At 37.0% G+C, this 72,089-nt stretch overlaps 1 protein-coding gene and 1 long non-coding RNA gene across 3 annotated transcripts; one reads left to right on the top strand and one right to left on the bottom strand.

The window, feature by feature from the left end:
• Positions 1 to 13,596: 13,596 nt before the first annotated feature.
• LOC128265819 (uncharacterized) lies at positions 13,597 to 38,447 on the bottom strand. Of its 2 annotated transcripts, XR_008268920.1 has the most exons (3): positions 37,901 to 38,447; positions 18,667 to 18,686; positions 17,315 to 17,681 (listed from the first exon to the last, which is right to left on the bottom strand). It is a non-coding gene; the product is annotated as an uncharacterized LOC128265819 (long non-coding RNA). The 2 variants fall into 2 exon arrangements; XR_008268919.1 differs by lacking the exons at positions 17,315 to 17,681; positions 18,667 to 18,686 and adding an exon at positions 13,597 to 13,803.
• A 6,576-nt stretch (positions 38,448 to 45,023) lies between these two features.
• LOC128265818 (uncharacterized) lies at positions 45,024 to 46,937 on the top strand. Its single transcript, XM_053002031.1, has one exon. It carries the CDS (start codon positions 45,024 to 45,026, stop codon positions 46,935 to 46,937), a length of 1,914 nt encoding a protein of 637 aa, XP_052857991.1.
• The last annotated feature ends 25,152 nt before the right edge of the window (positions 46,938 to 72,089 follow it).

Below are 72,089 nucleotides of genomic sequence, written 5' to 3'. Positions count from 1 at the left end.
ATCTTCACGAACGAATGAGTTCAATATCTGCAGACTTTGGCCAACTCTGAAGCCTTTACGAAAACATTAGATTTCTTCTTGATACTCGTGTTTTTTAATTTTATCTCGACAATTTTCTTAAATTCTTTATTATATTCGATCGGGGACAGAGGCTTTTCTATAACTTTACTCTTGTCTCTGCATTTTCTTATAAAGCTGAACACAAAAACGAACACCCTAAGCAGTTTGAGGTGTGACTAAAATCCCTCGATGACATCCATAAAGTTCGAATTTAATACAAAGCGGTCAGTCCAACCGCAGTCTTCCTTGTCTCCTGTGGAAGGATTTCCTCAGGTAGATCGAAATTTGCATTTTTTGGGCAGGGCTCTTCTTCATCCTTCAAAAACAATAGTCCAGTAGATTAGCTTCACCTGACCACGAATGTCGACAGCGACGATGGACGAGATCGGATCCAATGAAGCAAAACATCAAAACCCGACCAATATTCAATTCGTTCGATAGGGACCTTCAATAAGGGCTTGATTCTGTGGCAGAGATCTGCGAGAAGGTGAGCGGCCTCAAGCCTCGGGAGAGTTTTAGTCTTGAGAAATTGTATAATTGTATTGAAGAGCGAAGTATTTTTAACGTTGTGCCTAAACAACAAACAAATTAAAAACGTCACAAGAATCAAATAGTTATTACTTTATTAAAGAAAGAACCTCATACAAAGTCGGCATATTTTCTTCAAAGAATGTTTATTACGATTGAAAAAGTTTCAGGGAAAATCATTCATATATTTGATACTGATGCGCACTTTTAGTAGCCATTAATTCACTAAAATCAGAATAGGACGAACAACTACACAACACTTTTAATCTGGACTCTGCAAATTTTGCGAAGTAGTCAAAAATGTTCCAGACACCCAGCAGTCAGTTAAGTATTTAAAATTTTTTTATAATTAAAGCTATCTTAGACAAAATGAATAAACTATTATAGATAACACTGGGGACATGGTTGCTCTTTGATCCGATATCTCATCAATAAAGGCCAAAGTTTTGGAGAGATCATCACACCCAAAAAATCGATGACTTTTGAGCCTTTTAAGGGTCTCGAATAACTGATGAGAATCGAGGAAAGTTTGAAGAGAGAGACTAGTATAAATTTACTTGGTCTGTACCAAGTGCGGAATGATAATACGGGTACTCACAGAACATTTAGTGGGTTCACATGCTAGCAGACTGGGCGCACCCCAAAATGATTTCTGCAGAAGCTGCAGGGACGAGGAGGAAGAGTAAACGGCGGAACACCTGTTCTGTTCTCGTCCGGCCCTATGCAGGTTAAGTTTAACGCACCTAGGAAATCCCTTCATGATAAATCTCTCAGAACTTGCTTACACAAGCCTAATAATAATAATAACGTTAATGAAAGCAACCGGATTGGAGCTATGCTAAATACGCTGCAACGGTGCAGCAGACACTAGGTCAAGAGATCACAACGGTCCTATCTACACTGGTAAAAAAACGCATAGTGAAATCAAACACTTTTATAACTGATTTAACTTTATATTTTCGTATTTGAATCATTGATTTCAATAGAAAACATATTTAAACCTTCAGTCAAATATGAACATTATTAAATCATAGAGTGTAATATTTAAAAAGATATTCCTCATATTAAAATCAATGTTTTCCATTGTTATTTTTACTCTTTTAAAGATCTGCAGTTTTGTATAGTACGATGAATTTTGTTTCATATTTTTACTATGCAAATTAGTATCTAATTAACATAGTTTAACGAATGTTATTTCATGTTTTATTTAAACATTTAAGCAATTTATTTAAAACATAAACATACTTATTATGAATTTGGGAAATATTAAAAGTTGACACGTGTATACACATAATAAACATGTATTTACGTGCGCTTACAAAATTTGTGGTTGTTCTTTCTAACGTTTTATTGTTAAACTGCAACAATATCTACGTATGCTGAACAACATCAACGTTTGAACTAGTTAAGGCAGACGAAGAGGAGAGAGAATAAAAGCAAAATGCACAGAGAATTCTTATTTTTTATACATTCTTATTTTATGCATTTGTTTTTATATTCATGTGTACAGGAACATATATTTGGGATAGGGATACTTAGTAGATTCAGTTGCCCTCTATTCGTAGTTGGTATGGGGATACACTGTTTTGAATTTCACAATAAATGCAATTGATGTCATCAGATTCGCAAGCCGCATTTCGTCCCTTTTTATCCGGTTGATCTATCGCCATCACTCTCTGCCCTGAAAGGCCCATACCAAGAATTGCGCCATAAGTCAGTCGGTTGCGAAAATTTGTCGAACGAAGGTCATGGTCTCCATAGAGTGCGAAAGTCGTGAAACTTAATTTGTTCAGCTTTAATTAAATAAACTCTTGTAAACTTTACCCGAAATAAATAAATAATAAGTAATTTGTAATACCCTACATACATACGGACAAATTTATGTATGTATTGTAAATGCCAAGTCAAGCAATCGAAAAATGAAGATTGCGTGTGTGCTTTTCGTTTTGCATTCTTTTCGCATTTTTTCTACACACCCACATGCGTGAACAAGAAGCAAACTCAAGGTGGCGTTTGAAGTTTTCCCGAATGGGAAAACATATTTACAAGCCAACAAAAAACAGTGGTTTTCTAGACTAAAATTAATTCGTAATTATAACAGATTTCTATATTTTGTATAATGCTTTGGCATGTACAATATTAAGATATAGGAATATGTATTTTTGCTGGAATTAATCTTTTAAATATAATCCAAACTTTATTTGCTATTTATAGAGTGTGAAAGTCGTGAAACTTAATTTGTTCAGTTTTAACTAAATAAACTCCTGTAAACTTTACCCGAAATAAATAAATAATATTTAATTTGTAATACCCTACAAAGTATAGCGAAAACCCGAATGAAATCTAAGTTGTTGCACAAATTTTGGCGATATAAAATTCATGTTGGTAAATTCTTTTCATAAAACGCAATTAAAAGCTTGAGAGCAAGCGCAAAAACTTTTTGATGAGGCGACCGCAGGTGACGACGAAGTAAGCGATTACCTTTAGGAGGGTGAAGAAAAGTAATCCTAACAACGACGGCGAAGGATTCGCATTACGAAGAGGAGCAAGAGAAGGACGACGTGCAATAGAAGGATCTGACAAATTTTAGCAGTCAGGGGCAACAATAGTTTCTGTGGCGCAATATAAAAGCAGTAAAAGGTTGCAAAAGAGACGACGAATTTTGCAAAAACAACAACAACAACCGCGAATTGGGTGCGGTGAGCGACAGGAAGATTCAATATAAAATTCTTATTTGAAAATCTTTTGATTCAATTTGTTTAACGTAAATTAAATATTTTCTGAGTCAAATTGAATTTTGGAAAACCATTTGTAAACGGCGTAGACGCATTATCATGGATGCCAGAACGATCGTAGACAGGACTGTTCCCCTGCTTAGAGCAAAGTGTTCCGAGTTGGGATTGAAAACAAATGGGAGAAAGAGTGCTTTGCAGGATCGCTTGCTTGATCATTTTGGGGTGGATGTAGGCGGCGATGCAGATGAGGATGCTGTAAGCGTCAGTGGTTCATCCAATTACCAAGAAGCGATTCCACCAAGTAGCTCAAGATTTACTTTACGCGATTTTCAAGATTTTTTTGGGCTCCAATCACTGGCTGTCCGAATTCGATGATGAGACTATTACGGTAGGCTGGGATAGTTTGCAGAAGTTTATTTATGCCAAATAGGTTCTGATTGGATCAGCCAAGCTTTACATTAGAAGCATAAGCGGAGTTAGGGGTTGGAACAAGCTAAGGGAAGCATTGAAGGAAGAATTTGAAAAAAAAATGATGTTCGGCGGAGATTCATAAGATATTGCGGCAGAGGCAGAAGCAGCCAAAAGAAACATGCATTGAATATCTTTACAGTCGTAAGGAGATAAGTAAGCCGATTAAGCTCCATGAGGAAAGTTTGGTTTCATACATCGTAAATGGTATACCATATAGCAAAGTAAACAAGGCAGGGCTGTATTTCGCAAAATCCATTAGGGAACTGAAGGACAAAATATATATTTACGAGAAGGTGAAGGGTAAGGGAAATATAATAGAAAATGTTAACAAGGAAGCGGCAGGTAAGCACTCTGGGTAGTTTTCAAAGAAAATGTTTAAAATGCAACACCGTGGACCACATTGCAAAAGACTGCAAGGGTGAAGTAGTTTGTTACAACTGCAACAAGAAAGGACACATCTCGAAACAATGTCAAGAGAAGAAATCAAAAGCTTGCGTTAACATGAGCCGGCTAATGTGCTAGAAGTTAAAACTGTGAAGGGCTTAACTTACAAAATGCTGAAAGCAAAGGACGCGACATTTGTAGCCATGATTGACTCAGGATGCGATTTGTGCTTGATGAGAGAGGACATTTTTAGAAGTTTTGACGGTCTGAAGCTTAAACCTGTAATTAAACACCTGAGAGGTATTGGCAAGGGCGAGTTGGTAACAATAGGATCTTTTGACGTCAACCTCGAATCAGACGATGTATGCTTTTTGGTGACTTTACATGTGGCCAAACAGCATGAACTGGAGTATGCTGCGATTGTAGGAAACGATGTTCTGCAATCCGTCGACCTTATGTTCACCGCAAATGGAGTCAAATTTATATCGAAAGAGAGAGAGAGAGTTCGCATCTACATTTAAGGGTATGTGTGTTACTGAGATCGTCAAGGAAACTTCTGTTTTAGACAAAATTTACTTGTCTCACCTGGATAAGAGTCAAAAACTAAAGGTAGAGTTGTTATAGGGTATAAGCACAGCACATTCACCTGTGAGCATGAAAATTGTTTTGGAAGACGACAACAATTGAGAACAATTGCTTTATTGAGAAGCAAATGCAGGAATGGCTAGCAGAAGAAATTATTGTGCCCAGCTCCTCAGCGTATGCATCACCAGTTGTACTAGTTGCAAAAAAGGACGGATCCAGAAGATTTTGCTGTGATTACCGACGACTAAATGAAAAAATCAAGAAAGGCAATTTTCCGATGAGTTTAATTGCCGACGTTCTCGACTGGTTGCAAGGATCAAAAATATTTACTACTCTCGACATGATGAACGGATTCTTTCATGTACCAATTGACGAACAATCCAGGAAGTTTACAGCGTTCGTGATGCATAACGGGCAGTACGAATTCACGCATGTACCGTTTGGTATCTCAAACTCTCCTGCTGTATTCTGCCGATACCTAACAGCTACATTGAGGGATTTCATACAAAGTCAATCTATAGTAGTATACATGGACGACATAATCGTGCCAAGTACGGACGAAAACGAGGGTCTGCAGGCGTTGGAAAAAGTTTTGAAAGTAGCCTCAAAAGCCTCAAATGGGAAAAAGCGCAAATTTTGAAGAACAAAATCAGTTTTTTAGGTTACACTATTGAGAACGGAACCATAGCACCAACTAACGAGAAAATAAAAGCTTTGCAGCGTTACATGGGTCTGACGTCTTACATGCGCCGATAAAGGATTATGCTTTAGCAGCAAAACCATTGAGCGACTTGCTGCCAGAGAAAAATAGTAGAAAAACGACATACTAAACATTTTTTTAAGCAAAGTTCTTGAGTATGAGTTGAGTTATTGATAAAATATTCCACTTTTTTAGCGCAGTTAAAATTTTATGAAAAACACGCTTCGAATGACACCAAATTTGCTTTGTTCCGATGCTGCTTTCTTATTTTTCTAAAAATAATTTTTTTGGTATACCACAAAATGAACTTTTTTCGGTGTCTGTCTCAAAATATTTTAGAATTCTGGAATAATTTTTCATGGGTTGGGCAGGTCGTTACAAAAAAAGTTTATTTTACGATTTTTTTTTCAAAAACAAGCTTTTTCAGATGGCAATCGCTTAAAATAGCTGAACTTTGCAATGCTAAAAGTTCTAAACTAGTAAGGCAAATGACAAAAAATATATGTCAATAATATGTTTTACTTTTTACGTATATAGCACTCAAGCTTCATAAACTTTTGGTATATAACAAGTTTTTCTGCATGAATGTTTTCGGAAGTTATTAACCAACAAAAACTGCAACTTTTGGAGCAGTTAACGCTGCTCTGCAAGATTTTCCTTCTAAAAGTACGCACCATCTGTTTGGTGAGCAAAAATTTAATCTTAAAGGAAGGAACATTTTTCACTTAATATTTGTAAAACCTTAATTAATTTTTAAAAATTAAATTTAAAACTATTTTTAATTTAAGAAATCGAATATGTAATCAGGTACTTAGAAAACTAATATGAAACAAGAAAGTAAGCAAACTTCGGCAAGCCGAATTTTATATACCCTTGCAGCTATTGCAAGAATTAAATATTTTTCAAAACATTAAAATTATGATTTACTTGCGTATATGTCTAAAAACATTGAAGCAATGATGATTTGCAGCTCAATTATTATTTAACCATTACTATATGTCGAAGAACTTATAGAAAAATTTAAAAACACCAAAGTTATCATTTTTTTTTATTTATTTTTATGATTGTTCCTATGGGAGCTATATGCTACAGTCGTCCGATTTTGATGAAATTTAAACCGTAATTCTGAAATATTTAACCATTACTATATGTCGAAGAACTAAAACTAAAAAGTTAAAAACAGCAAAGTTATAATTTATTTTTCCGATTGTTCCTATGGGAGCTATATGCTTAAGTCATCCCATCCGGCTCGTTCCGACTTATATACTACCTGCAATAGAAGACAACTTTTGGGAAAGTTTCATGCAGATAGCTTTAAAACTGAGAGACTAGTTTGCGTAGAAACGAACGGACAGACGGACATGGCTAGATCGACTCGCCTAGTGATGCTGATCAAGAATATATATACTTTATAGGGTCGGAGATGTCTCCTTCACTGCGTTGCAAACTTCTGACTGAAATTATAATACCCTCTGCAAGGGTATAAAAAGTGTGCATGATGCGAGCAAATATCTTAAAAACAACGAAGTTAAGAAAAATTGAATGTTCTTTTGGGTGTCAGACAACTTTCTCGTTAATTTTTATAACTTTACAATTGGTATTATGATTTCAGTCAGAAGGACAATCGTTCCCACGCAAGCTAGCCTAAAGCTATTAGTAGTAGCTAAAGCCGGATCGGACGAGTATATCATACAGCTCCTATAAGAACAATCGGGAAAGTATATAAAGAACCAAGAAAAGAAGCAAACTTCGACAAGTCAAAGTTTAAATACCCTTGCAGCTATTGTCAAACACAATTGTTCTTTAAAATATCTAAATTTCCGCGCGTAACAAGCTCGTGCTTTGTTTTGTTGGGCCACTTGTTTACTGTTTATAGTGCATCAACATTCAACAATACAATATATACATTGAAGCTTATGCGATTTTTAGCTCCATTATTCGAACGTTCCCATGGCAGCTACATAAAATCGTTTTCCGATTTTAATAAATTACAAGCGTAATTCTGAAAGAGTTTTTCCAAAAAGTTAAAAAATATATAAGTACATTTTTTTAAATATAATTTTTTTTATATTCCAATTTTTTTAATGGGGGCTATATGCTATAGTCTGCCGATCTTAATGGAATTTAAATCGTAATTCTGAAATATTAAACCAATACTATATTTTAAAGAACTAGAAAAAAAAATTAATAACGGCAAATTTGTAATTTTTTTCATTAATTTTTCCGATTGTTCCTATGGGAGCTATATGCTATATTCGTCGATCTGGCTCGTTTCGACTTATATACTATCTGCAATAGAAAGACCACGTTTGGGAAAGTTTCTTGTAGATAGCTTTAAGACTGAGAGACTAGTTTGCGTAGAAAAGGACGGACGGACGGACAGACGGACTTGACTAGATCGACTCACTTAGTGATGCTGATCACGCATATATACTTTATAGGGTCGGAGATGTCACCTTCACCGCGTTGCAAACTGACTGAAATAATAATACCTTCTGCAAGTGTATAATTATAAATTAGAAAAACCCAATATTGGCCGAAATACAGGCCTGTGGAGTGGGGTCTCCAAAAAAAAAAACCCTGCGTCCTGGTTGACACGATTTCAGCCTTTGTAGAGATCGAAAAAAAATCAAACAAATTCTTCATTAGTAAAGATGCCGTTATCGGGCTGACCGCTTTCAAAAAAACAAAACAAAAATTATTTTTTTAACCAATTTTTTTTTTAACCTGTTTGAATGTTTTAAAAATGCTTTGTTGTGTCTTTGGGTTTTTCTGGCACTCAATACTCAACCGTTACTGCACATACGAAAACCGACAAAAGCACTGCTATGCAAAGAACCAGACTCCAAAGGAAAGCAGAAAATATTTTGCCTTCAATAAAGTTGGACACTTGGCGCGGAACTGCAAAAACAGAAGTAATGGTACAATGAGTGAGAATAACAACGAAAAAGGTAACATGGCAACATCGCCGAGGCGCTAACTTTACAGAGGCCCCCGGCAGCATGTGGTGTATTTACAGTGGATATACCTCACATATGAGCTCAAACGCCAGACTGTTCAACGATATTAGATGCGTCGATAAAAAGCTGCACTTGGCAAACACAAATACCACCAAAGTGAACGGAGTAGGCCACATTAGCATCAAAATCAAAACAAACGAAAATAATCAAGAGCCTCGCTACGCTAAGAGAAGTGCTATATGTTCCCGATCTACGACAAAACTTATTGTCTGTGTCAAAAATAAGAGTCAAGGGATTTGAGGTGCATTTTTGAAAAGATAATGCAGTATTGGGGCACGTATATAAAAACGACCTGGTTAAAGTGGCCAAATCTGGAAAAAGTGCATTGTTTAAAATTTGAAAATAGCGCAACGACAGCGGAGTGCGAAGTGTGCAAAAGCAAGAAGGAGGCAGTCTACTTGAAGGCACTCATAAATGGAATCGGCGAGACTTGCGATCTTGTAAAAATCTACAACGACAATCAAAGCACACAGAGATTGGTCAAAGGATTCGGTTTTCATCCACGCACAATACAGGATATGCATAAAAGTGGCGACATTGATGTGGAATTCATGCAATCCAAGTAGATGTCTGCGGACGTGATGACTAAAGGAATTAGCAGACTAAATCATATGAATTGTATCTCATCTTTAGGCATCACATTTGTTATTTAATTTACATATTGTGTCTTTGAGAGGCGTGTTGTAACTTAGGGTTTTTCTAGCAAAGCAACAAGTTGGTCACACTACCCGAAGCTTTTTTAGGACATCGACGCGAGAAGATGTAAAAACTGAATACTACCCAGAATTACAAATGTAACTTCATATGAACTTAACGTTCTGTTAAGTTATTACGTTCTGTTAAGTTATATAATAATTACATTTTTTTTAAGTCCGAGGCAGACGGTATAGAGGGTAGTATAAAACAAGATATATACCGAATTCCAAATATTCCTAAAATTAATTATCTAAAATTAAGACGTATAAAAAAACTTTTTCGAATTATATTTTTTTTCTTTTAATTTTTTAAAATTACATATATATATATACGAATACATGATATATTTTTAAAGCGTGATTTTGTTTTTAATTATTTCACGTTTCCCTGCACTATACCTTCCACCGCGACTGTAATCACAAGCAGTAAGCGAATAAACGGTATTCTTTCTTTTGCATTTCTCGGCGTTTTGATTTTCTTGGAGACAATCACATTTGTTCTGAATAATTATTAATATTGTTGCCGTTGAAATTTTGAAGTAAGAATAGTGTTGTTATAAATTGTGCGAATTTAATTAATGCGTTATAAATAATATTTTCGTTTAATTCCAGAAAAAACTATTTCAAAACAAGAGGTAATGTTTTGTTCATAAATTTTAATTTTGTGTTTTATTAACTCGGCCAATTGATTTGTGTGCTCTCTTTTTTCTCTCTTCCTTTCACTTCTGCCTGGGGTCTTTGATTAGGGTGAACCTATAAAAATAAATTGAAAAATGAAATTAAACAAAAAAAAATAAATAAAAATGCTTTACAATTAAAAAAAATATATATTTATAAAACTTAAACAAAAAATTTGAAATTTATATAAGGTCAAGTAAAAAAGTAATCCATTATTTGTACATAAAATTCAAAGTTTTATTTTATGGTTAGATTTAACCAAATTTGTTTCAAATAAGCACAATTTTTTATACTATCGATTTCCATTTTGATGGTAATTTCATGAGCTACAAGAGATGATTGTGAAAACCGACTGGCTCAGTTTCTTACAAATAAGGTGGCTTAGCCACCTCCTGGTCCGGCATCCTTCGACCACGACCGTTTTCGCTTCACGTTGTCATAAGTGACCCACTTTTCATCACCAGTCACACTCCGCTTCAAAAACGGTTCGGTTTTGGTGCGATTCAGCAGGGATTCGCTGATCGAAATATAATCCAAAAGATTTTTTGTTTATAGCTCTTGTGGCACCCATACTCGAGCTTTTTTCAGTTTCCGCGTTTGTTTAATGGTCCTAGCTATTTTTTGAACGATGTTGAGCTTCTAGGCAATTGCCTAACTGCTTGAATGACGGTTAGACTCAACGATTTCCATTATTATGTCGGCATTTTTTCACGATTGGCCGCAGCGTGCCTCATCTTTAACATCAAAATTCCCAGAACGAAATCGTCGAAACCAGAATTGTGCATGGTTGGCAGTTACAGTATTAGGACCATATACTCCATTTACATTTTATCGATCACAAAACTTTTTTAAGAAGCTTTTATAGAACAAAAAAATTAAATCGGACTTATACAACGCAAAATACAGATCACTTAAGTCATCTATTGTTCAAATAATGGATTACTTTTTACTTGACCTTATACTTAAAATGAGGAGAAAGTCGCGATCTAATATTCACCGCTTATCGAGAAAACAAAAGGAAGAGTTGCTGTGGTCGGCTGCTAGTGCTCTTACCTTTAATAAAAAAATTAATTCTGAAAATGAATGAAAGTGCATCAAATTATTCTCTTGATTATGAGTGAAAATTTGCCAAGTGGGCCACCTAAAACTAAAAGGTGAGATTTTGGAACGTTTTTGCTACAGCTCCTAACAATCGGGAAAGTATATAAAGAACCAAGAAAAGAAGCAAACTTCGACAAGTCAAAGTTTAAATACCCTTGCAGCTATTGTCAAACACAATTGTTCTTTAAAATATCTAAATTTCCGCGCGTAACAAGCTCGTGCTTTGTTTTGTTGGGCCACTTGTTTACTGTTTATAGTGCATCAAAATTCAACAATACAATATATACATTGAAGCTTATGCGATTTTTAGCTCCATTATTCGAACGTTCCCATGGCAGCTACATAAAATCGTTTTCCGATTTTAATAAATTACAAGCGTAATTCTGAAAGAGTTTTTCCAAAAAGTTAAAAAATATATAAGTACATTTTTTAAATATAATTTTTTTTATATTCCAATTTTTTAATGGGGGCTATATGCTATAGTCTGCCGATCTTAATGGAATTTAAATCGTAATTCTGAAATATTAAACCAATACTATATTTTAAAGAACTAGAAAAAAAAAATTAATAACGGCAAATTTGTAATTGTTTCATTAATTTTTCCGATTGTTCCTATGGGAGCTATATGCTATATTCGTCGATCTGGCTCGTTTCGACTTATATACTATCTGCAATAGAAAGACCACGTTTGGGAAAGTTTCTTGTAGATAGCTTTAAGACTGAGAGACTAGTTTGCGTAGAAAAGGACGGACGGACGGACAGGCGGACTTGACTAGATCGACTCACTTAGTGATGCTGATCACGCATATATATACTTTATAGGGTCGGAGATGTCACCTTCAAAGCGTTGCAAACTGACTGAAATAATAATACCTTCTGCAAGTGTATAATTATAAATTAGAAAAACCCAATATTGGCCGAAATACAGGCCTGTGGAGTGGGGTCTCCAAAAAAAAACCCTGCGTCCTGGTTGACACGATTTCAGCCTTTGTAGAGATCGAAAAAAAATCAAACAAATTCTTCATTAGTAAAGATGCCGTTATCGGGCTGACCGCTTTCAAAAAAACAAAACAAAAATTATTTTTTTAACCAATTTTTTTTTTAACCTGTTTGAATGTTTTAAAAATGCTTTGTTGTGTCTTTGGGTTTTCTGGCACTCAATACTCAACCGTTACTGCACATACGAAAACCGACAAAAGCACTGCTATGCAAAGAACCAGACTCCAAAGGAAAGCAGAAAATATTTTGCCTTCAATAAAGTTGGACACTTGGCGCGGAACTGCAAAAACAGAAGTAATGGTACAATGAGTGAGAATAACAACGAAAAAGGTAACATGGCAACATCGCCGAGGCGCTAACTTTACAGAGGCCCCCGGCAGCATGTGGTGTATCGACAGTGGATATACCTCACATATGAGCTCAAACGCCAGACTGTTCAACGATATTAGATGCGTCGATAAAAAGCTGCACTTGGCAAACACAAATACCACCAAAGTGAACGGAGTAGGCCACATTAGCATCAAAATCAAAACAAACGAAAATAATCAAGAGCCTCGCTACGCTAAGAGAAGTGCTATATGTTCCCGATCTACGACAAAACTTATTGTCTGTGTCAAAAATAAGAGTCAAGGGATTTGAGGTGCATTTTTGAAAAGATAATGCAGTATTGGGGCACGTATATAAAAACGACCTGGTTAAAGTGGCCAAATCTGAAAAAAGTGCATTGTTTAAAATTTGAAAATAGCGCAACGACAGCGGAGTGCGAAGTGTGCAAAAGCAAGAAGGAGGCAGTCTACTTGAAGGCACTCATAAATGGAATCGGCGAGACTTGCGATCTTGTAAAAATCTACAACGACAATCAAAGCACACAGAGATTGGTCAAAGGATTCGGTTTTCATCCACGCACAATACAGGATATGCATAAAAGTGGCGACATTGATGTGGAATTCATGCAATCCAAGTAGATGTCTGCGGACGTGATGACTAAAGGAATTAGCAGACTAAATCATATGAATTGTATCTCATCTTTAGGCATCACATTTGTTATTTAATTTACATATTGTGTCTTTGAGAGGCGTGTTGTAACTTAGGGTTTTTCTAGCAAAGCAACAAGTTGGTCACACTACCCGAAGCTTTTTTAGGACATCGACGCGAGAAGATGTAAAAACTGAATACTACCCAGAATTACAAATGTAACTTCATATGAACTTAACGTTCTGTTAAGTTATTACGTTCTGTTAAGTTATATAATAATTACATTTTTTTTAAGTCCGAGGCAGACGCTATAGAGGGTAGTATAAAACAAGATATATACCGAATTCCAAATATTCCTAAAATTAATTATCTAAAATTAAGACGTATAAAAAAACTTTTTCGAATTATAATTTTTTTTTTTTAATTTTTTAAAATTACATATATATATATACGAATACATGATATATTTTTAAAGCGTGATTTTGTTTTTAATTATTTCACGTTTCCCTGCACTATACCTTCCACCGCGACTGTAATCACAAGCAGTAAGCGAATAAACGGTATTCTTTCTTTTGCATTTCTCGGCGTTTTGATTTTCTTGGAGACAATCACATTTGTTCTGAATAATTATTAATATTGTTGCCGTTGAAATTTTGAAGTAAGAATAGTGTTGTTATAAATTGTGCGAATTTAATTAATGCGTTATAAATAATATTTTCGTTTAATTCCAGAAAAAACTATTTCAAAACAAGAGGTAATGTTTTGTTCATAAATTTTAATTTTGTGTTTTATTAACTCGGCCAATTGATTTGTGTGCTCTCTTTTTTCTCTCTTCCATTCACTTCTGCCTGGGGTCTTTGATTAGGGTGAACCTATAAAAATAAATTGAAAAATGAAATTAAACAAAAAAAAAATAAATAAAAATGCTTTACAATTAAAAAAATATATATTTATAAAACTTAAACAAAAAATTTGAAATTTATATAAGGTCAAGTAAAAAAGTAATCCATTATTTGTACATAAAATTCAAAGTTTTATTTTATGGTTAGATTTAACCAAATTTGTTTCAAATAAGCACCATTTTTTTATACTATCGATTTCCATTTTGATGGTAATTTCATGAGCTACAAGAGATGATTGTGAAAACCGACTGGCTCAGTTTCTTACAAATAAGGTGGCTTAGCCACCTCCTGGTCCGGCATCCTTCGACCACGACCGTTTTCGCTTCACGTTGTCATAAGTGACCCACTTTTCATCACCAGTCACACTCCGCTTCAAAAACGGTTCGGTTTTGGTGCGATTCAGCAGGGATTCGCTGATCGAAATATAATCCAAAAGATTTTTTGTTTATAGCTCTTGTGGCACCCATACTCGAGCTTTTTTCAGTTTTCCGCGTTTGTTTAATGGTCCTAGCTATTTTTTGAACGATGTTGAGCTTCTAGGCAATTACCTAACTGCTTGAATGACGGTTAGACTCAACGATTTCCATTATTATGTCGGCATTTTTTCACGATTGGCCGCAGCGTGCCTCATCTTTAACATCAAAATTCCCAGAACGAAATCGTCGAAACCAGAATTGTGCATGGTTGGCAGTTACAGTATTAGGACCATATACTCCATTTACATTTTATCGATCACAAAACTTTTTTAAGAAGCTTTTATAGAACAAAAAAATTAAATCGGACTTATACAACGCAAAATACAGATCACTTAAGTCATCTATTGTTCAAATAATGGATTACTTTTTACTTGACCTTATACTTAAAATGAGGAGAAAGTCGCGATCTAATATTCACCGCTTATCGAGAAAACAAAAGGAAGAGTTGCTGTGGTCGGCTGCTAGTGCTCTTACCTTAAATAAAAAAATTAATTCTGAAAATGAATGAAAGTGCATCAAATTATTCTCTTGATTATGAGTGAAAATTTGCCAAGTGGGCCACCTAAAACTAAAAGGTGAGATTTTGGAACGTTTTTGCTACAGCTCCTATAAGAACAATCGGGAAAGTATATAAAGAACCAAGAAAAGAAGCAAACTTCGACAAGTCAAAGTTTAAATACCCTTGCAGCTATTGTCAAACACAATTGTTCTTTAAAATATCTAAATTTCCGCGCGTAACAAGCTCGTGCTTTGTTTTGTTGGGCCACTTGTTTACTGTTTATAGTGCATCAAAATTCAACAATACAATATATACATTGAAGCTTATGCGATTTTTAGCTCCATTATTCGAACGTTCCCATGGCAGCTACATAAAATCGTTTTCCGATTTTAATAAATTACAAGCGTAATTCTGAAAGAGTTTTTCCAAAAAGTTAAAAAATATATAAGTACATTTTTTTAAATATAATTTTTTTTATATTCCAATTTTTTTAATGGGGGCTATATGCTATAGTCTGCCGATCTTAATGGAATTTAAATCGTAATTCTGAAATATTAAACCAATACTATATTTTAAAGAACTAGAAAAAAAAATTAATAACGGCAAATTTGTAATTGTTTCATTAATTTTTCCGATTGTTCCTATGGGAGCTATATGCTATATTCGTCGATCTGGCTCGTTTCGACTTATATACTATCTGCAATAGAAAGACCACGTTTGGGAAAGTTTCTTGTAGATAGCTTTAAGACTGAGAGACTAGTTTGCGTAGAAAAGGACGGACGGACGGACAGGCGGACTTGACTAGATCGACTCACTTAGTGATGCTGATCACGCATATATATACTTTATAAGGTCGGAGATGTCACCTTCACCGCGTTGCAAACTGACTGAAATAATAATACCTTCTGCAAGTGTATAATTATAAATTAGAAAAACCCAATATTGGCCGAAATACAGGCCTGTGGAGTGGGGTCTCCAAAAAAAAACCCTGCGTCCTGGTTGACACGATTTCAGCCTTTGTAGAGATCGAAAAAAAATCAAACAAATTCTTCATTAGTAAAGATGCCGTTATCGGGCTGACCGCTTTCAAAAAAACAAAACAAAAATTATTTTTTTAACCAATTTTTTTTTTAACCTGTTTGAATGTTTTAAAAATGCTTTGTTGTGTCTTTGGGTTTTTCTGGCACTCAATACTCAACCGTTACTGCACATACGAAAACCGACAAAAGCACTGCTATGCAAAGAACCAGACTCCAAAGGAAAGCAGAAAATATTTTGCCTTCAATAAAGTTGGACACTTGGCGCGGAACTGCAAAAACAGAAGTAATGGTACAATGAGTGAGAATAACAACGAAAAAGGTAACATGGCAACATCGCCGAGGCGCTAACTTTACAGAGGCCCCCGGCAGCATGTGGTGTATCGACAGTGGATATACCTCACATATGAGCTCAAACGCCAGACTGTTCAACGATATTAGATGCGTCGATAAAAAGCTGCACTTGGCAAACACAAATACCACCAAAGTGAACGGAGTAGGCCACATTAGCATCAAAATCAAAACAAACGAAAATAATCAAGAGCCTCGCTACGCTAAGAGAAGTGCTATATGTTCCCGATCTACGACAAAACTTATTGTCTGTGTCAAAAATAAGAGTCAAGGGATTTGAGGTGCATTTTTGAAAAGATAATGCAGTATTGGGGCACGTATATAAAAACGACCTGGTTAAAGTGGCCAAATCTGAAAAAAGTGCATTGTTTAAAATTTAAAAAAAGCGCAACGACAGCGGAGTGCGAAGTGTGCAAAAGCAAGAAGGAGGCAGTCTACTTGAAGGCACTCATAAATGGAATCGGCGAGACTTGCGATCTTGTAAAAATCTACAACGACAATCAAAGCACACAGAGATTGGTCAAAGGATTCGGTTTTCATCCACGCACAATACAGGATATGCATAAAAGTGGCGACATTGATGTGGAATTCATGCAATCCAAGTAGATGTCTGCGGACGTGATGACTAAAGGAATTAGCAGACTAAATCATATGAATTGTATCTCATCTTTAGGCATCACATTTGTTATTTAATTTACATATTGTGTCTTTGAGAGGCGTGTTGTAACTTAGGGTTTTTCTAGCAAAGCAACAAGTTGGTCACACTACCCGAAGCTTTTTTAGGACATCGACGCGAGAAGATGTAAAAACTGAATACTACCCAGAATTACAAATGTAACTTCATATGAACTTAACGTTCTGTTAAGTTATTACGTTCTGTTAAGTTATATAATAATTACATTTTTTTTAAGTCCGAGGCAGACGCTATAGAGGGTAGTATAAAACAAGATATATACCGAATTCCAAATATTCCTAAAATTAATTATCTAAAATTAAGACGTATAAAAAAACTTTTTCGAATTATAATTTTTTTTTTTAATTTTAAAAATTACATATATATATATACGAATACATGATATATTTTTAAAGCGTGATTTTGTTTTTAATTATTTCACGTTTCCTTGCACTATACCTTCCACCGCGACTGTAATCACAAGCAGTAAGCGAATAAACGGTATTCTTTCTTTTGCATTTCTCGGCGTTTTGATTTTCTTGGAGACAATCACATTTGTTCTGAATAATTATTAATATTGTTGCCGTTGAAATTTTGAAGTAAGAATAGTGTTGTTATAAATTGTGCGAATTTAATTAATGCGTTATAAATAATATTTTCGTTTAATTCCAGAAAAAACTATTTCAAAACAAGAGGTAATGTTTTGTTCACAAATTTTAATTTTGTGTTTTATTAACTCGGCCAATTGATTTGTGTGCTCTCTTTTTTCTCTCTTCCTTTCACTTCTGCCTGGGGTCTTTGATTAGGGTAACCTATAAAAATAAATTAAATGAAAAATGAAATTAAACAAAAAAAAAATAAATAAAAATGCTTTACAATTAAAAAAAATATATATTTATAAAACTTAAACAAAAAATTTGAAATTTATATAAGGTCAAGTAAAAAAGTAATCCATTATTTGTACATAAAATTCAAAGTTTTATTTTATGGTTAGATTTAACCAAATTTGTTTCAAATAAGCACAATTTTTTTATACTATCGATTTCCATTTTGATGGTAATTTCATGAGCTGCAAGAGATGATTGTGAAAACCGACTGGCTCAGTTTCTTACAAATAAGGTGGCTTAGCCACCTCCTGGTCCGGCATCCTTCGACCACGACCGTTTTCGCTTCACGTTGTCATAAGTGACCCACTTTTCATCACCAGTCACACTCCGCTTCAAAAACGGTTCGGTTTTGGTGCGATTCAGCAGGGATTCGCTGATCGAAATATAATCCAAAAGATTTTTTGTTTATAGCTCTTGTGGCACCCATACTCGAGCTTTTTTCAGTTTTCCGCGTTTGTTTAATGGTCCTAGCTATTTTTTGAACGATGTTGAGCTTCTAGGCAATTACCTAACTGCTTGAATGACGGTTAGACTCAACGATTTCCATTATTATGTCGGCATTTTTTCACGATTGGCCGCAGCGTGCCTCATCTTTAACATCAAAATTCCCAGAACGAAATCGTCGAAACCAGAATTGTGCATGGTTGGCAGTTACAGTATTAGGACCATATACTCCATTTACATTTTATCGATCACAAAACTTTTTTAAGAAGCTTTTATAGAACAAAAAAATTAAATCGGACTTATACAACGCAAAATACAGATCACTTAAGTCATCTATTGTTCAAATAATGGATTACTTTTTACTTGACCTTATACTTAAAATGAGGAGAAAGTCGCGATCTAATATTCACCGCTTATCGAGAAAACAAAAGGAAGAGTTGCTGTGGTCGGCTGCTAGTGCTCTTACCTTTAATAAAAAAATTAATTCTGAAAATGAATGAAAGTGCATCAAATTATTCTCTTGATTATGAGTGAAAATTTGCCAAGTGGGCCACCTAAAACTAAAAGGTGAGATTTTGGAACGTTTTTGCTTTATGGGTTCACAACAACAACAAAAAAAATTTGGACCGGCTTTGAGAATTTCAAAGTTAAACGAAAGTTACAAGGGTTACACATACATTGGCATTCAAAATTATTTGGAATTTATAAAAGATAAGCAGCTAGAAAATTCAAAATTAAAAGCTAAAATACCAGTTTGTAACCAATTTTGAGATTTTTTCATAATATTGCCAGTAGTGATGTATTTTTGTTTGGCTATTATGTTGGTAGTCTAAAGCCTGTTTATATAGACGATTATATGGACGATTTTGTATATGTGCTGGTAAAACATTCTGAGTCCTTTTAAAATTGGTGTCAAAAGTGTTTTATTGAAACTAAGGTCTTTTATTTGTGATGCCCCAACAAGGTTGTTTATGTGTGGGACGCCAAATACCAATTCATTTAGTGGTTGGTTGTCCCAATAATAGTGTCACAATTTATAGTGAATTTCCAGGCCTTCCAATTACCAACGAACAATTTCGAAACAGGTCTTTTCTTTCACATCACTTGCCTTTTTACCAAAATGAATCTATCTTTTGACTCATTGCATTTAATTAATTTGGGTGTTGCCAGAAAAATTATTAATTTAATTTTTGATTAAAAAACTATACATTTAAAAATTAAAAATAAAGATTTCACAAAAATCTGTATTGTTAACAAATTAAAAAAAATTTTGGCCGGCCGAGTTCGTAAAAAAGGCGAAACCTCTAGAAGAGCAGGCAATTTATTTTATATTTGGGACAATTTCAGATCACCTTGACACTATCAGCGAATTAATTAATATATTTATCCGAAAGAATCGTTAACCAATAATGTACACAATTTGCTATATTTAACATATTGTGTCCTTGAACTTTGGCACATAAATTCATTTACAGCCTATAAATTCAAAAATTTTTTACAAAAAAATGAAGCGTAAAAACACCGAACAAAATTTTGGAACAAGTAGAAAAGATATTGTCTGTCTATAAAACTGCCGAAGAAAAATATACTGGTGAAAAAACTGATAGATTTGGAAATGTTAATCAATACATCGAGAAAATTTGAGAAAAAAAAAACCAAGAGCAAGTCTGCTTTATTTCAGTATTTTTACTTCTCACTTTATCGAGAAGAAACGTTCTTGAAATCGAAGAGAATTTGTTCTTTTTGTTCTCGATTTTGCTAATCGAGAAGAGAAGATCTTGAGCTCGAGAATAACTGATCTTAAACTCGAGAAAAAATTAGTATAACACATTAACGAAAATTAAAGAGATATAAATTGGGAAAATTGTTCGGAAAGTTACCGAATTATACTTCCGGCCTCGTCGTTTCCTTTTGAAATTTTCGGCCGCGGCGCAGGGTAAAGTTTTGTTCTTTAAATGAGAATGAAATGGAACCATGGACATCTAAGAAGATGACCGATTGTTCGACCCATTGGTCGAATTTCAGTTGTTGGAGCCCCAGCGATAATTGCACATACTTTATATAATAATTTTCTTTTAGTTGAAGCAAGTGTGATTGTATTAATTTATTTGTACACAAAAAAAGGTGTTTCAAATGTTTAAATTTACTATTTAACACATACTTAAGTAAAACAAAGGATTTAAATCCGTTCTTGGCTCACTATTGAGCACGGAAATACTGAAATCGAGACTGTTGAAAACGGTTTTTTTCTCGGTGTACATTTTTGTTTTAAATTTCAGTTTTATAAACTTCATTTTTTGATTTGTGTGTGTGTTTTTTTTGCTCTTTTTCTTTCAGTTCTGTTTAAGGTGAACTCAAAATAAATGTGGTCTCTGTTTATAGTGGAAACGGGGCACGAAATTTTGCTTTATTTGGTAAGTGTTTTAACATTTTTTTTCTTTACTTTTTAGACTTTTTTGTTTCTTAACTGTTTACACTTTTTGAGCAGAAACGAAAACGTCATTTATTAGCAAATACTGTTTTAACTAAAAGCACTATAGTTTTCTAATTCATATATTTTAAGAGTCACAAAGAAGGGACGTTTTACCGTCTACAGTATTAACTTCGAAGATGACCGATGAATCAAACGAGCCGAATAAATGAAAAATATAATAAAAATAAAAAAAAACAAACCCAGAAAGGTTTTCGAGAAACAGTTTTAAGTTCGTTATAATAGTGCGTTGTAGAATGCATGTTTCGTAAGGCACAATTGGTAGCGAAAGCCGAGCGTTTCCGAAATTAAAAATTCCTTCCAATGAAACGCATTAAGAACAATTAAAGATGACTTAAAAAACAATATGTGCTTTTTTGCATATTTGACCAGTCCTGTGTAAAAAGGAAGAAATCTTTCATTCATGTTTGAAAAAAAAAAAATATTATGGGCTTCGAGTAGCGAAGTTCGAAACGAAGAAGGTAAACCAAATTCTGCCGGCGTCTCTGCCACTGCCGAAGCTCGAACTTCTTTGTTGTTGTTTATTTCTAAGTAATTCGGAGCAGAGAAAATGAGAGAGAGCGTTGAATGGAGGGAAAACGGAAAAAACAGTGTCAAGAACAAAAAGTACTGTTATAACAACATAACGTCTTCGATTCGTTTCAATCTTTCACTGAAATTTGGTGCAGTAAAGGTGGCGCTACCAACGTCCAGTTGTTTCTCTTCTTTACATTTTTTCTTAGGTTCTAAGTAAGCCTAAGTCTCGCAGCTGCGCTGCCCACAGTTGGATAGCAGAGAGTCGGTTATGTATATCTTATATATTATGTGTATTAAGCTGGAGCGCGAGGGCTTATGGATGTACTTGAGTTCAACCTGCGCGTGTAACAGAACGCTGACACTTGCATTTTCCGTGAGCCCACCGATCGACTCATGGGCTTTTGTTTATGTAAGCACCGCAACAAAGTATTACAGTGTATTTACTTCAAGTACTATATGCATACTACACTGTATAGACTTTTGAATACCCTTTTTTAAATGCCCTGGTATATTTAAAAATTTTTAATATTATGTTTTAATGATTTTTTTTGATTAAATGTAATACAATTTTGGAAGTTATTGTAAAGTTGTTATAGGCAACGCTTAAATGTTCATGTTTGATTATCTGCCTTATGGGATTTTAATTGCAGGGCATTGATATGGTCGGATATAACCTGAAACGCACCATGCAGAATTTTCGGTTTCGTCTCCATTGCACTTAAATTCGGATGCAGCTTATGAAAAAAAGTATTTTAATTGAGAAAACTTAAAGTAATTTTTAATTTATCAGATAAGTGCAGTTATTTAATAATAATATGATAATAGTTTGTGCAACGCAGATATTTTATTTGTTTCTAATATATATATATGTATTTTCTTTACAGATAGCATAAATCCGTTGGAGGACCAGCAGCCGGTAGTGTAGTCGTCAGCACACGCGCAAATAAAAAATATTAATAATAAATGTAAATAAAAAAAAAAAATAATTGAATTTTATTTTACTTTTTTACTAGGAGTTCTGGGACGATTCCACGCATTTTTTTTTCAGGAATTTCCGAGGAATTCCTGGATTTTCACTAGGATTGCCGGAGGAATTTCTCGCAATTATCCCCTGGAATTTCTGGAGAGTTTTAAGTATGTTTGTCGGGAATTCCTCGGCAATTTGCCTACAATTTAAGTTTTATATTGCCGAGGGATTCCGGATTCAAAGGATTTTGTTTCGAAATTTTCCATAAATTACCGAGGAATTCCCGAAGAATTCCTTTGGGAATTCTCCCGGACTCTCGCCGTAAACTCCTGCTTCATATAAATTCCTCCCAGTTTTGTAGGGAGAATTCCTCGGCTAGTGGGAGATTCCTTAGGGAATCTTTAGGGATTGGAACTGCAGTGTCAGATTTATTTTGGCTAATTCAACACCATACAGATGATATCGTCTGCATAGTCTCTGACGATTTTGGTACTTAAAATATATGGCTTCTAGCGTGCCATGGCATGGAGCGACTTTTGAAATGTACCGTACCTAAGTACGCTCTTAAAACACAAAACTTAAAATACGTGTACGCTGAATGATCAACTAATACTAGAAACTGCGGCATAACAGTTCAATATTATACTTATATTATACCATTGATTATAATTTAGTGAAAAGAAAACAGTTTCATTTTTATTTTATTGAGCGTTTAAATATTTGATTGTTCAAAATTTCAATTTATTAATTGGGTCATTTTTTATTACTATAAATATATATAATATTATATAAGGTGCGGAGAATCCAACTTGTTTAATGTAATCTAAACGCTCTTTCGCATTTGCATTAAAAAGTTAACATTTTCAGAATGTGCAGCCAAAAAAAGTGAACAACTTTAAGTTTGGAATTGTAAGGGTCTAGTTTCTCTTGGGTTGTTTCATTGCGTCTATGGCTAGACTGTTATGGCCACTTTTGGGATATCGATATCAACACGAGCAATTGGCTAGCCCTGCCAACTTATTCCAGTAGTCCTGCCAATCCCTGGTGGATGGGCAGACGTCATTGCCGGTCAACGACCCGGGCTATTCGAAATCCGAACAACGGAGTTATGGCTCACGGGATGGTACAAGAAGTAGGGAATGGTACACGAAATTATGTCAAAGTCCAAGAAGGCCGTTTTAGCTGCTGCGCTCCAAGAGTTCTTTTTTTTTTGAGTTATAAAATATATTTGATTAAAAATCTACATTCACATAAACAAGCTTTTTGTTTACAGAGCAGCAGCACGCTAGTTCATTTAAATATTTATTTTTAAGCATAATATTTTTGTGCCAACCAAAAACAGACACTGGTAGCGAGATACCCTTGAGGTGAGTGGTCAGAGATCAAGAGTGAAGCCGTGCTTACTGGCTTTTCCTTCTAGGCTCAACCAGACCCAGTTATTTCTGGAGGAGATTAGCCAGGCCAGAAAATAAGGCCTGGCTCAGTTTCTTTTTCTGGAGGAAAGGCGGAATTTTTTCCGCCACGAGGATTTCCCATAACCTAAGAGCCAGTGAAAATTCATATAAATAATCATCGCGAAAGACTGACTCGCCTTCCAAGTGGCGGCACCGAGAGCCAAGAGGCTTCAGACATATTTTTGTTGTTAATTTCGTCTCTTAGTTCTAAGTTTGTTAATTTGTTAAGTGTTTTCGTCTTTCCAATAATTTTAAAACCTTTAAATTTATTCAATGTTTTATTTATTTTCATTTATTTATTAACTTATTCACATAATTATTTAAGTTTATGGAAAATTTAATACTATTTTGTATTAACAAACGCGAAACTTGTGTGACAGCAGTAGGATTCGAGATAATTTATTTGCGATAACTTGTGTTAAACTTGTGCGAAATGCGACGACGAAAGAGAGTGGTTACGATGAAGTTCAAATGATCACTAAATTTAATATTCCAATAATTTCTCTTAGAACTAACTTATGCTAAGATGGCGAGAGACGGGGCGAATTCGCAAGAGCGAACGGACGAAAGCTTTATTGGCTACCGCTCTCGCCCTACACAGTGGCGGATCTAAGGTTGCTGGAGCCCGGGGCAAAGCGAAAAATTCCGCCCCCTCCCTATTTGCCGTACGAATAACATTAGGAGTATTTTAAGTGTAAATAGGTTATTAATTATTAAGGTTTCCTTGTTATGACTTTTCACGTAATTTAACATTAATTCTTTCGACAAATTTTCGATGTGTTGTTTTTTTGCCCGGAATGTTCGTTTAATTTTTGTGTTTTCCACGCCTAATTTGAAATAGTAGAAATATATTTTTAGAACATCAAGAAATGGAAGGTTCATCGAAGCATAAGTACCTGATTAAATGTTGCAATAGAATGGAATAGATTGGAATGTATGTAACCAAACGCGCTCATAATCTAACTCGTATACTGCTCGCCCTCTCTCTCTCTCTCTCTCTCTCTCTCTCTCTCTCTCTCTCTCTCTCTCTCTCTCTAAGCAAGAAAGTTTAATTATTATGACGTTTCGAGCGTCCCTTTTCCTTTTGATCACATCAGAAAACACTTACACTTGTATTCTATAGGGAGCGTTACATGCGCAGCGCCGCGGGAAAATATGAATTCTCGAAACATATATGTACATATTGCTAGTCGGACTCGATTTAGCGCCTCTTAGATTTGGCGCCCGGGGCCATGATCAGCATTACTAGGAGAGTCGATCTAGACATGTCCATCTGTCAGTCTGTCCGTCCGTTTCTACGCAAACTAGTCTCTCAGTTTTAAAGATATCTGCATGAAACATTCCCAAAAGTTGTCTTTCTAATGCAGGTATTAGATAAGTCGGAACGAGCCTGGTCGGTCGACTATAGCATATAGCTCCCAAAGGAACAATCGGAAAAATAAATAAAAAAGAAGAAAGGAAGCAAGCTTCGGCAAGCCGAAGTTCATATTCCCTTGCAGCTATAGCAAAAATTAAATATTCTTAAAAGCATTAAAATTATGATTTACTTGCGTATATGTTTAAAAACATTGAAGCTATAATGATTTGCAGCTCAATTATTCGATATTTCCTATGGCAGCTATATGATATCGTTTTCCTATTTTAATAAAATAAAAAACTGAATTCTGAACTATAAAATTATTAATAAGTCAAAACGAATTAAATAAAAATTACAAAAAAGAAAAAATTACATTTAAAAAAACAAAATTTTAAATATTTTTATTGTATCCATAAGTGCTACATGATATAGTCGTACGATTTTGATTAAATTTAAACCGTATTTCTGAAATATTTAACCATTGCTATATGTCGAAGAACTAAAAAAAAAATTAAAAACGAATATATCATATATGTAGCTAACTAAGCTGCAAATCATCATAGCTTCAAAGCTTTTAAACATTTTTAAATTTTGCAACAGCTGCAAGCTGCCAAAGGAAGCATATATATATATATATATATATATATATATATTATTTCTTTATTTTTAAATTAATTTGAATTATTAGTCGTGTCTGAGAGAAATATACGGACCATTCGTAAAACAAACTTAGATCACGCAATATACAAAACAAATATAAACAGAGAACGGGAACAGCATAAGGGCTAATATTCAGAGAGTTAATTATCATACAACAAATTAATAAAAACCTTTCTTAAATTTATGTAGAGAGGAAGTGGGTGAACCGGGTAATGGTTAAGTGAAGTGGGTGGGAAATAAAATAGGGGCCTCTGCAGTATTCGTGCAAGCAGATGACAATTACGGGAGGGACTAGCAACTTATATCAGTGTTATTTGTAATTTGAGTAACCGCGCAGATTATAGTGTTGCACAACGTCGTATGTCGTTGTATATTGTAATGTGTATGAGGGCAGGGTTTGGACATTCACGCCTTGAAGAGAACTAGCCGGCGATAGCCCAAAAACCACGAGGGTCCTAGTAGAATCATAACAAGACACGGTTTTTTTAATAGAAAATTTTAATTTTTACTTATTGGGAAAGCAGCATCAAGCCGATATCATCTAATTCCTTGTTTATTTTAGTTAATTTTATCAAGTTTCAACAAACAACAACCGAATATTCTGCTTCATAGCGTCTATAGCCAGGCAGAATTTTCTTTTTTTGTATCCATTCCACTTGAATTTGGCTGCAGCTTATGAAAAAAATGTGTAAATTGAGAAAAGTAACAAGTAATTTTTAATTTTTTTTGCCGGGAATTCCTCGGTAATTCGCCTACAATTTAAGTTGTATATTGCCGAGGGATTCCGAGGGGATTTAAAGGATTTTGTTTCGAAATTTTCCAGAAATTACCGAGCAATTCCTGAAGAATTCCTTTGGGAATTCTCCCGGACTGTCGCCGTAAACTCCTGCTTCATACAAATTCCTCCCTGTTTTGTAGGGATAATTCCTCGGGAGTCTTCTCGGCGGCTATTGGGGAATTTCCTTATTCCTTAGGGAATCTTTAGGAATTAGAACTGCAGGGTCAAAAAGGAGATTGCGAAAAGTAACTTGTGTCTTGTGTTTCCTCTTTGCCTCTTGGTTGCTAGCTTGTGCTTGCGTTGACATCGAATCAGTTTTTCTCTGTCATCGAGTGCGTGCGGTTGAATAAAAGTAAAATTAAAGTGTCTGCTTATCTATTTGGATGCTCGTCTGGATATTACTTAATTGTATTATATTCATTTTTAACAACATTTAAAACCATAAACTGTATAAAATTCGAACAAATTTAAATACTGTGCAATTAGTAAATGATTTATCTCGGCTAATTCAACACCATACAGATGATATAGTCTGCATAGTCACTGACGATTTAGGTATTTAAAATATATGGTTTCTAGCGTGCCATGGCATGGAGCGACTTTTGAAATGTCAATAGTACAACCTAAGTACGAGCTTAACATCCATTTTTCAATTTCACACGGTACAATTCACAAAACTTAAAATACGTGTACGCTGAATGATCAACTAATACTAGAAACTGCGGCATAACAGTTCAATATTATACTGTGTTGTCAAATTAATTATTTATTAACCATTGCCTATAATTTGCTGAAAAGATAACAATTTTATTTTTATTTTATTGAGCGTTTAAATTTTGTATTGTTCAAATTTCAATTTATTAATTGGCTCATTTTTTAATGCTATAAATATATATAATATTATATAAGGTGCGGAGAATCCAACTTGCTTAATGTAATCTAAACGCTCTTTTAGCTGTTGCACTAAAAAGTTAACATTTTCAGAATGTGCAGCCAAAGAAAGTGAACAACTTTAAGTTTGGAATTGTAAGGGTCTAGTTACTCTTGGGTTGTTTCATTGCGTCTATGGCAAGACTGTTATGGCCACTTTTGGGATATCGATATCAGCATAAGCAATTGGCTAGGCCTGCCAACCCGTGGGGGATGGGCAGACGTCATTGCCGGTCAACGACCCGGGCTATTCGAAATCCGAACAACGGAGTTATGGCTCACGGGATGGTACAAGAAGGAGGGAATGGCACACGAGATTATGTCAAAGAGCAAGAAGGCCGTTTTAGCTGCTGCGCTCCAAGAGTTTTTTTTTTTTTGGAGGTTTAAAATATATTTGATTAAAAATCTACATTCACATAAACAAGCTTTTTGTTTACAGAGCAGCAGCACGCTAGTTCATTTAAATATTTATTTTTAAGCATAATATTTTTGTGCCAACCAAAAACAGACACTGGTAGCGAGATACCCTTGAGGTGAGTGGCCAGAGACCAAGAGTGAAGCCGTGCTTGCTGACTTTTTTTTACTAGGCTCAACCAGACCCAGTTATTTCTGAAGGAGATTAGCCAGGCCAGAAAAAAAAACCCTTGCTTAGTTTTTTTTTTTTGAGGAAAGCCGGAACTTTTTTTCCCTTACGAGGATTCCCCATAACCTAAGAGCCAGTGAAAATTCATAAAAATACTCATCGCGAAAGACCGACTCGCCTTCCAAGTGGCGGCACCGAGAGCCAAGAGGCTTCAGACATATTTTTGTTGATAATTTCGTCTCTTAGTTCTAAGTTTGTTAATTTGTTAAGTGTTGTCGTCTTTCCAATAATTTTAAAACCTTTAATGTTTAATCAATGTCCTATTTATTTTCATTTATTTATTATCTTATTCACATAATTATTTAAGTATATGGAAAATTTAATACTGTTTTGTATTAACAAACGCGAAACTTGTGTGACTGCAGTAGGATTCGAGATAATTTATTTGCGATAACTTGTGTGAAACTTGTGCGAAATGCGACGACGAAAGGGAGTGGTTACGATGAAGTTCAAATGATCACTAAATTTAATATTCCAATAATTTCTCTGAGAACCTAACTTTTGCTAAGGTGGCGAGAGACGGGGCGAATTCGCAAGAGCGAACGGACGAAAGCTTTATTGGCTCCCGCTCTCGCCATACGACTAGTGACTTCAAATAAAAGCGCCAAGTGCGCAAAAACCCCCCCTCTGAAGGGACGACGTCCTTCAGCCCAGAACGGGCAACAGGGCAAATCGGTGGACTGCTCGCCGATACTCCCCCTCCTGCGTCCTGACGTCGGCGCCGGCGTGCACCGCTCCCACACGGCCTATCCTCCACTGCTGGGGCGGAAGATTCGGCGACGACGACGAGCGCTCCCACGACGATGTTGGGTTTCCCCTTGTGCCACTTGGACCGCTGCTGGAGGCTGGAGATGTACTCCCGGGACCATCGCTGCCAAAACCTGTGCCTGAAAAACGAGACACCTCGCCATCGTCGCAAGTAGGTCAGGCTGATCTGGTCCGGGAGCGGCGCTGATGGTGGGGTCCAAAAAAGACCGCCCATGAGCAGGTAACCGGGGGTCAGGGCTTCGCCGTCGTTCGCGTCGCTGCTTAGAGCTCCGAGGGGCCTGAAGTAGAGCACGGCCTCCATGCTGGTGAGAAGAGTTCTAAGCTCCTCCACGGTCAAGGCACAGGTGCTTTGCAGACCTCACACCTGCCCCCCATAGCCCACCGAAGTGCGGTGCTCTGGGCGGTATGAACGCAAACTCGCATCAAAAAAAGGATGCTTCGATACCGACCCCCTGCTCCTCCTGACGGGCTCGGAACTCTCTCATGTGGCGATCTGCGCCGACGAAGTTGGTGGCGCTGTCGCACCACACCTTCTCCGGAATCCCGCGACGACCTTTGAAATGCCAAAAAAAAACGCATCAGTGGTTAGGTCAGACACTAATTCTAAGTGTACTGCTTTGGAAGCAAACAAGACGAACAAGGCCACGTACGACTTGTACGGTGCCTTACCACGGATACGATACGTTGTGCTTAAGGGTTCACAAAAATCAACGCCACAAATGTTGAACGGGCGGAGAGCTCGAAGTCTATCTGCTGGCAAGTTCCCCATAATTTGCGTCAAGAGTTGCGGCTTGCAGCGAAAGCAGCGCCTGTACGACCGAACTGTTCGTCGGCACACTTCTTGAGCATTAACTAGCCATATTTTCTCGCGCAGGCGACTTACGAGAACTCGTGGGCCAGCATGACAATTCCTAACGGGCAGGTATGACACATAGGATCTGACGAACTGTGAGCTTTTAGAAATCAACAACCGAGGTGCACCAATCTAATTTTTTTCCTGAAGAAAAGGGTTTAACTTTTCAATATTCGTTGCTACCGGTTTATTTTTCCGAATCTTACTTATGTCGTCCCTGAATTCGTGAAATTAAATAGCTTCGAAAATTTTCTCGAAAGCGAAATCCTGTTCTCTTGGCGAAATACTTTTTTCAGAGGGCTTCGACACCTTTCTGACTTTATTTTCTGAAGCAAATAATTTGGCTCTGGGCTGACTACGAAAGCTAGTGCCGATTTGCGTGACTCCATCGACACTAAATCAGCCGGCAGTTCGAAATGTTTATTTACAGGCCAATTATTTTCTGAGTCTGATAGAACGAAGGCCCACCGATTCGAATGGACGTTGTAAGCTCCTCTACGTTTGGGAACGTGTCTCCAAATTGCTTTCTCCGACCACTCCTGAATTTCTGCAACCCGGTTCGAAACAAAAACCGACGAATCGCGATACCTTAATTTTCGGCAGCTGCAGAAGCATCGCTTTAAACGTCTCTCACGATGTAAGCAACTGCATCGGTAGCGACTCGTCCCAGTCTAATTTTCGAAGCCACAGTTCCTGCAACAACATCTTTGCCTTTGTGACATTTGCGGCTTTTGGATGAGCACTAAACACCGAATCGGCAAAAAGGGTGCTGGCGAAGTTCCATATGTAACGGTGTTTAACTTAAAGATTTTCAGGGACTCAGAAGGATCTCGTCTCCATACTATAAGCTGGAAGTTTCGGTCAGCTTTGTCCACCATCACTTGGCGATACATTATTTCGACGTCGGCCGCATGGGCAAACTTATGCAATCTAAACCGAAGCAGAGTCAAGTACAGCTCCTCTTGGATAGTTGGGCCTACCATAAAGTTGCCATTCAACGCTACCTGCGCGGAAGTACGGCTCGATGCATCGAAAACTACTCTCAACTTAGTTGAAGTACTTTGTGGCTGTAGAACGCATTGGTGAGGAATGAAATAGTGCGTAGTATTCGGGATTTTGTCATTGGTGGAGGACATGTGGCCCGTTGAAACATATTCCTCCATGAATTCATACATCTTCTTCAGCGAAGGATCCTTTGACAATTTCCTTTCTAGCGACAAAAATCTACGTTTCGCAACTTCGTATGACGAACCAAGAGTGTTTGGGTCAGATTTGAACTTCAATTGATTTCAACGCTTCCTTCTGGCAGCTGAGATTTAGCATTTTTCAGCCTCTACATTATTTTTAGATGCACATCTCCCTGACACTATCCAGCCGAAAACTGTCTTTTGTAAAATAGGGAGTTCAGGCCCCTGTTTTGTCTGCCCAACAGATAAAAGTTCAAAGAACGTATCAGCGCCGATAAGCATATCTATTTTTTGGGGCTTAAAGAAGAATGGATCTTCCAACTGAATATTTTCAAGCACCCTCCAACCGCTGGTGTTCACTTCTTGATCCGGATGATAACCAGAAATATTTTTCATAATCCAAAAATCGGACGACAACTGGCTGTTCCCTACCCGTGACTTCACAATCGTGTGTATTTTTTTTTGTCGATTGTGCATTAGGTCCACCAATGCCACGCAAGCTCATGCACACGTCCTCTCTTGTAATTTTGAGCCTCTGAGCGAGCTCGTCGGTTACAAAGTTTATTTGAGAACCAGAGTCGAGCAAGTCTCGAGCTAATACAAACTCGCCGCTTTTTGTTTGGACGCTCACAACAGCAGTTGCAAGAATGACTCGATCCGATGCATTCGCATGCATGAGCGTGGTCTGAAAAGGGGGTGGCAACGCGAGATTTGTGTTTGGGGAATATATGTGAAGCATCTGTTCGATTTGCATTTTTTGAACGTGTGACCCTTTCTCAAGCAGTTAATGCACAAGGGTTCTCTTTTAGCGAAATCGAATCATTGCTGAACTGTAAGGGTTGGGAAGGAAGCGCAGTTTCCAATCTGATGTTCAGCTGAGAACAGAGTCGTTCCTGGCAGCGACAAATGAAAAACTCCTATTTCCATTCTTTTTAGGGTTAGGTTTGGTCTACTAAACAGTTTTGGGCTTGGAAGCCTCTTCCGCTATCGCCTGTTGATGGCCGCCTCACATTCGCTCCAAAGTGGAAGCGAAGAATTATCTAACTGTTCTTCTCACATTCTTTTAGTTCCTGCATCGACCTTGCTCATTACCAGATGTATTAAAATAACATTAGTAATGAGTCTATCATCCCCAATAGACAGCAAGGAGTCATACAAGTCTGTGACCGTGTCGATGAGGGCTCTCAAGGCTGTAGCTGAAGGCTGGAAAATTTTTTCTAAATTAAAAAGTGTCGATAGGCTGTCAAAGAAAATAACACAATCATTATCGTACACCCGCTTCAGGCTAGCAAGGGCTTTAGGATAATTTTCCGCAGTGACTTGAAAGGCCCTAACTGTTCCTAAGGCGTCTCTAGCTAAACACGAAATTAAATGATTGAATTTTTTAATGTCGTGTAAAATGTCGTCTTTGTCAACGAAAGTTTCGAAAAGGCTTATAAAATTTTTAAATTCTGAGTGTTTTCCGCTAAAAGTTGGGAGAGCAACGCTTGGCAGGCGGCATTGAGGAGGGCGATTTGCTGGCGGAGCGGATTTCTCGATATTATTTGGTTTGCACTTATTCTCTTCCAACTCTTCGCGGTAATCATCTTTTGTATCTTTCACTTCTATTTGGTTTTGCAAAAGTTAAGCATTTTCAGATAATTTAGCTTCTTTTAAATGGCGATACGTTCGGTTAATACTTTTCATGCAAACATCTCGTTGGTGTTTAAACTCTTCGATATCCTTGTTTGCCATTGCGTTTATTTGTATTTATTTTGTTGAAATCGAAGAAATGTTAAATATTTATTTTTTATTAAAATAATTTATTTGTTAAATAATCTAGTAAAAAATCAACCAGTAATATACCGATTATTAAATATTTAAAAAGGGTTTTTATATTTTTTATATAAACCTTGTGACAGTAATATGCCGCACGTACGCTCTGTAGGGGAGCTAACGTTCAAGCTCAAGCACACCGAAAAAACGAACAAACGGTTAAGCAGACCGAAAAATGCACTGCTGCAGCGATCGAGAACGAAAACGACCAAATATAACTCGAAATAGCGGCAACGGTGTCGGTGTGGGTGGGTATGTGTACGCGGCTAGCGGCCCTTCCTAGGCAAATGCTAACGGAGAATGATACACTGACCGATAACTAAAGGAAAGGAATATATAAGCCTGATGCCGAAAGGGGCGAAAAATTATGAAAAGCTCGGGAAAATTATGAGAAGCGCGGAAAATGTTCAGACAAACTGCGGCGAAAGTTTTTGCCGCTAATTTTTTATAACTTTTGTTTTATTTATACCCTAAATTGGTGATCACTACGACGAAAATTAAGGGAATTAAGTTTGGGTCGACGACGAGTATTTTATTTGCTTGTTTATGGGCCAAAGCGATTCACATATAATTCGAAATATATGTTTATTGATTATTGCAGAATTTTAGTACATGCAAATTTTTATTTCTTGGTTAGAATGTTACTATCTACCGATTTGTACACGAATGCAAAAAGTTGAAAGATGGCCCAAATCACAATTAACAAAACGCCACAGATTAACTTTTAACTTTTAGCACTCTATACCTGGTTGGCCGACTCGATAATTGCAAATTCCTTTTTTACACTAATATTCCAGCGGCAGCAGCAAATTAAACAATTAAAGTTGCAGCGGCGGAAGAAACGTCTTGGGCAACAACCAGGGGAAGGGCAGACAATTTCCAGCGACGAAATTTATTTCGGAATTTAATTTTTTATTGGAACCGACATGAATATGTTTGTGTATTTGTTGGTAATTGTTATAGTTTTTTACCGAAAAAAATATGTTAACAGATTGCGAACTCTACTGCGATCACGTCGGGGTCACCATGAAAATTTAATACTATTTTGTATTAACAAACGCGAAACTTGTGTGACTGCAGTAGGATTCGAGATAATTTATTTGCAATAAGTTGTGTATAACTTGTGCGAAATGCGACGACAAAAGGGAGTGGTTACGATGAAGTTCAAATGATCACTAAATTTAATATTCCAATAATTTCTCTTAGAACATAACTTATGCTAAGGTGGCGAGAGACGGGGCGGATTCGCAAGAGCGAACGGACGAAAGCTTTATTGGTTCCCTCTCTCGCCCTACAACCAGTGACTTCAAATAAAAGCGCCAAGTGCGCAAACATATATATTTTTTTATTTATTTTTACGTATATATTTTTTTATTTAAATATTTAATTTACCCTAGAGCAATAATTTAGACATTTCCCTATATCAGAACAAAACAAAAACAAACAAAATTATTATTGTGAGTGATTTCTGAGATTTGTTATTTATACCCTTGCAGAGGGTATTATAATTTCAGTAAGAAGATTTCAACGCAGTGAAGGAGACATTTCCGACCCTAAAAAGTATATATATTCTTGATCAGCATTACTAGGAGAGTCGATCTAGACATGTAATTGTCAGTCTGTCCGTCCGTTTCTACGAAAACTAGTCTCTCAGTTTTAAAGATATCTGCATGAAACATTCCCAAAAGTTGTCTTTCTAATGCAGGTATTAGATAAGTCGGAACGAGCCGATTCGGACGACTATAGCATATAGCTCCCATAGGAATAATCGCAAAAACAAATAAAAAAATTATAACTTTGCTGTTTTTTAATTTTTATATATATATATAGTAATTGTTATATATTTCAGAGTTACGGTTTAAATTTAATCAAAATCGGGCGACTATATCATATAGCTCCCCTAGGAACAATCGGAAAAAAATACAAAATAATAATTATAACTTTGCTGTTGTTTAATTTTTCTTTCTTTCTTCGACATATAGAAATGGTTAAATATTTTAGAATTACGGTTTAAATTTCATCAAAATCGGACGACTATATCATATAGCTCCCCTAGGAACAATCGGAAAAAAATACAACAAAAATTATAACTTTGTAAATATCAAAATTCTAAGGTTTTAACAAAAGTAAAAAAAATACACTGATAGAAATATTCGGACTATTCACGCAATATAAAAAACAAATATAAATAGAGAACGAAAACAGCATAAGGGTTAATATTCAGAGAGTTAATTATCATACAAATAATTAATAAATACCTTTCTTAAATTTATTTGAATTAACGTAAACAAGAGTTAATATAATGGAGTAAATCTCTTTTTAAGGGAGGAAGAGGGTGAACCGGGTAATGGTTAAGTGAAGTGGGTGGGAAATAGAATAGGGGCCTCTGTAGTATTCGTGCAAGCAGATGGCAAGGACTGGAGGGACTTGCACATGACCTGCAGTCGAGCAGGAGTGTCAAGCAAAATGACAAGTGTATGTGTGTGAAATCAACTTATATCAATGTTATTTGTAATTTGAATTTTGAAAAGTTACTGCGCAGATTATGGTGTTGCACAACGTCGTTTGTCGTTGTACATTGTAATGTGTATGAGGGCAGGGTTCGGACATTCACGCCTTGAAAAGAAACCTAGCCGGCGATAGCCCAAAAACCACGCAGGTCCTAGTAGGATCATAACAAGACACAGTTTTTTTTTTAAATAGGTTTCGAATAGGCATCTAGAGATGGGGAAAAAGGGCGTCAAATTGCTTCATTCTACGATATATTGATTTTTACCGTTGTTTACTTTGTATTTGGCATATCGATTGACTATCGTGGGTAACTATCATAACAAAGAACTGGAAACATCAACAAAAGACAAGGAGGATATGGATTTTCGTGAAAATCAGCAGTATCATCTAATTCCTTGTTTATTTTCGTTTATTTTATCAAGTTTCAACAAACAACTTTATCTTTTTCTTCACAAATCAAGACAAATAACAGCTGTTCAGACGCACGACTGTCAAGTATAACCGGATATTCTGCTTCATAAAGTCTATACGGATATCGATAGGAGACGTTCGTGAGTGTAACTTGCCTATAACACTCCATGCATTATTTTTTATATTGGCTAAGGACTTTCAATAAAATAATGTTGAATTTAAGATGCTCGAAAAGATATTATATCTGTAAGGAAAAAATGGTTTGTCAAAAAGCACAAAAACAATGCACGTCTTCAATATTTGTTTTCTTAGGATCTGTTGCATAAAATTAAATTACCTTTTAAAGGGTAATCAAGGAAAGTAAAAAATATTTAAAGGGACTTCTTTCGTATACACGTTATAAGTTTTTACTTTAAGTATATTAAGTAAAACTGCGTTTAAAATTTAACATATGTAGTTCCCCTGGTAATCACGAAGCCCTTGTTTTGATTTTAATTTTTTTTTTCAACACTTGAAGCTAAAAATTTAAAGAAAAAAAAGGATTTTTGATTTTTGTATAGACAAGTTTTAAAAAGTTTTAGATAAGTCGTTTTAGTATTTAGTTTTGGCGCTTGGATGTCGACCGAATTTAAAAAAGACATTCGGGGCTCACGCCTATGCACAACGAGCACACAGAGAAAGATGTAAGGGCCGGCCTAACAGGTAAGCTTCTACCTTGCGGACCATTTCCTTACTGATTAGAGCGACGCAAGGCAACAACAATTTTATTGGTCTTTTTTTTTGTGTCGCCAATTTGTTTTTTGTTTTTTGCTCGACTCTACACTAGTTGGCCTAGATATCATGTGGATATGCAGTGAGTAGGGAAGCTGTTTAGAAATATTCATGGATAACGGCTATTTAACTTTTGAATACCTGTCCGCGGGTTTTTATGTCTTCTTCTGTTCATAAGCAACATTGCCGAAGCTTTTATACCCTTGCAGCTGTTCCAAAAATTAAATATTCTTTAACTAGAATGTTCCCATTTTATGCGTATATGTTTGACAACAGTGAAGCTTATAAGATTTTCCGATAAATTATTCGGTCGTTCCTTTGGCAAATATCGTTATCAGATTTAAATAAAATTAAACCGGTTGTTTATGCGGGTCGACAGACGAATGCACATATATATACATACATACGACGGAAACTATTCCTTCTCCTCCTGTTATATATTTATTAACGAATACAATATACACTTTTAATTTATGAGTAAAGGAGGTGCATCAGAATAAAAAGCAGATTGGGTTTTATTTGATCGTTTACAGAATGTTGTCTTTAATTGAGAGCTTTTCATCGCGATCACGGAAACTATTTTCGCTCCTTAATACAAATAATTATTTTTTAATTTTTAGAAACAAACAATTTAAGAAATGCTGAGGGTGAAAACGCTGTTAGCTACGATATTTTTCTTGCTTTTTTATTACACGATATTTACATTTTCTATGTTTGAATATATGTATGTATACGAACGCAAAAATAAGTTGCCACAACTGTTGGTATGTTTTAATCATTACCCTCAATAAGAATAGACCGGTTTTTCCTGAAGTGGCTAGGTTTCTGAAAAATTCAACTGATTTAGGCTTTTACAAATTGGGTTAAAACCAATATAAGCAAATATATTTTTAGCATTTTTAAACACTTCTTGTATGATGATTGTTCGACTAAATGTTTGCGTGTTTGTTCGATTGCGAAATCTTACTCGCTTATTTATTACAAATTTAGCTGTTACTCCGCTATATTATATTATATTATTATATTATATTATATATTATAAAAAGTTTACTTATGTGGTATATACGTAACATATATAATTATAAATATATATATACAACATAAGTAAACTTTTTATAAAAACATTATTATTTATACAAATTGAACTTTTTGTATGTTTAAACATACAATGTCTCACAACTCATTTCAACATAATGAGTTAAATTCGTTACTTGGCCTTTATAGGTGACTTTTTCGCTATTAGGTACCAAAAAATACTTCTAAAATAGTCTTTGAATAAATACAAAATAATTTTGATCGCTTGTGAGAACTATCCCTAGCCCTAAAATAATTTTTAATAACCGGTTCAGTTCAGGTATTACAGGCTGAAATAGGCTGTGAGCTACTATACCTATTTACATAGAATTTGACACATTTAGGAATGTAAATTGAGTAAATTATTTACTACAATATGCGCTTCGTCTTACGTTCGCTTCATCTTTTTAACAAAAGTACACTAAAATGTTGACAACAAATTTGAACTATAATTTAGAAACCAGTCTGATAATGCAATTTTGCAGTTGTACAAATCAACTTCGTAAACACTTACCTGATGCGTAAATTTCCGTTTCTTGTTGTATTAAGAGATTTTGCAGCAATTTTGAAATTTGTGATTGGACTATTTCCATTATTAAGTTGACTGGCACTTGTACGCGGTAGTCGATTATTTGGATTTACATTTCCTGCCAAGGTTCGAGTTGCACCACTAGCGGTTATTGCTTGTGTACTTGGTAAAATATATGGATGAGCAATCTTTATTATATACAAACACGTAGTTAATAACGCCATCCGGCCGATCAATATATGCCGCCTAGAAATTTTCCGAAATGCTCCCATGACTGTCAACAATTACAATCTCTGCTTTACATGCAACTGAGTAATTATTACCTGCAAAATAAGCCAAAACTGCTATTTTGTATTTTAGTTGGGAAACCAAATCTTTTTTAAGCTTGTCAGTAGCCAAGTAAAACCATCTATTATTTATTTATTTTAGTAAAGAAAATTTTACTGTTCTTATATTCACTTTTTTGTTAGTCTTTTAACTATTCACGAGCAACTTAAGAGTTTGGTTAATCTTTTGTGTTTCTGTTAAAGACCAGTACCAGTGCAGCCAAAAAAAAAACCAGCCACAAGCAACCATTTTACAACTTGCAACGAAATACACCACAATGATAGATACTATGGAACTTGTTTACTTTATTTCAAAGTGAGAGTTGTACTGCAGGTCTACATGCAAACATATACCAGCAAATTGTTGTTAAATAGATCTGAAGTGCATTTAGTGTCCTTTAACATATTTATATTTGGAAAGATAATGCAAAAGAGTTTTGCACATATTCCCGGGTGTCTCAGAAACTTCTTTGAAACAAATTCGGAGCCTAACCCTTTATCCGTGCAATTTCCAGTCAATTATGATTCAGTTTCTGTGGCGTAGCAAGTATTTTTGTGTGTTCTGGAAGTAGTGTGTTGTGTATAACCTTTTAACAGGTTCTTGTTAAAATAAAAAAAAAAAAAGAAAATGTTTGTTTCTTCTTGAAACAACTACATATCTTTTTTATGCTATATGATATAGTCATTTGATTAAAAAAAAATCAAAGCTTTAAATCTGAAATATTAAATCTTCACTATTTATTGAAAAACTAAGAAATAAAACTTAGTTATAATATTTTCATACAATTTTCCGATTGTTTTTGTGCATAGGAGACTACTTTATAAAACCGCAGAGCCGAGAATCTGCTGTGATGATCCAATCGTAACCAATCGTAAGGTATTATTTTGTTATACACAAAATTAAAATTTGCGTGTCTGTTAGTCAGTTTCAAAAAAATTTTAAGGACTTGTCTTAGAATCCTGGAATAATGTTTCTTGTATTTGGAAGGTCGTTAAAAAAAAAGTTTTTTTTAAAAATCTTGCTTTTTTAAACTTTTAGGCTAGTAAGGATACAGTGCATAACTGCTGTACGTCGTTAAAAAGGTATTGTCAAATGCTCATCAAAATTTATAAACAAAATTGTTTTTTTTTAATTTTTTGCAAATTATTTAAAAACAAACCTAACGATTTTTTTTACGTGTTTAGCCTTTAAGATATAACACATTTCTCTGAAATTTTCGTTTTAAAGAAGCTAACGCTGCCTGGGTATTTCCCTAAAAAGTATTAATCACAAATTTGGCGAGGAAAATGTTAGACAACAAAAAAGGAAGCAAGATTCGGCATGCCGAAGTAAATAAACCCTTACAGCTATTGCCAAAATTAAATATTCTTAAAAACAACCACATTTCGATTTTATTCGTAATTTTTAAAAAACAATGAAGTAATGATTTTCCGCTGAATTATTCAATCGTTCCGACTGTGAAAAGAACGACCAATTAATAGGAAGTCTTCATTTACTGAGTTTTAATTTTCAACTGTTTTATTTCATCATGTCTCTGTAAGCAAGTAACATTGGGGAGAGATTCTTATTCTAGTCTTATCTATGGCCTTCCAGAGACCGCCCTGAGCTTGTCATTTGGGTTATAATATTTTGAAGGCTCAACAGATTACAAGTGCTAACAACTGTAACCTTACATGATATGAGTAACAGATCGTATTTATATTTAAGTGACATGCACAGAGCTTATAAAATCTTATCTTTGGGACTATTATCTTATTTCTAATAACCCACGGAGTGATTTGTTTATCCCTAACTTGGGAAAACATTCTTAAGTGCAATAATAGAGATCCCAATTACCCTGACAACACTTATCGTCAAAGACATTCTGTGACGCTCGCAGGAGGTCATTTTACATGTGATGTGTATATAAAATTGTGTTAGACTCAAGTTGCTGCTATGTTTATCTCATATAGTTATATTAATACGTGTTTATGTTTAAACATAAAATGAATATCGATATCCGATTTTTATAAAATTAAAACTGCTATTCAGTAATAAAAATACATTAATGTGTATATTGGAAAGCCCGAAGAACACAGTTGCTTATGTTTCCACTTTACTTTCAAAAGCTCTAATAAAATTTTTTCATAATCAAATTGGCTTCGCATAGATTTCTGCGCATTTAAATAAGCATAAATTATAGTAATAAAGATCTACACTTTTTTGAATTTTTTAAACACTTAACATCTCCGAAACGCGATTTTTTAAAGGAAAATGTTATTTATAATAAAAGTTAATTATTCTAAAAAGACCTAAAACTAAAAAGAACTTGAAAGAAGAAAAGAACTAATGATTTTAAGCGAAAAAAAAATTGTTACAGACGTTTTCAAAAAATCGTAATACCTGGTTAACAATATATAGCACGTACCCCTAGCTTTAATCGTTTTTCATTTCCAAAATGCCGCAGTATTAAACGGAGTATCGGATTGAGATGATTGAGGTGCCGTTGGACGCGTATAAAACGCCTGAATACAACCATGCCATGCCTCTAATACTCGACAAATTTTCTTTCGCACCTTCACCGGAACCAATTGACTTTCTTATTTTCTATATTTAGCGTTTTGGTTGCTCACTGATACTCTGATAAACTTATACTGACACTGTTACAAACAATCAACAAAATTAATAACAGTTAACCGGTGATTCGAATCATCTCGAAATTTTCAAAGCTTAGTCTCGAATTTACAGTGGGAGCAATAAAATTTATGGTCACCCCTTAAATGGTCACCCCTTATTCAGACGTTGTTTGTTTAATTTATCTATCGCATATCCTTTATTTGATCACTTTGGCGGGACGACCCCCTGGTGATTAATTAGTTATATATATTAATATTCACAACATTATAATTTCCATTTATTTTCTAGGAAATACGATTAACAAATTTTCAGAAAACCAAAAATGACTAAGTACTGATTATAACCAATTTTATACGGCTTTACAATAATTTAACTATTCCTGGTACTATCCGCTAATACTAGAATTAATGGCTGGACACAATTTTGGGATAACGAGATGAGCTTAAAGAGTTTTCATTTTCAAAAGCTGGTCAGCAAAACAGTTGTTATACGGCATAAACAAACAGCGTTCAATTATATGTATGCACTTGTAAACTTCTTGAGGGGATGCAAAAATTTGAACCCAGTAGGGATATCTAACACAAATAAAAGCTCCAGCGATGAGCCGAATCCGGTGGATTATGTGCTCTCTGCAAAACTTTGTTAACTAATCCAGTTGGGATCCAAAGTTTCCATGCGTTGGATTCTTGGACTTCATCACCCCTAGCATGCTCGGTACGATTACATACAAACTTATCAGAAACCCTTATATCTGGCAGTCGTGATGCATTTTGTTCTCCGCGACTTATTAAGACTAAGTATTCAGTAGATCTGAATTCTCCGGATCAAATAAAGCGTGTTTAAAAACTCACGTGAAATCCTCTCATCCACAAGCACGCTGGGCCCATCGTTATTGTCGACGAAGGCTTAAGCTGAAAATAATCTTGAATTGAATTTTGAACCTTGAATTTCCTGTCTACATATTTTGACGCCACCGTGTTCGTTTCAACATAAACGAGAACTAAGGCATTCGGGAAACAGTTCACTATCCCTACACTTGCTACATTCGCCTTTAGCGTTACATGTTTTGTCCTATCAGATAATCTACGTTATTTAGTTTGTACGAAATTTATGCGAAATTTATATGTTGATAATCGCTATGCAGCCGTTTTTTTGAATTCATATATTTGTATTCAACTTAAGTTTAGGTATTTTTTAGTGTCATATACCATTTGTGCTGCGCCACACTCTTGAGATTTTTAAGTGATAAGACTACAGCCAAACATGTCGGACACGCAGAAACCGTCTGGTTAAAATAAAAATAATACAGTCCACTCAAACTCGGGAATAAAACGTGTTAATTCATCACCCTTTTCGCCAGATAAAGTAATTGATTAACATGGATCAATTAAAACTACTGAAGGCAGCAAGGAGCCGTGCGAAGGCAAGCAACACGCGTTTGCTAGCGGCGTCACAAGATCCACGTGCGGGATCACCCTGGGAACTGGACGAAATAACAGTGTCATTGGATACCGTTTGGAAGGAATTTGAGACACTCAGCGACAAAATGGCTCTTTACGACGAGGAGGAGGGGTATGTCGATCCAGCCATCGACAACGAGCGGTACGAAGACAAGTACTTGCAAGCAAACAGCTTATTTCACTCGCTAAAACGGGCTTGCGAGCAAGCAAGGGAGAGCGAGGGAGAAAGCAACAACGAAAGACAGTCTGGCAACCTTGATGAAGCCTCATCTATTGCATCAGGGTTGGGAAACGAAAATCTGGTTCGTTTTCTACAACAACAACAGGAGCGTAATGAACGTTTGGCTGAGCAACAAACTACGTTTTTGCGGGCAAACTCGACAGCAAACGTAATGCAGAACGAGTTGTCAAAAATATACACAAATTCTTTTACTGGTGACTACAAGGAGTGGCCAGCATTCAAGAACATCTTCGAGAGAACGATTCACAGCAAGCAGCATTTGACAGCGATACAAAAGTTTCACTACTTAAAGACATACATTACGGGAGAAGCTGCTGACTTGATACGTCATATGCCAATTACGGATGCAGCTTACGAGTCTGCTTGGAATTGCTTGATTGAGCGCTATAACAGACCACGTCACATTGTAATTGCGAGGAATTTGAGCTCAGCAAAAGTGAGCCTGACAAAGTCTTCCAAGTTCGCTCACAGCAAAACAAAGCCAAGCGATCGTCACACGCCTTGGTATCAACGGAGGAAGGTGCTTGTGGTAAATGTATCTTTATCTGCCCAACGCTTATGGACTTATCAGTCGAGTAGAGACGCACCTTTGTTAAAGCTAAATTCTTGTGCTCTAATTGCTTGAAGTTCGGGCATGTGTCACGCAGGTGTAAATCCAAATTCACATGCAGAACTTGTCACAATCATCACCACTCTCTACCAAACGTAGAAGATTCTACTGCACACGCCGCTGTAACCAGGACACATTCAAGGGATGAGGAGCAGCGCGGTGACCATCAGCAACATTGCTCGTGTACAAGACACTCCATGCGCTGAATCTTCGTACAACGGATCAGCTACTACTAAACAGCCACAAGGGTTACGGAAAAGCGCATTGCCCACAGCTCTAATACTCGTTCGCAACGCCAAAGGATTACACACTTCCTGTCGGGTGCTTTTGGACAGTGGGTCGGAACTGTCATACATCTCCGAGCGATGCGTGCAGGCGCTCGACCTGGCGCGCTTGCCATCACGAATTTTGGTGTCGGGAATTTCTTCGATCAAGGCTGAGGCAACTTGAGGCTGCAGCGCACTGGATATTCAGTCAAGAATATCAGAACACACAATGAAGGTGCCCACGTACTCAGCAAAATTACTTCCACGTTGGCAAGACACAATATCAACGCCTCAGCACTTAAGGCGTTCGATCTGCAGATTCTGACTATCAATCGTTGGCGCCAGTAAATATTCTCTTGGGCAGCGATTGCGTTTGGACCGTGTTCACTGGTAAAAAGCTGTTCGACAGCCAGGGGAAGATCATCGCCATTTCGACCATATTTGGATGGGTCATTACTATGCACACGGCTATTGACATTGATGCATCACTTCGACGCAAACCAGAGAACGATGAAGTTGAACAACACTTTTTGAAGACACACACACAAGGGACCCCAAGGGGCGTTACATCGTCGAACTTCCGTTTAAAGATCCCAATAAGCAGTTTTCGGATACTCTTCAGGGAGCACTCGCAAGATTCAAGGGAGTAGAACGCCGTCTAATGCAAGATCCCAATTTGCGCTCACAGTATGTAAAGTTTATGCGTGAGTATCTCAACTTAGGTCACATGCGAAAACTATCGCCAGAAGACATTGATAAGAAACCAAATTTCTACTTGCCACATCATCCAGTAATTACCCAAAAGTTAAGGGTAGTTTTTGACGGATCATTTAAGGATACCAACGGAATGCTACACATTGGTCCCAGTATCCTGCGAAACTTATTCTCAATTTGTATCCGATTTAGAATGTTTAAGTTCGTCTTCTCCGCAGATATCGCCAAAATGTACAGACAAATCTTTGTGGCTGCCAAGCATGGTAGCTACCAGCGAATTGTATGGAGAGATGATGAATGTTCGCCTATCAAACACTATGAACTGTCCACGGTAACATACGGCACGTCTAGCGCACCATTTTTGGCAGTAAGAGTTTTGGATCAGTTAGCTCACGACCATCGAATTTCCCACTGCTGCGAAAGTCGTAAAGGAGGAGGTTTATGTGGACGACGTACTCACTGGAGCATACACAGAGGACGAGCTCGTTCGCAATCAAAATGAGTTAATAAAACTTATGAAATGTCCAGGCATGAAGCTTGGAAAATGGGTCTCAAACTCGCCACGCATTTCTGAAGCAACGCTCACTTCTGAAGGAAAAGGATTCCATTCAACAGCGAAGGTTCTTGGCATCCATTGGGATCCAAAGCAAGATACGCTCTCATTCAAAGTTTGCCTTTCATCAAATCCGAAGAACTCTAAGCGACACGCATCTTTGACCCGCTGGGTGTCCTATCGCCAGTGGTGGTACAATTCAAAATTTTGTTTCAAGAATTGTGGCTTCTTGATCTCGGCTGGGATACGGAACTTGCTCCAAAAATCGTTGAATGGTGGAACAAATGCCGTAACGACTTGAATTCACTACAAGAGCTACGTATGCCAAGATTTATTGATAATAAGGAAAATCACATCGAACTGCACGGATTTTCAGATGCTTCTATCAAGGCGTATTCGGCAGTTGTCTACAGCAGATTAGTACGCGCGAATGGTACTGTTTCTGTGTCACTCATAGCAGGAAAAACCAGAGTTGCTCCGCTGAAGCAGCAATTACTACCACGCCTCAAGCTGTGTGGAGCTCTGCTACTTAGTCGACTCATTTCTTCAATCAACACAAGGACATCGTCATACATGCGTGGTGCACTCAACCATCGTTTTGGCATGGCTTTCACCCCATCGAAGCTCAAAACATTTGTGGCAAACCGAACGACAGAAATACTCGATACTATACCTCGCAATGCCTGGCATCATGTAAATACTAAGGAAAATCCTGCTGACTGCGCCACGCGAGGCATGCTGGCTGCAGAACTCATTCATTCCGACCTGTGGTGGATGGGTCCTCCATGGCTGCAAGATCAAGAAAAACTCGAGGTTAAGTTGAGCTGCCAAAAGTTCTGTTCTTCTATTTCAGAAAACCATGGTAAAGAAGAGGTGAAGACCACCGCACTGACTACTCAGGAGGTCATCTTATTGTCACCCATCGAAGCACTGGCTCAGCGGGTCTCATTCTGGACAAAAATGGTTCGCATTGTAGCTTACTCCCTACGCTTCATCCAAAGGATCAAGGCTATTAAGTCAGGCACGCTGACAATTTGCAAGGGGCTCACGTTTGAGGAGATGCATGATGCTTGCATTCTTTGCCCTCAAGAGGCTCAGAAATGCTTTAAGAACGACTACAATCTATTGATGGAGAAAAAGCCACTTCAGAGCCGCTCCCAGCTCATCAAGCTTTCACCGATCATTAGCAAGGATGGCCTTCTTCGAGTCGGTGGACGACTGGATAATTCACAATTACCAGCTAATGTCAAACATCCAATTTTGCTTCCCAAATCGCACAGCATTACAAGGATGATTTTGGAACACGAACATGCGTCAAATCTGCACCCTGGAGTTTCAGCACTTTTTGTCATTATCCGCCAAAAATATTGGGTCTTTGGCGCACGCAACCTCATAAGGAATCTGGTGCACACCTGCATCAAATGTTTTCGCCAACGAAATCAAACAGCACAACTATTCATGGCCGATCTACCGGGGATTCGTATTACAGAAGCACTTCCCTTCCAGCTCTCAGGCTGCGATTACGCTGGACCATTTATTCTCATAGCATGTCTTCGTCGTTTCACGTCCCTGCGTGGGAAATGTTCTCAAATATTTAGCGACAACGGGACGAATTTTGTTGGTGCCAAGCGGGCTTTAGATGAAATGCAGCAACTTTTATCTTCACAGGAGCATCGTAATACAGAAGCGCAAGCTTTGGCAACCGATGGCATAAAATGGAATTTCATTCCTCCACACTCGCCACACTGGGGCGGAAAATGGGAGTCAGCGGTACGTTCTGTGAAATTGCACCTTCGACGCGTCGTGGGAAAGACGATCTTGACTTTTGAGCAAATGCAAACTCTAATCGCCCAGATAAGCGCGGTTGTGAACTCAAGACCGTTGTGCTATACACCTAACACTGAACTCACATACTTGTCGCCAGCCCACTTTCTTATTGGACGCCCACTAGAGGGTGATCTAACTCATTTGCAAATCAATCGCATGGACTATTGGCAACATTTGCAATCCATGTATCAAGGATTTTGGAAACGCTGGCACCAGGAATACTTAACATCGCTACAGCAACGTCACAAGTGGAACAGCAAGGAACGCAACATTTCAGTGGACAACGTCGTCCTTGTAAAGGACTCAAATCTTCCACCAGCAGCTTGGCAACTAGCCCATGTGTTAGAAGCTCATCCTGGACCAGATGGATTTGTACGCACCGTGTTTCAGGGCGGCCCGGGATGGTGATGAACGCTTGCAGCCGTTATTTTGAATTCATATATTTCTATTCAACTTAAGTTTTGGTATTTTTTAGTGTCATATACCATTTGTGCTGCGCCACACTCTTAAGATTTTTAAGTGATAAGATTACAGCCAAACATGTCGGACACGCAGAAACCGTCTGGTTAAAATAAAAATAATACTGTCCACTCAAACTCGGAAATTAAACGTCACCAATATGGTATAAAAAAAAGAAACGTGCCCCGATTCGATAGGTATGTGAGGACGCGTGTGGCGCGGTCCGATTGTGGTGACTAACGGTGTCCGTGGACTCCTTTCCGCTCGCCTCAGAGGTTAAATGTCTCGCCAGAGGGTCGGTTTGACACAAGTGGATTTCGCAGCAACACTTGAATTGTTTCGGCTGTTGTTGACTCTCGTAAGTATGCTGGTGTACCGCTGCTTGCAATATTTCTGGTGAACGTTGTTTTGTGCATGTGGGTGAAGTCAGGTTAAAATCGCACTGGCGCAGACGTCGGTGAACGATTCCTTTTTTGCTAAGAACTTGCAACACTAATCGATGAATCGGACGCTAATTGCACGAAGAAACCTGCCAAACACCTGTAGTTCACCCATGGCAGCAGGCGGCGTTGACTGGTGACGCGCGGTATACGACGTCACACCAAGCTCTTCGTGACCTTAATGAAAACTTTGCAAAGTAAGCGAATTTTGTAATTTATCTCAAACGAAGGAACTGTACGCTTCTCAATCACGTCTGCTCTGCGCTTTGTGTTGAATTGAAATTACCGAATGGCAGAAGAAGACTAAAATTCACCACACTAACGCAATGGTTAAATAGCCTGATATTACTATGCCGTCTTTATCTCTTGTTTTACACCGCGTGTTTCAGTGCAAAAACTGGAAAGGAATGCGAGCGAGAAAATGAGATGGCTATAGATTCAAAATCTGCAGCCATTGTCGTTAAAACTGTTCAGGGTACACCAAATGTATAAAACAAAAATTTTCTCAGTACTTGCAGATCCTAGCAAATGTAAACTTCTTGAGGGGATGCAAAAATTGGAACCCAGTAGGGATATCTAACATAAATAAAAGCCCCAGCGATGAGCCGAAACCGGTGGATTATGTGCTCTCTGCAAAACTTTGTTAACTAATCCAGTTGGGATTTAAAGATTCCATGCATTGGATTCTTGGACTTCATCACCGCTAACATGCTCGGTACGATTACATACAAACTTATCAGAAACCTTTATATCTGGCAGTCGTGATGCATTTTGTTCTTCGCGACTTATTAAGACCAAGTATTCAGTAGATCTGAATTCTTCGGATTTTAAATCCACTAATAGTTCTGAATCACTATATTCACACATTCAAAGCATCAGCTACGCTATTAAGTAAACCTTTTCTGTGTCTCATTTGAAAAGAAAATCATTGAAAACGAATAGCAAAGCCTGCCAAATAAAACTTTTTGTTTCATTCACCACAATAACGAAGCGTGATGGGTAATTACCATGAATCTTGGTCCCTCCACGTACGCTTGGAATTTCTAAATGCTTTTGACTACCACGAGACATTTTAATTCACTTACGAAAAAATTCCGCTGAGGTCTAGATAATTTTACTGACATGTATGCTATAGGAATTTTTACACCATCATTGTTCTCCTGTTCTAATGCGCAGCCAAGTCCATGTCGACTAGCATCGCATATCGAGAGAAAACTGTTTCTGCAAATCTGGGGTGATTAAAACTGGGGTTGAAATCAACATGTTCTTCAAATCAAACTGGCGTAAAAGTTCGTAGTGTTTTCCGTTGGAAACCTTGTTTTGACCAAAGCACAAGAAATAGAGCGAGTAACCAGAATACATGTGTACAGAAGCTCTCAAAGATTCACTTATTTCGTTAAGGTGGAGATGGTTGTCAAAATTGAACTGTTCAGGCGCTCACTTGCGTTAGCCCTCGGAGAGTATATAGCTGTACAAGTGTAAGAAACGCAAAAACGAGTCAAGAACGCTTTAAAGTAGCCGCGGTTAAAAATGTTTGGGGTACACCGAATGTATAAAACAAAAATTGTTTAAGTACTCGCAGAACCTTGCAGAAGTAAACTTCTTACACGAATGCAAAATGTGAAACCTAGTAAAGTGATCTACCATAAATAAAATTCCTATGAGTCCCTTCTTGGAACCCGGGTAGGGTCCCAATCGATCCATGTAAAGTTTTTGAACAGGCTTCTCAGAAACTATTGCTTACCCATTGGTGGTCTCAACACGATGTTTGAACTTTTCGTTGAGCGACACGCTGAACAGTTAGAAACGAAGTTTCGGATTTGTGTTAACATTCCTGGCCAAAGCAAAAAGCGTTCCTGCTGGCCTAGGGACTCAGACAGTTATTCAATAATTAAGTTTTAACGACAGATTGTCGGAGTTGATTTTACACGAGCAGTAGCTCTTTATTCTTTGGATATCAAATCTGAACTGAACTTAAAGCTAACATAAATGAAACCCATAGCGGCCACTCCAATGGGTAATGCTTGCCGGCTATGCACGAGCTTCCGGCCAGACGCTGTGTCAGCAATTTGGCCGGAGCGAGCTGTCGGACGATCAATCACTGCCGTCGCCTTGTTAACTTAGTTAACTACGCCGCCCTCGGCCGACCCTATTTGGGCAATCACCTCCCTTAGTTAGGTCGTGGATCTCCTGGCTTAAGTGACTCTCCGAAAAGTGAGGCCGACGCAGATCAACGCGCAGCAAATTGCTTCCGCAACTAGCACTATCTGAATGTGAGCGATAGATGTTAATATCCTCCCCGAATTTCTTAATATGCTCCAGGTTACGGTCACTCAAGCGATTAAGGTATGGAAGGCTAAGCATATCGTGTTTCAAGGTGATGTTCAGGGAGGGCGAGCAGCTACTCCTGGTGCCCTTCTATGGGACGTGTCGTGATTGACGTACCGGGTCTCGTTAACCGTGGCACACTCAATGAAGGTGATGTGGTGTGTTGTTCGTAGGTGGACGTAAGTGCCATAGTCCACTCTCACACGATCCGGGCGATCGCTTATGATGATGATTCCATCATCCACGTAGGTGACGGGGTGCAAATCGCTGTGTTGGATATCGCAGTGCGCAGTTCCTTCAGCGTGGAGTTCCTGGGCGCATGATTTTCTCAGCGCCAGTTGGCAAAATGTGGCTCCAGGTGACACGAAGCAGCTTTTAAATGTGTGGATCTCTCCGTTGCAATCCGCTATAACTAGTCTAAGTATTGAGTGTGACACGAGAAAACGGCGATTTTGACGCAGGCTGACTTAATTTTTGGAAATTTAATGATGAAATGCAAAATGTTAACGGATTGTAATATTTTTACGGACGCAACGGACAATATATCTTTGATGGGGGTATCTGTGGGCTCCTAGATCCACACACTTTCCAGGTCAGCATGATCTAATATGCTAGGGCTAACGATATTGACTTTGGCAAGAGCTATTTCGAGCAATAAATTTTGCAGCTTTCCAAGACAATAACATCTCGTATAGGTGTCCCGAGTCTATTTGGGATTCTTTAACCGACCTCAGAATTTGGCTGTCAGTGTCGGAGTACTATTGATTTTTTCTTGTAATTTGTTGTTAATATTTATCTGTGTATTGTTTGCATTGATACGTTGAAATTCATTAAGTTTGATTTTCTTCAAGGTCCTCCGCGTCTGGCGTTCCCGCCACTACTTTTAACGCCTCTCCCAAGAAGTTAAACTCTTAGCTACCCTATGGTGGTTGCTCCCATACTAAAATTCGTCCATCAAGGATGGGAATGTACTTGGCCTGCGAGTAGTCTGTGACGTGTGCCGATGTTAAGGTCAAAAGGAATAGCAGAGGAATGGATGTGAGCCTGTAACTTTGGATTTATTGTAGTGTTTTATGTAATTTGGGTAGACACCACCAAAACATAACAGATAAGCGTAATTAAACAAAATGCGCGTAAATGAGTAATGAGTAAGAATAATAAAATAAAACGTGATAATGACAAAATCTTATGCCAAGTGGCTAGGGATAAAAAATAGAAAAAAATTATCAGACGAATGGCAACATGGTTGTGCTTCGCCTATCTAAAGCTGTCCTTGTGGACCACCCTCCCCTTAATGGGGACTGTGGTCCCGATGTCCTCTTCCACAGTTTTCTCCTCGCATAACGGTGAAAGCTTGTTGCCTAGTCTCCTGTTAGATTTCACAAGGACTTTGTCGCCGACATTGAACACTCTGTTCTGTCTGGAAGCATTTTCCCTGTTTCTCAGCTTATTTTGGGCATGCCTTATCTTATCCTGCATTTCTCATTGTGGGTTACTCGATTGTGTGACTACCACGTCGGCTGGTCTCTTATCGATGACCGAATGGATAGACTTATATTTGGCCTTGGCCAGTAGGATCAACTCTACGGTGTCGCTGATGCCTTTGTCGATTTTGAGGCATCTGGCAAGCTCCACCAGAGTGCTGGTGAAACGCTCCACTTGTCCGTTTGAGACGCTGTGGACAGCTTTCGATATGCTGTCGGCGAAACTCGTACTTTCCTCCATTAACGGAAAAGTAAGTTTTTTCACGGTCACGCTCTGCCAGTGTGATCTGGTGGTAGCCAGACTTCATATCGAGAGTTGTGAACTATTTAGCTTTGCCTAAATTACCTAGTAACATAGAGATATTTGGCATGGGATAGCGATCAGCTATTGTTCAATTTGCGAAAGTCCAATACCAGCCGCAATTTCCGGTTCAGTGCCCTTTTTATCTTCTACCCATATTGGGTTATTGTCGGCGGACTTAGACTTTCGGATTATGCCATTTTTTAGTAACCCTTGGATTTTGTTGTTGACGAAATCTGCTGCTCCCATTGGGTATGGGTAAGGCTTGGCATAAATGGGATCCTCACTAACAGTTCTGATGGTAGCTACCACCGACGTGTTGTAAGGTAGGGCCTTTGTGAAGACTTTTTTCCTTTATTCGAGCATTTTTATAAAGGCCTCCCTAGCTAGAGGCGGTACGTCCGAGCAATCAATTTTGGTGAAATTGACATCGGGGCACAATTGAAATTCTAACTTTTCTACCTCGGAGCCCCATTTGAAGTGGCCAAAAGCTAGACAAAATGATTCCCCTCCCTGTTTTAAGAGGTCAAGACCGATGATAGCATCAAAGAAAGACAAACCTGGTAAAATAAAAAACGTAGCCTTGAAGTTGAACAGGGAAAAAAACATTTCTTAGTGATGTTGGTGACGCCATGGACAGAATGTATCGTAAATGGCGATTCTACTGGGCAGACCCCTTTCAATCCTTCGTATGGAAGGACGAAATTTTTTGACGCGCCCGTATCTACCAAAAGCTTCATATCTATTCCTCTACTCTTCGTCTGATGACGGCCAGCCGGGATTTCCCCCTAAAAAATTAATAACGTCCGAGCCGCGCGGAGTACTTCTGTTCGGTTTTGCCTACGCTCTGCGCGACGGGGCTTACCCTCTGCCTTTTGTGCGGGTCCGATCGATCGGAGACGGCCGGCTTTCTGTTTTGGTATGCCGGGGCCTGAAATGGCTTAAGCATCTTGGACACCAATGGGTCGATATCGTGTGTTTGAATTTTTTGCTGATTTGCGTAGCATAGATTCTTACCAGCTCCCTAGATTAAAACTCGGCGGGCATCATTCCGGAATTTGTCGCATAAGACCTTTGCCGCCAAAGCGTCGTACGACATGGTAGCCTTATTTGTGATGAAGGTGAGCTTTTTCTCAACCTCATCGTTATACTGCAGAAGGGAGAGATTTCCCTGCCTAAGGGTACCCATTTCCTGCTCGATAACATGCATCGGTCGCTTATCACTGTATGTAAAATCCAACAGATTTATAATCGCATGGAAATTTAACCCCGTGCCAAACGAGGACAGAACTCCTCGGCAGGGCCCTTAATTTTACTCCTTGTGATAACAGCCGCCTGATAATGGCGCGAGCTATTAACACGATCCCTAAATATGCGGTATGACGCTTTGCTGTTTGCCGCCAGGAAACATATGTTTCTTGTGCCTCCGTGAACTCGGGCAGACACTTGACCGCGTCCAGCGGCTCGTTGCACTCTACGTTGCCTGCAATATCTACGGGCTCGTAGATCTGTACCTGAGAGGTTTCTACAGTTGTGGGCGCAATCTGTGCAGCCGCCAACTCACCGGCCAAATTTTCTATAGTTCCGCGCAATTCATTTTCTCTGCGCAGGTCTTCGACAGCTTTTTCTCTTAAGGCATTGTTAATGGCAGCCTGAATGACAGCATTGAGCTGTTCTGCGCCTATAGCCATATTTGTATTTGAACGGGCACTAGTGGCTGCTCGTATTGGTGTTGAAGCAATATGAAGCTTCTCACTGTCCGACTCTGTGTCGCTTTCTTGTATTATATTCCTATAAGTTAGGAATGGGGAGCTATGCTAAGTTCAACCAACAAAGAGTTGCATGACTAAGCAGCTTTATATAAGCAAAATTGCTATAGCCAAGGGATCGTGGCGGTTGAGCTGCCGATATGGTATACAAAGAAGCGAAGCTAAACAGAATTGGAATATAAACGTCGCGGTTTCGGATTCGAGTAACGGCGCGGGGAGTGGGGTGGGGAAGCAATAAAAAACCCAAAGATTGTTGAGAGGCTTATACAAAGAATTTTAGGAATAGGCTAAATATACAACAACACAAAAGGGCTGAAATAAATGCCCATAATTTGATGATACAGTACCGTCGTCAATAAAATTATTTTAATAAATTCCCAATTAATTTGTTTAATATTTGCATTTTATTTATGGTCGTAATGTATGAGATATTCCGCACTGAGAAATCTATTTGGTTGATATATTTTTATCTTTACCAATTAAAAATGCAAACAAAACACAGAAACAAATATAATAAAAAATCGACAATTTAAATCGTCAAAGAAATAATAAGTACATCAATTAATATTTTGTTTTTTTTTTTAAATTAACACGAAGTTATGTAAGTGGAGCTGCAGAAATTATTCTGACAGCGACTTATTTGGTTTATTTATTTGACGTTAAACATATGCAAATGCCGGGGAGTATAATGATTGAGGTGCTCATTATTATTTTAACGGGTATTTTACGTCTGGGCGCTAATTAGTATAATGGTGAGGTCAAGTAATAAGTGTCGGTGAATGGCGGCTTCTCCTGTCTCCTCAGTGAAAGTGGACGTCAGGTGCACTGCTGCCTGCTGACTGCTGGCTGTTGGCTGCTGTCTGTTGGCCGGCTGGCCGAAGAATTCCCAATGGTGAATTAGGAAGTTTACGTTGGAAGGGTGACTGCCCTTCTTTACATGCTTGCCTAGGGACTCAGACAGTTATTCAATAATTAAGTTTTAACGGCAGATTATTATTATTAATATCGGGGTGTTCAGTGTACCGCGACCTGTAAGATCTATTGTACCCCCATTCAGAGCCTACAGCTCAGATATCAACCCACTTCCTCGAATAAAGTCGAGGAGTTTTAATGGGTTGATTCTTCCTAGGAGTTAAGGTGTAAGAGTTCTTGTTCCTAAGATTTTACATCTTATACTTGCTAACGCCGGACAGTCTGCGATGATGTGTTTAGAGGTTTCGTCCTCTATGTCGCAGAATCTGCAAGTTCTACTGCTGGTTATTCCCATCTTACCTAGGTGACTTTTCAGTCTACAGTGCCCGGTTAGTAATCCGGTAACGATCCTTAGTGAATTTTTCCCTAGTTGAATAAGTTCCTTAAACCTCTTCTTGTTGTAGTTGTTTATTTGAGTTTTGGCTTGCCTTAGGCCTGGGGTATTTCTCCAGTGTTCTTGTCTCATGGCGCCTTCCTCTTTCCTAAGGTATTCTTTTATGGTGTGCCTCCCTATGCCACAGTAGGGCTCTGGGCCTATCAGGGGCTGTTCGGCTCCTAGTTTTGCCATTTTATCGGCAAGTTCATTTCCGGATATATCCTTATGTCCCGGAATCCATCTGAGGGCCAGCCTATTTCGGCTGCCCAGTATATTTAGCTTACTCTTCACCTCTAGGACTAGCTTCGAGGTGATTTTGTTACTATGTAAAGCAGTAATTGCTGCTCGGCTGTCCGAAAGGATCGATATGTCCTTTTCCTTGTATCCACGCTGTATGTTGAGCTCTGCACAACGTCCAATGGCACATACCTCAGCCTGGAATATGCTGGTGTATTGGCCAAGGGATTCGTGGTATTTTATGCGAGGCCCTACCACTCCAAGGCCCGTGCCTTGTTGTGTCAGGGATCCATCTGTGTACCATGCAATGGTGTGTTTAGCCATCGGATGCACTTCAGACAGTGTGGTCCAATCTTTCTTATTGCCTAGGTGTGCTGTGAAGTTCTGCTCGAAGTTTAGTTCGGCTGTCATTTCATCCCTAGGGTGGAGTATTAGGGGCACCTCACCTAACAAATTAGTCGCATCCCTGTTATTTAGAATGCAACCACTACCTGTGCCCTTAGTGCTTATTCTCAGGAGTGTAGCTTTGCGTTGGATATCAATCACATAGTGGAGTGGTGTTAGCTCCATCAAAACTTCTAAGGCAGCTGCAGGACAGGTTCTCATTGCCCCTGTCATGCACACGCAGGCAAGTCTTTGTAGTTTTCCTAGCTGGTTTTGCATGCTGATGAGCTTAGCTCGTTTGCCCCATGCAAGTGCTCCGTACGTGAGGATTGGTCTCACGATCATTAAGTATAGCCATCGTATTATCTGAGGCCTGGTTCCCCAGGATTTCCCAGCAATTTTCCGACAGGTATAGAGTGCTCTGTAACACTTTTCCAATGTCTTTTGGACATGGGAAGCGAAGTCAGTTTACTATCTAACGTGATTCCTAGATATTTAACCTCTCGGCTAGTTTCTATAGGAGTTCCTAGCAGTGAGATTTGTCTCATTCTCTGTAGTTTGTACTTCCTTGTGAAAGGAACGATGACTGTTTTAGCAGGATTTAAGTTGAGTCCAACCTCCCTGCACCAGTCTAGCGTTGTCCTTAGTCCGAGTTGGACGATGTCGCAGAGTGTCGCTTCAAATTTGCCTCTGGCGATTATCACGATGTCATCGGCGTATCCCTGACATTGAATTCCTTTTCCAGCAAGTTTGCTGAGAAGGTCATCTACTAGCAGACTCCATAGCAGAGGGGACAGTACTCCTCCTTGCGGGCAGCCTTTGCTGGTAGCAATTGTCACTCTTTCCGAACCCAGTGTACATGTTGCTTGCCTGGATTCAAGTAGGTTGCCAATCCATTTGCTCGTAGTAGTGTCTATGTTCCTTCTGGACAGGGCAGCTCGAACTGCATCATGTGATGTGTTGTCGAAGGCTCCCTCTATGTCTAGAAAGGCACATATAGCTATTTCTTTGCTGTCGATTGCCCCTTCTAGGGTGCGACATAGTTGATAAAGTGCAGTGTCTGTTGAACGGCCTGCTCTATATGCATGCTGTGTGTTTTGCAGCGGACAGTCTCTGAGAGCTGTAATTCTGATGTTGTAGTCTACCAGTTTTTCCAGCGTTTTAAGACAAAACGAAGTTAAGCTGATAGGTCTGAAGGACTTTGGGCTGGTGATGTCTTTCTTCCCGATCTTGGGGATGAAGACCACCCTAGCGCTGCACCATGCACTTGGGATATACCCAAGGGCTAGGCTGCTCACCATTAGTCTTCTTAGGCGGGTTAGGAGTAGTTCCTGCCCCTGCTGTAAGAAAGCTGGAGAGATCATGTCTAATCCCGGTGATTTAAATGGTTGGAAGGTTCCAATAGCCCATTTGAGTTTCTCGGGCGTAACTATAGATTTGGCTGTTGCCCAGTCACTGGCTACTGTCCTAGGGGTTCTATGTTGATCACGCCTTGCGTTTCCCATAGTGGGAGTATTCCCCGGGAAATGCGTGTCAAATAGCAATTCTAATTTCTCCCGATCCGTGGAGGTGAAGGTGTTATTCCCTTTCCTCAGGGCTAAATTACTATCCGCTGCACTTTTAGCCATTGCTTTTTGCAGTCTCGCGCCCTCGTTGACGTTACTTATTGCCTCACAGAAGTTCCTATAGTTTTTCCGTTTGGCCTTCCTGATCTCTTTGTTGTAGAGCGTCAGGCTTTGCCTGTATAGTTCCCAGTTTCTATCAGTTTTTGGTTTGTTGAAAAGCTTCCGAGTGGTTACTCGTAGTCGTTCGAGACTAGCATTCCACCATGGTGCGTCTGTTTCCCGCCTCTGTCTACCTAGAGGACAACTGTCTTCAAAGGCATTTACTATCTTGTGGCCCAGGTTGTCTACCGCTCTGTCTAATTCCAAGGGATGTCTAGGGTATCCTGACGGTTCGTTGGAAAGATTGAGCTCTAGAGTTGACCTGAATTTGTCCCAGTTTGTTTTTCTGGGGTTTCTTTTAGGGTTACATCTTTTTGTTTTGAAGGCTACTTCAAACAAAATTGTCCTGTGGTCTGACATTGACAAGACTGAACATACTCGATTTTAAAATATGTCTTTTCGGCTTTGAGAGTAAATCGTTCTCAAAATCAAAAATGATTTACTCTTGAAAACGAAAGCGCATATACTTGGACTCAAGAACCTATTCGTTCTCAGAACCAGAAGACCTATTCTCAAAGCAAGAATAATCAGTCTTAAAAAAGCAGTCTTGATCTAGGAAAATGTCTTCTTGATATCAGTAAATACATTCTTGGCTCATTATTGAGCACGGAAATACTGAAATAGAAACTGTTGAGAACGGTTTTTTTTCAAGTAAAATGCCAGATCCCAAAAACTATTACATTTTTGTGGTTTTTGTTTTTTCTTCTTTTATTTATTTTTTTATACATTTTACATTTGAAATTATATAGTTAAATATATTTTAATCTTATAAAAAATTCTTAAACAGTTTAACAATTTATATATTCGAATTTCAAAACTAAATTTTCATTTAATCAAATATTATTTACTTACTGTGAAATTATCGCTGGGGCTCCAAACACTTAAATTCGACCAATAGGTCAAACAATCGGTCATCTTCTATGATGTCCATGGTTCCACTTCTATACGCTCAATCAAAGACAAAACTTTAACCCGGGCGAAAATTTTAAAGGGAAACAACGAGGCCCGAAACGTACTTCGGTAACTTTCCAAACAACTTGAGAGAGAACTTCTCTCCCAATTTGTATCTCTTTCAATTTTTCTTAAGCTTTAGACTAATTTCATCTCAGGTTCAAGATCTTTTATTCTCGAGTTCCTAATTTTTTCTTCTCGACCAGCGAAACGAGAACAAAAAGAACCATTTCTTTTCGATTTCAAGAACGTTTCTTCTCGATAAAGTGAGAAGTAAAAATACTGAAATAGAGCAGACTTGCTCTTGGCTTTTTCGTGCTCAAATTTTTTTGGGTGTAGTATTTTGTTTCGTATGTATTTTGAACTTGTTGGTCCGTTCCATTGCTTGTCTGTCTTCTTTCACATCTGGCGATCTCGTTTTGAGCAACCCCTTGGGGTCCGCGCGTAACAAGCATTGCTTGGTGTCGTAAGGGCCACTTGTTTGTACTGACCATAGTGCATCAACTTCCAAATATAACAACTAAAAGTATTTATGGCCGCGGCTTTTTGGTGTCTCCAGTGAGGTATTTCTTAGATATAGAAGCAGTCTCTGAATACGCTGTCTGGCCTATTTGTGGTGGCTCTGAGCTCAAATGCTTGGGTTTTTGTATTGGATTATTTATTCTAAATGGCACAAAAATTTAAAGATTATTTAGTTTTATAATAAAAATCTCATATCACATTTCAAAGTTTTAATATAAACTGTGACGGCCCACCGTCACAACAACTCTTAAAACTAAGTACAACTCATACCTAAACACTCGGCCCTCCAGCAGCGACGAAACCACTCAGCCAGCAGTGATATACTCGGCCCCTCCGCAGCGTCGGTATCACTCAGCAAGCAGTCCTGCACTCGACCCTTCAGCAGCGCCGACGTCAACTCAGTAAGCAGTACCACACTCCGCCCTCCCATTGCTCCGACCCGATTATAATTAGAAACGTAGCCAAAACCAACCGTATTGTCAAATATAAGCATACTCTGTAGCGTTAGATTGGTGCTATTCTTTGGGGAAAGGGAGGTAACTTGATCTAAAGAGGAAATAAATTTCTGTCTCGAACCCTGGCCACGGCGAGCTATACCGCCTCCCGAAACAGGGTCGTTACAAAGCGAAAGTATTGTATTTTGGATATTATAAATTTTTAGTGCTACAAAGTTAAACCTCAAATACCTCAATAACAAAATTGATTGGTTAAATACTTAAATCAAAGTGTCTTCCATAAATAATCGATTTTTGTATACCCTTGCAGAGGTTATTATAATTTCAGTCAGAAGATTGCAACGCGGAGGAGAAATTTCCGACTCTTTAAAATATACACATTCTTGATCAGTATTACTAGGAGAGTCGATCTGGCCATGTCCGTCTGTCCGACCGTTCGTCCGCCCGTCCGTTTCTACGCAAACTAGTCTCTCAGTGTTAAAGCTATCTGCTTGAAACTTTCCCAAAAGTTGGCTTCCTGTTGCAGGAAGTATATAAGTCGGATCGAGCCGAATCGGACGACTATAGGAGCAATCGAAAAAATAAATGAAAAAAATTATTACTTTGCTGCTTTTTAATCTGTTTTAGTTCTTCGGGATGTTGTAATGGTAAAATATTTCAGAATTACGATTTGAATTTCATCAAAATTAAATGACTAAATCATATAGCTCCCATGGGAACACTCAGAACGTTAAAAAAAAAAATTTTTTTTTTAAATAATTTTGAACATAGTAATGGTTATATAACTCAGTACTACGGTTTTAATTTTATCCAAATCGGAAAACGATATCATAAAGCTGCCGTAGGAACGATCAAATAATTGAGCTGAAAATCATCATAACTTCAATGTTTTTAAACATGTACGCAAAAAAAACAAAATTTAAATGTTTTTAAAAACATTTCATTTTTGCAATAGGAATCTAGCTAAAATTATCATAACTTCAACGTTTTTGAACATGAACGCACATAAATTGAAACTTAAGAGTTTTCAAGAACATTCCATTTTTTGTAATATCTGCATGGGTATAGAAGCTTATTATTTGATTTCAATTGAATACACACAAAAAATTGTGTATTTAAAACCATCCATGTAAAATTGTTACTTAAATATTTATATTTTTTTCATTATTTTGTTTTTGGTTTTCATTCCAAGCGCGTACACACCAACAAATTGTATATGTAAAGTTAACATACGAAAATACTTATTTCAATATTTTACGATTTTATTTCCTTTTGTTTTTTTGCACCAAATATATGTCAATCGTGTAATTAACCCTAAATAATTGTTACTTTATTATGTAATACATTTTAACTTACTTTGTTTTTGCTTTTCTAATATATTTTATAGTAACGTAAATATAAAAAAAATATTTTATTAATCCTTATTTATTTTGTTATTGTAAAACTTTTATTAAAATTGCTAATAAATGTTTATTTTTTATTTGTTTTATTTTCAAGCTAACTGAAATAGTAATTAGCAGGATGGTGCCTGGGAGTATTTCTTCGATTGTTGATCATTTTAAATTTTGGTTCTCGAAGGTTTAAAAGAGCGTTTACGCAAGTATCATTGCTTAAAGCTAACAAATTTTCTGAATTACAAATTGTCTTATCATTATAGGATTCACAAGGTTTAATTCTTGCAAATAATTGTCTTTTACATTCTTAAAAATTTTCATATTTTATATCATTGATTATTTAAGCTTTTTTTATTGCTTTAATTTTAAAAGCCTTATAACTATCTGATTTAATGGTTGGGAGGCTAAATACAGACTCATCCCTCGCCGCAGGCTAAATAAGGTTGCCATTTGTGGCTAATTTGATTTGAGCAAATTCCAATAATTCTTCTATGTTAAAAAATAAGTTATATTCTTTTTAAAAATTTCCTCCACTATTTTGGTTTCTGTGTTTGTAAGTACAAATGAATTTATTGTGTTAGTTTTGGCCCATGTAGTTGCGTATATTATGTTGGTTATTTCTTCTTTTATTAATTGAATTTTATACTTTAAAATATTTGCTTTCTGATTTATGATTTCTTCCGAGCTCTGGGTAATTTTCAACATTTTATTAGTAGCATTAGTATGTTGGTTTATTTTTTGATTAATTAATCTGTTAATTACTACTTGTCTGTTTTTGTTTTCTAGGTGGTCATTTATCTTATCTTCTAAGATCTGATAGTCATGGTGATCTGGTGATCCCGCCATCCATTTCCATGCAGTACCTATTGCTTCTATTGCCCTTTTTTGTCTCTTTTTAGTTTGGAGTACGCGTAAATCCGTTTGGATCTGTTTTAGTTCATAGGAAACATATGGGTGTAATGGATGAGATGAGGTGAGTGAATGAAATGATTCTTCTAACTTCGTCAGAGTTTCTTCATAGCTTTGTAAGTTAAAGATGTGGATGATTTTAAATGTTCCGTCTTGTTTAGCCACTAATCCGGTTTCGAATGAGATGATTAGTGAATTGGAATAGTCGAGGACTGTAGTTATCCCCAAGCATGTTGGCAAAAATAATCTGAAAAATTATGTTCTTATATTATTTTTATGTATGATTTTTCCGGTTTGTGTTTTAATGGTGGTCGTTTTGTTTTCCGCTACTTTCTCGGCTTTGTACCTAGGTGTAAGTTTAGTTCCTAACCTTTTATCTATTTTTACGTGTACAGTTTCGCCTGGCTTAAAAAGTTTTGGTAGTGTTTTTTTTTTGATTGTGGTATTTGAGGTCGGCTGATTGTTTATTTTTAATTTTCTTTTTTATTTCTTCTCGTTTTTATACCCTTGCAGAGGGTAATATAATTTCAGTCAGAAGTTTGCAACGAAGTGACGGAGACGTTTCCGTCTATCTAGCCATGTCCGTCTGTCCGTCCTTCTGTCCGCCCGTTTCTACGCAAACTAGTCCCTCAGTTTTAAAGCTATCTGCATGAAACTTTCCCAAAAGTTGTATTTCTATTGCAGGTAGTATATAAGTCGGAACGAGCCGGAGCCATAGGAGCAAACGGAAAATATCACAAAAAAATTATAACTTTGCTGTTTCTTAATTTTTTTATTAGTTCTTCGAGATAAAGTAATGGTTAAATATTTCAGAGTTACGGTTTAAATTTCATCAAAATCGGACGACTATAACATAAAGCTCCCATGGGAACAATAAAAATAAAACAAAAAAAATTTAAAAAAATTTAACTTTTTTATTTTGTAATTTTTTTTTAGAAATTCTTTTTGATTGTTTAATTATTTGACAGTTCAGAATTACGCTTTTAATTTTATTAAAATCGGAAAACGGTATCATATGGCTGCCGTAGGAACTCAAATAATTGAGCTGCAAATCATCATAGCTTCAATGCTTTTAAACATACATGCCAGTAAATCATAATTTTAATGTCTTCATGAATAGGGCAAGGGTATATGAACTTGGGATAGCCAAAGTTTGCTTCCTTTCTTTTTTTTCTATGTCTTCTGTTGAACTAGAGATTGTGCTTCTGAAAAATATGCCTATTGGACTTTCTTTTGTTACAGAATGTAACGGTTTATTATATTCCTGAACTGCTTTAAAGATTAAATCTTTTTTGAGACACCGCATGATTTCGGATAGGGTTGAATGAAACCTTTCTATTTGTCTGTTACTTGTCGATGCGTACGGAGCAGTGGTGTGTACCGATATTTTAAGTTAATCTTCTAACAAAAACTTTATTGCTGCTGAGCCAAATGATCGTTCGTTGTCCATTATTATCCATTTCGGCATACCTAAAGCAATTAACATTTCCCTCAACGGATTTTTAATATCTTCAGATGCTCTTGACTCTAAAATTTTGAAAACTTGTCAATTCCCGTTAACACTCTATGTTTTTCGCTAATATAAATATCTCCTGAATAATTAGGAATAGGAGTCGGTTGGATTTCTTCCTTTGGGGGGGTGTCTATCGTTTTTTGATTCTTTACAAGTTTGACAGGCTCGAACTATTGCTTGGATTTTCTTAGTAAGTTGTGAAAAAAAATAGTTCTTCAAATTTTGTAATTTGTTCTCTTTTGCATCTCTATGTGCTCTTTTATGTTCGTGGGTAATTATTTCGTTTTGTTGGGACTCCGAAGTTACGTCGTCTATTTCGTTTTGTGTGAACCTTACCTTGTATGATTTAAAATAGGTAGCGTAAATGTTTTGCATTGTTCCCATTACCTCTTCGGATGTAATGATTCCGTTTATAAGCTTTGGGTCAAGTCTACTAGCTAAAATTGCAGCAAGTTTTTCTTCTGTGTAAGATTTTTGTTTAATTATGTGTCTGTGGTATGTTGGGAATGGCATTTCGAAACTATAGGAATCTGTATCGGCAGTCAGTAGAAATAATTGGTTTTTAAATACGTTAATTGGAGCATCTACCGAAAATATGAGGTTGTGTGACGAGCTTTCGTCGCTATGGGCTGATGCTGAGGAGCTGATTGAAATAATTTCTTCGGGGGCCCGGGACAACGCGTCCGCTACCAGATTAGCTACTCCGGGCTTGTACCTGATCTCGTTACACTCGCCAATGAGGTCTCTACAGCGTTTAAGCTTAGCGTTATGGTTATTTACGCTATTCGAAAAAATCAAGGGTTGGTGATCAATGTATATTACCACTTTTGAATACCCGTAAAGATAATGTCTTAAACTTTGGTACGCTCAAACGATCGCGAGCATCTCTCTTTCGGTGGTTGCGTAGTTCTCTTCAGTTTTTGACAGAGTGCGCGAAATGAACGTTATTGGCCTATGATTTTGTTCCAATACTGTGCCTATTGCGTAACTTGAAGCGTCAGTAGTCAATTGAAATTCTTTTCCGAAATCTGGATAGGCAAGGATAAACTCCTTGGAGACGAGAGTATTTTTAAGTTTCTCGAATGCTGTAATCGCGTCTTCGCTCAAGTTGATAGCAGTTCTGCTTAACTTGGTCTTAGATATACGGCCTTTTTCGCCTCTTAGAAGAATGGTAAGGGTTTTGCTATTTTGGCGTAATCTTTTATGAACCGCCTATAATAACCTGTCATGCCCAAAAAGGAACGGAGATCTTTTAATGTGTTTGGAACTGGAAATTTTGTAATCGCTTTTATTTTATCTATGTTGGTTTTTACTCCATTTTCTGATATTGTGTACCCCAAGAAGTCTAATTCGTTTTTGAAAAAATGACATTTCTCTATTTGAACCCTCTTATTTGCGTTTTGTAGCGTTAAAAATACTCTTTCCAAATTTTTGCCGTGCTCCACTTCGTTTTTGCTAAAGACTATAATATCATCAACGTACACATAGCAAATTTTCCCTATGTATTCTCTTAATATGTCGTCTAACGCTCTTTGAAAAATGCATGGGGAAATTTTTCAAACCGAATGCGAGTCTCGTGAATTCATATTATCCGCCATTTACCGCAAATTCTGTTTTTTCTATGTCTGTATCTTTCAATAATATTTGGTGAAAACCACTCTTAAGATCTAATACCAAAAAACACTTGTTGTCCCCAAGCAGTGCAATAATTGCTCAAATTTCGGGAATGGGATACCGATTTGAGATAGTAACTTCATTAAGTTTCCTATAATCAATTACTAATCTGTACTTTTTGTTTTGATTTTTGTGACTTGGTCATATGGCTGACTTGCGGTCCAATCGAAGTTACTACATGTGTCGCTAGTTGATGAATTTTAATTTTGCGTTTACTTCCGAGAATTAATATATAATTTTTTACATCTATTATTGTTTCAAGGCTTTTCATTGTGTCAATGCCCAAAATACCATGGAAGGTTTTCATTGTGTCTAGTAAAATGAATTTCATGGGTGTATCCGAAATATTAGCGAGCTTAAGTATTGCGTGTTCTGTTATTTTAGTGTTACCACCGACTGAACTAACTAAAAAAGTGTTCTCATTTGGCTTTGGATTTGGTACTAATTGATTGAGCCCGGGTCTATTAAGAATTTTAGAATTTTTCCGTTCCCCGTGGTTACTTTAAAGTAAGGTAGTGAGGAACGATTTATTCTAAAAAATAAAGTTCTGACATATTGGTGTTCGGTATCGCTTTGCCATTCCTCCTGAAGTTCGTAAACGTTATTTTCTTCTACCAACTGATAATATTCTTGTTCTGAACTTGATGAAGCTTCATCTGAATTTTTCTTCGCGGTACTTTCTGTCTCTGGTTGACTATGGAATTGTCTTTTTTTTGGTGTCTGGTTATTCCTAGCATTTTGGTGTTCTAGTAGACTGCATAAATGTAGAGCGTGTCCTAAGTCATGTGGTTCTTTAATGTCCAGCAATTGTGCCAGGTTTCCATTAAGGCCTCTGACAAAAGTGTCTAAGGTTTTTTCCCGGTACATGACTGTCAAGGATTGTTTAGTTTCTTGTGAGGCATCTAAGTTGTCAATTTGGTTCAGAATTAGTGATAGTTGTTGATAAACTGCCTGATAATATTCATCTATAGTATTGTTACCTTGGTTCAGAGCATAGAGTTGATATTCTAAGGTCTTTAAGTCGCGCTTCTCGGCAAAATGTGCTGTTAGGCATTTTGAAATAGCTGTCCAATTTAAGGGGGTATTTTATGATTCTAGTACTGCGTCCGCTTGACCAGTAATTTTGTTACGGATTGCTAAAAGAATTCCATAATATTTTGGTGAACCAATTCTGTTTTCATAGATTTTTAACACCCTCTCGACACTTTTCCTCCATGACGAACATTCACTTTTGTTTCCTGAAAAGTCTCCAAGTGTCCAAAAAATGTCTGGTAATTTATCTAACCATAAGATTGTGCGTTATCTTTCTTTTAATTGTTTGATCTGTATATTTGGAAAATTCTTTATTTGGATTAAGTATTTCCTTTACTAGGCTACTGAGATTTGTCTCTAAGACTGCTTTTATTTTTTCCTCAATGTCCCTCTGGGTCATGATTCGCGTGTTTATTTGTGTGGTACTGGCTGATGAGGGTCCGGTAAGATTCGCGAGTCTGTCTGCCAAATATTGTTCGGTCATTTTGGGTATGGATATATGAGCAGCGAAAAGTTTAATTTAATTTTTTAATTTAAGATATTTAGAATTCGGAAGTTGTCTTCTAAGAATTAGGGTGTGCGATTTTTTTATTAAAGGGTGTATTTTTGTAATTATTGTGTGGGGATTTTTGTTTTACCTATATTTTAAGTCTTTTTTACTTACTAAAATGTGTCTTCTACACTTTATATTTGGGTAAAATTTTTTTGTTCTTTGAATATTTTTCGATTAAATTATTTTTTATTTTTTTTTTTAATACATTGCTTAAAACTATTCTTACAGTAGAAACATATCTCGGCGTGCTCTCGTGATGACAGGTTCGGCAGATTCCGTTTTATCCCACACTGCAACGATCTCTCCTGAGTGTGAGTTTACTAAGGGGCCTTCTCTGTACCTTAATTCACGTTCCCTTCAAACGGATACTAAAGGGATGACTTGGTCATATGGCTGACTTGCGGTCCAATCGTAGTTACTGCATGTGTCGCTAGTTGATGAATTTTAATTTTGCGTTTACTTCCGAGAATTAATATATCATTTTTTACATATATTATTGTTTCAAGGCTTTTCATTGTGTCATTGCCCAAAATACCATGTAAGGTTTTCATTGTGTCTAGTAAAAAGAATTTCATGGGTGTATCCGAAATATTAGCGAGCTTAAGTATTGCGTGTTCTGTTATTTTAGTGTTACCACTGAACTAACTAAAAAAGTGTTCTCATTTGGCTTTGGATTTGGTACTAATTGATTTAGAATTTTAGAATTTTTCCGTTCCCCGTGTGTTCAGACGAACACTGATAAATATTGTGTCAAAGATTTAATGAGCTCTGCACATGTCATGTAGAACTGTGTAACTCGATCAAGAGCCATAATTTACGATCTGGGACCCGACAAGGGTTCAGTTTTTCAAATACACCTGTAATCTGTAACAGCAGGCCACTTGAGCTATCTAATATTATCGCTCTCAGATGTGCCTTCACCGAGAGTTCTTGTGCGGGGGGCAAAATAAATAACTCCCCCGCCCAGACTAAAAGATTAGGTCTCTGCGTAGACCATAGCTAAGATTAGAATAAGATTTTCACATAAGTTTCTTGTCAAGAAGTTTTAAATAAAATAAAACAGTTTCAATACAGAACCCAAACAAAAAGGTTGTATTTATTTACTATCCTTAACATTTTGGTCCTACGAGCAACTCTACAGTTTTCCCCCACCAGTGGTAAGAGACTTAGAGGAAAGCCAGCACCTTAATTGACTCTTGTTTTCCCCTTTATGGTAAGAAACAGAGTATAAATTTTAAAAGCAAAAGGACAAATAAGAGTCCTTATTGTTTAAAACAATTTTCAAAAATAATAAAAAAATAAAAAAAATTTTGTGAAATTGTGGTCGAGAAATCGACAAGGTAAATTAAAAAAAAAAATATAATAAATTGTCTTCGAACAATTTTATTTTGAGGCGTTTTGGGGCCTTACAAAAAAAAAAGTGATTAATTAAAATCAGGCGTATTCGAGGCCACACATCGAAAAAGTGAAAAAAAAGTATATATATATATATATTTAAACTATCAGTGACAAAAAATAAATATTAAAAAAAAAAAACCCAATCTTAACTGTTCAAAAATAAATAAATAAAAAGATTTAAAAAAAAAAAAAAAAAAAAAAAACCTTAAATCATCTTTAAAAACAGCGAATACCCTCAAAGGACGACAAATGAAGGAAGGCCTGCAGGATCAACAACAGGAGCGGCAACAGAAACAAGGACAACGGCAGCAGCAGCAACAACGACCATCAGCAACAACAACCACAACAACAAGCGCATCAGCAACAACAAACAACTACAACGGCGACAACGGCAGTGACGACAACAAAGACACCAGCTAAGTTAATCTTAAAATTTATTTTTATAAGTTACGAACATTTTAATATTAAGAAAAGATAAATCCATTTAGACGCTCTCGAGTTTTAACGAACAGCAATTTATTTTTATATATATACATATCCAAAACTAAAGTCAAAACCATGTTGTCCGCTGAAACTATTGCCTTAATAAAAAGGCAAGTAGAAATTACAAAACTAATTCATACCCTTAAAGAGCTACCTAGTCTATCATTTGAATATTTGAAACAGTATGAGGAATTAAGGTCCGAATGTGTTCAAAATCATTCGGTTTTGGTTCAAATTGGAGTAGTCGATCATGACTACTTCAAGAAGAATCATTATGAGAAAATGATGATAGATCTCTCAAACATAAAAGATAGGATAAATAGGGTTTTAAACAAAGCTGACGAAGTTGACTTAGAGGCCAGTAGTTCTAAAGTTGTCAATAAATTAGATAGGGCAATAGTACAGGTACGGGAATACTTAAAAGAAACTTTTGAAGATATTAAGCTAGACAATGTTTCAACTTTTGAGATTAGAGTCCAGAAATTAGAATTTTATTGGACAAAAATAGTAGGTCTTAAACAAGTCGACCAAGTAGATGTCACTGATAGGGGTTATGACGAGGAGTTGAACGAGTTAGAGTTCGACATCTCGTCAATAACCAACACAATGAAAAAAAAAATCGAACAAATTGTGCCCGGAAAGGTTAACGTTGGAAATCATAAAATTGATGATTTGCCAACGTTACCTAAAATTCAGGTACCCACGTTCTATGGAGATTCCAAAGACTGGGACCTGTTTTATGAGTTGTTTAATGAACTCATTCATTTAAGAGAGGATCTAAGTCCTTCTTTTAAGTTCAGTTACCTTAAGATCTCATTTAAGGGAGAAGCCAGAAATGTGGTTTCTCACTTATTGTTGGGATCTGGGGAGAATTATGAGGCCGCTTGGGAGTTATTAACCAAGCGGTACGAAAATAAAAGGAAAATTTTTTCCGATCAATTAAACCGCCTTCTGGATCTTCAAATCGTAAATGTTGATTCAGTTAGGCAACTAAAAATATTTATTGACACGATTAACGAGTCAATACATATGATAAAATTGAAGGCACAACTTTCTGATGAAGTGGATATTATGTTTGCACACATAATAATTAGGAAGTTTAACAAAGAAGCTCTTCAACTATATGAGAGCCATGTTAAAAAAACTAAAGAGATTCAAGCGTTATCGGACGTCATTGAATTTTTAGAGCAACGGCTAAGTTCGATAAGCTCAGTTCAGGATGAAAAGCCTGTAAAAAAATATATAGTAGCAATATAAGAGAATTAGCTACTAATAATTGTCCCATATGTAAAATTTCGGGACATTTTATATTCCAGTGTCAGAAATTTAAGGCTTTAAATCCATCAGAAAGGATGGAAAAAGTAAAAAATGCTCATTTGTGTTTCAAATGTCTGAAACACTCATTTAATAAAAAATGTCAAAGCGACATTTCATGTTCTATTTGCAAGAAAAATCACCACAGCATGCTACATATAAATTATAACGTTAACCAAAAATTAGAAAAGGTTAACACTTGCAGGACATCCGAACAGGCGTTGCTTGCTACAGCACGCGTTCAAATAAAATCCTCGAATGGAGGGTTTGAAAATTTCAGAGCTTTGATTGACAGTGGTTCTCAAAGAACCATAATTTCTGAAGAATCTGTGCAGATTCTAAAATTACAAAAAATTCGATCTCAAACAGAGATCAGTGGAGTATCCTCCACAGGAAAGTGCATCTCGAAGCACAAAATTCATCTTTCAATTAAATGTAATGCTTCCCAAAAAATTTTAAAAGTTGAAGCATTAGTACTCCCAAAACTTATGAGGGCTCTCCCAGCCCACAAAGTTAATGTTGACAAAACAAAATGGGAAACAAAGACACCAGCTAAGTTAATCTTAAAATTTATTTTTATAAGTTACGAACATTTTAATATTAAGAAAAGATAAATCCGTTTAGACGCTCTCGAGTTTTAACGAACAGCAATTTATTTTTATATATATACATATCCAAAACTAAAGTCAAAACCATGTTGTCCGCTGAAACTATTGCCTTAATAAAAAGGCAAGTAGAAATTACAAAACTAATTCATACCCTTAAAGAGCTACCTAGTCTATCATTTGAATATTTGAAACAGTATGAGGAATAAGGGTCCGAATGTGTTCAAAATCATTCGGTTTTGGTTCAAATTGGAGTAGTCGATCATGACTACTTCAAGAAGAATCATTATGAGAAAATGATGATAGATCTCTCAAACATAAAAGATAGGATAAATAGGGTTTTAAACAAAGCTGACGAAGTTGACTTAGAGGCCAGTAGTTCTAAAGTTGTCAATAAATTAGATAGGGCAATAGTACAGGTACGGGAATACTTAAAAGAAACTTTTGAAGATATTAAGCTAGACAATGTTTCAACTTTTGAGATTAGAGTCCAGAAATTAGAATTTTATTGGACAAAAATAGTAGGTCTTAAACAAGTCGACCAAGTAGATGTCACTGATAGGGGTTATGACGAGGAGTTGAACGAGTTAGAGTTCGACATCTCGTCAATAACCAACACAATGAAAAAAAAAATCGAACAAATTGTGCCCGGAAAGGTTAACGTTGGAAATCATAAAATTGATGATTTGCCAACGTTACCTAAAATTCAGGTACCCACGTTCTATGGAGATTCCAAAGACTGGGACCTGTTTTATGAGTTGTTTAATGAACTCATTCATTTAAGAGAGGATCTAAGTCCTTCTTTTAAGTTCAGTTACCTTAAGATCTCATTTAAGGGAGAAGCCAGAAATGTGGTTTCTCACTTATTGTTGGGATCTGGGGAGAATTATGAGGCCGCTTGGGAGTTATTAACCAAGCGGTACGAAAATAAAAGGAAAATTTTTTCCGATCAATTAAACCGCCTTCTGGATCTTCAAATCGTAAATGTTGATTCAGTTAGGCAACTAAAAATATTTATTGACACGATTAACGAGTCAATACATATGATAAAATTGAAGGCACAACTTTCTGATGAAGTGGATATTATGTTTGCACACATAATAATTAGGAAGTTTAACAAAGAAGCTCTTCAACTATATGAGAGCCATGTTAAAAAAACTAAAGAGATTCAAGCGTTATCGGACGTCATTGAATTTTTAGAGCAACGGCTAAGTTCGATAAGCTCAGTTCAGGATGAAAAGCCTGTAAAAAAATATATAGTAGCAATATAAGAGAATTAGCTACTAATAATTGTCCCATATGTAAAATTTCGGGACATTTTATATTCCAGTGTCAGAAATTTAAGGCTTTAAATCCATCAGAAAGGATGGAAAAAGTAAAAAATGCTCATTTGTGTTTCAAATGTCTGAAACACTCATTTAATAAAAAATGTCAAAGCGACATTTCATGTTCTATTTGCAAGAAAAATCACCACAGCATGCTACATATAAATTATAACGTTAACCAAAAATTAGAAAAGGTTAACACTTGCAGGACATCCGAACAGGCGTTGCTTGCTACAGCACGCGTTCAAATAAAATCCTCGAATGGAGGGTTTGAAAATTTCAGAGCTTTGATTGACAGTGGTTCTCAAAGAACCATAATTTCTGAAGAATCTGTGCAGATTCTAAAATTACAAAAAATTCGATCTCAAACAGAGATCAGTGGAGTATCCTCCACAGGAAAGTGCATCTCGAAGCACAAAATTCATCTTTCAATTAAATGTAATGCTTCCCAAAAAATTTTAAAAGTTGAAGCATTAGTACTCCCAAAACTTATGAGGGCTCTCCCAGCCCACAAAGTTAATGTTGACAAAACAAAATGGGAAAAATATAATTTGGCCGACCCCGACTTTAATAAGCCGGGGCGTGTAGATCTAATTATTAGAGCAGATCTATATACTGACATTCTACAGAGTGGAGTGGTCAAAATAAATGGCCTCCTCGGCCAAAAAACCGATTTCGGGTGGATTATCTCTGGATGTAAAAAATCAAAGGGACAGAAGACAATTGTAGCAACCACCATAGAATTAAAAGATATGGATCGGTATTGGGAAGTAGAGGATGAAGATAAAAATGATATCGAATCTGAAATATGTGAAAATAATTTCATAAAAACTACAAAGATAGATTCAGATGGGCGATACATTGTGTCAATTCCATTTAAAGATGATGTCACCTTAGGGGATTCAAAGAAACAAGCGATGGCTCGTTTCATGAACCTGGAGAAAAAATTAAAAAGAAA

The sequence above is a fragment of the Drosophila gunungcola genome, unplaced genomic scaffold (genome assembly GCF_025200985.1).
Source record: "Drosophila gunungcola strain Sukarami unplaced genomic scaffold, Dgunungcola_SK_2 000161F, whole genome shotgun sequence".
NCBI classification, from domain to species: Eukaryota; Metazoa; Arthropoda; class Insecta; order Diptera; family Drosophilidae; genus Drosophila; species Drosophila gunungcola.
The sequence above is the reverse complement of the archived record's forward strand: the minus strand, read 5'-3'. Positions and strand labels throughout refer to the sequence as shown.

Bases quoted from the DNA above. Each gene is read 5' to 3' on its own strand.
- LOC128265818 (XM_053002031.1), top strand. From the start codon at position 45,024: ATGCCAAGATTTATTGATAATAAGGAAAATCACATCGAACTGCACGGA.